The sequence below is a fragment of the Archocentrus centrarchus genome, chromosome 24 (genome assembly GCF_007364275.1).
Source record: "Archocentrus centrarchus isolate MPI-CPG fArcCen1 chromosome 24, fArcCen1, whole genome shotgun sequence".
NCBI classification, from domain to species: domain Eukaryota; kingdom Metazoa; phylum Chordata; class Actinopteri; order Cichliformes; family Cichlidae; genus Archocentrus; species Archocentrus centrarchus.
The window spans coordinates 19,029,044-19,100,359 of NC_044369.1; the positions used below are offsets into that span (position 1 = coordinate 19,029,044).

The 71,316-nt window shown below is 41.8% G+C and overlaps 4 protein-coding genes across 6 annotated transcripts in view; 2 read left to right on the forward strand and 2 right to left on the reverse strand.

Annotated features, from left to right (window-relative positions):
- The first annotated feature begins 8,059 nt into the window (after window positions 1-8,059).
- Window positions 8,060-16,387, forward strand: mrps18a (mitochondrial ribosomal protein S18A). The gene is made up of 6 exons (XM_030721447.1): window positions 8,060-8,239; window positions 11,442-11,473; window positions 11,761-11,865; window positions 11,956-12,079; window positions 15,844-15,916; window positions 16,022-16,387. The coding sequence occupies exons 1-6, from the start codon at window positions 8,092-8,094 to the stop codon at window positions 16,164-16,166; spliced, it is 627 nt and encodes a 208-aa protein (XP_030577307.1). The 5' UTR covers window positions 8,060-8,091; the 3' UTR covers window positions 16,167-16,387.
- A 129-nt stretch (window positions 16,388-16,516) lies between these two features.
- rsph9 (radial spoke head component 9) lies at window positions 16,517-21,347 on the reverse strand. Of its 2 annotated transcripts, none has more exons than XM_030721446.1 (5): window positions 20,988-21,347; window positions 20,719-20,884; window positions 20,274-20,403; window positions 18,595-18,720; window positions 16,517-16,863 (listed from the first exon to the last, which is right to left on the reverse strand). In XM_030721446.1, exons 1-5 carry the CDS (start codon window positions 21,212-21,214, stop codon window positions 16,703-16,705), a joined length of 810 nt encoding a protein of 269 aa, XP_030577306.1. In that variant the 5' UTR covers window positions 21,215-21,347; the 3' UTR covers window positions 16,517-16,702. The 2 variants fall into 2 exon arrangements, with proteins under 2 accessions (XP_030577306.1, XP_030577305.1); XM_030721445.1 differs by having other exon boundaries at window positions 20,716-20,884.
- Window positions 21,348-29,222: 7,875 nt separating this feature from the next.
- tmem63a (transmembrane protein 63A) lies at window positions 29,223-45,785 on the reverse strand. Of its 2 annotated transcripts, XM_030721302.1 has the most exons (23): window positions 45,553-45,785; window positions 42,076-42,271; window positions 41,338-41,417; window positions 41,085-41,163; window positions 40,560-40,597; window positions 40,296-40,438; window positions 39,971-40,022; window positions 39,770-39,878; window positions 39,539-39,609; window positions 39,347-39,427; window positions 38,524-38,641; window positions 35,826-35,959; window positions 35,306-35,449; window positions 34,413-34,566; window positions 34,222-34,328; window positions 34,020-34,106; window positions 33,610-33,675; window positions 33,029-33,191; window positions 32,745-32,850; window positions 32,469-32,636; window positions 31,489-31,604; window positions 31,357-31,407; window positions 29,223-30,803 (listed from the first exon to the last, which is right to left on the reverse strand). In XM_030721302.1, exons 2-23 carry the CDS (start codon window positions 42,244-42,246, stop codon window positions 30,618-30,620), a joined length of 2,424 nt encoding a protein of 807 aa, XP_030577162.1. In that variant the 5' UTR covers window positions 42,247-42,271; window positions 45,553-45,785; the 3' UTR covers window positions 29,223-30,617. The 2 variants fall into 2 exon arrangements, with proteins under 2 accessions (XP_030577162.1, XP_030577163.1); XM_030721303.1 differs by lacking the exons at window positions 41,338-41,417; window positions 45,553-45,785 and having other exon boundaries at window positions 42,076-42,202.
- A 20,636-nt stretch (window positions 45,786-66,421) lies between these two features.
- The window catches only part of LOC115774902 (G protein-coupled receptor, class C, group 6, member A), a 17,265-nt gene continuing 12,370 nt past the window's right edge, over window positions 66,422-71,316 (forward strand). The window contains exons 1-2 of the mRNA XM_030722369.1: window positions 66,422-66,603; window positions 66,695-66,861. Of these exons, the coding sequence (XP_030578229.1) occupies window positions 66,422-66,603; window positions 66,695-66,861 (349 nt within the window). The remainder of the gene's footprint in view (window positions 66,604-66,694; window positions 66,862-71,316) is intronic.

Sequence of the window (71,316 nt, forward strand, 5' to 3'; positions counted from 1 at the left end):
AGCCTCTGACTCCTAACGATTTGCTTCTGTTAAGACCTGAGTGTTCTCTACCCCCTGGTCACTTTGTGAAGCAGGATCTGTACCGTCGACGCTGGCGCCAGGTCCAGTACTTGGCGGACATTTTCTGGACTCGATGGACAAAGGAGTATTTGCCTAGTCTACAGCAGAGGCAGAAGTGGACCCACCATTCCAGAAATTATCAAGTAGGTGATCTTGTACTAGTTCTGCATGAATCAACACCTCGCAGTCAGTGGCCCCTTGGATTGGTCATTGATGTCAATATTGGAGCTGATGGACTGGTACGTTCAGTACAAGTAAAGACACAAACAGGTATTTATACTCGCCCCATCCACAAACTATGTTTGCTGGAAGGGAATATGGACAAGTAAGCTCTACAGACTTTCAGCTTGTGTTTTCCATGAGACTGTTACAATAGTTGTTAGCCGTGTGTTCAAGATTAACAGTTATTGCTCTAAAGTGCATGTATTACTGTATTATTACATAGTCGTTCACCAATTTTACTTGGATGACCATCTGTTGAGGTCATCGGGGCCGGGATGTTGGTATCACTCCCTTCCACTAGAGGGCTCCAATCATTGTTTACATTTTTTGTGCTGTCTGACGTGCAAGGAAGAAAGAGACACGATAGCCTTTTCAGCTACAGAGAGCCAAACAGAAAAAACAAAGCAGACAAAGATTAAACCTGTCACTTAACTATCCAAATAACATTGCCCCAACGTGGTAAGTTGATCTGATTATTGTCAAACATTTATTTAATTGTGTAAACGGACGTTGTGTTGTTTTGAAGATGTAAACTATCGTTGTTTTGCATAAAAGTGAAATACGTTTTCCCGCATGGGTTTTCAAAGGAGATATGTCGCTATATTCAATCAGAATATCCGTGAGATGCACAAATTCGGTTTAATTTTGTGTTTAGATCTGTAAGATCCTCATAATGTGTAATCTGATGTGTTGTTGCATTTGTTTAGAGTATAAAGCTAAGCGTCTTGACAGTTTATCAACCTGGAAAATGTAATGTTAGAGATTGTAAAGTGTTTAAATGCTGAATTTGAATCTCAGAGTTATAAGTGATTAATCTAGCACAACCTTAAATGTGAGTTATTCAAACGGTTTATAGTGAAAGGTTCTAAATTTGTGTTTATTTGTATTATGATCTTAAATATTGTAATTTCATTTTATTTACAGTTTAACCGGCTGTCATTAGGCTGTGTATAGCCAGAGGGCAATAAAAAAACAACTACAACAAAACAACAAGTTTATGTTATTCGTAACATAATGAGTTGGCAGCAGCTAAAACAAAGTGATAAGGGCGGTGAGAGTTTGATTTATGTTTGCAGTGTGGGCACAAACGTGGCTCCAAATGCACATGTTGCCCCATTTCTGATTAATGTGCAAATATGCCACTATTTGTTTGCTTCTGAGGCCATACCAACTTTATAAGAGAAAATAAATATACAATGAAGGGGGAAAACTCCAGCAAACTAAGAAGGAAAATGGAAGTGGCTACAATAGCAATGGTTGTCTCATTAGTTACGTGACAACCTTTTTAGTGAAAACAACTGCAGTCGATTGGAAACCATGTGAGAATGCCGCTGCAGGTGCCATAGCAACACGCACAAGTAGGAGGAAGTTAAAAGCAGCGACAACCATGGTGGGAATCCAATTTGGGCAGTGCAGCACAAATAGACACAGCATGAGATGGTCCTGGATCACATTAAAAGATCCTTCAGAGCTTGAATGAATTACCAGTTTACTTTTCTTGTTCTTGTTCCTACAGGTGTAAAATGCTTCTTTTATTTAAAACAGATGGTGCAACAGGGATTCCAGGGCAGGGATCTGTTTAATTCTGGGCATTAATCTTGATGGAAAACAAGTTTGTTGTTTCTTTATTCTACTAATCTTTCTCTCCTTTCTGTTAACTGACTTCCTTGTTATTAGCCACTGTGGGCCAACCTTTAAAAAGTCAAACACATCAAATCCAGAAGAAACTTGGCTGCGAGAGGAGCGGGACCTGTTCTGAACTAAAACAAAAACTCTGCATCTAAGCAAAGAAGACAAATGCAAAGGGAGAGTCCCAAAATGTGTTTAAACAGTTTAAGAGGAGCCCTAAGGACCTGTGGTAACATCAGCATTGCAAAATGCATTAAAAGCTAAGAAGAGTGCAGCTTATACATAGAAGCATTTGTGCTCAAATGAGAAAGACAGATGCACACTCAATCATGAGATCGCACTTGAGTGTGCATGTGTATTTATGGATTGTTTGACTCTATGTGTGTGTGTGTGCGTGTGTGTGTGTGTGAGAGAGAGAGAAAGAGAGAGACAGGGGGTGTGTGTGGGGGGGATAGAAGCCAGCACTTGCATTTGGCCAAGTGTCAGAAAAACAGGGAAAAGGAGCCTCTTCAAAGAACGTGGAATTTGTTGAAGAAGTTAGTGCTGTTTAGCACGTACACCCGAACAAGTACAGGAAGGGTAGTGTGAATGAGAGGTCTTCTTCAATCTAAAAAAGTAGCGTGGTGGGGGCGGTTGATGCTACTTGGACGGACAGAGATTCACATCACGTGCACGAAACCTTTACCCAGCATCAGAAAGAAACCCATCCAGACCTTGATCTCTGCTCCTTGGTCCATAAAGCCTGTGTTTCTCTTTCCAGTTGTCTGCTTTGCTTGGTTTCTTTTCTCCTCACCTCATTTTACAGCAATGGAGATCTTACCAAACTCATTTCCTCGAAAAGGGCTAATTGTGTTCAGTTGACTTCCTTGGATGCAATAGGCCTTACAAGTTATTCATCCAGGAAAGCCTCTTAGTGACAGCTATGCCTTAATTGCATACCAGACTGAGCCCATCAATTTGGACGCAGCAAATCCAAAATCCACAAATTCCATCTGCATGGGAATGAGGTATTCTGTCAAAATCTTTTGGTTCTCACTGAGAAATACTAGGAAATATACACAGAGTAGTGAGAAACATGAGAAAGCCTTACTAGTCAGATTTATATTAAAGGTGCCACCTCAAATTCTACTGTTCAGATCCCACGGTATTGCTAATATGACCCTCTTTGAGGTCTCCTTTTGTTTAGACTCTTGGGCAGAAGCTATCACCAGTGGCCCACCAGCATTAAAAGCAAAACAAACAGTCCAGTGTGACAGTAAAAAGGGGAATGCACTGGGCTGGGTTGGGTTTATTTTTGAGAGAAGTGACTGTACCCGCTCTTCTTCACTCCGGTTTCATCTCGTCTACTTATTCCATGCTGCGTTTTAGCAGTTTATCCCGGAAAGCAGGGCTGAAAACGCTAACCTTTTCCACACAGCAATAACTTCCCACCATGACATCGAACCAACATTGCTTCAGGGTCCCTCGGCGCTTGCTGTGAAAATGTCAGACAAGCTCCTTTCATGTGAGGGAAATCCTATCTGATTTACTCTCCCCCTTCTTCCTCTGCTTAGGCACATTTGTACAGGGCCATGTTTCATTTGAATATCAAAGCCGGTGAGGAGGTGGTCAGACACTTTAAATGACATTTTTTGGGCTTCTCTTGAGGAATGTGATTGCTTAAGTGCCCTTGACAGAGGGACCTGATCACTGACACAACGCAGCCTTTGTGTCGTCAGTGTGACCGTAATCTCTCTTTATCTGCACTCTGTGCTCAGTGGATGAGATGAGCGCAGAAGTCTATTTGCATCCCAGAGTGCGGTTCTTTTAGGCCTCACAATTCAGATGGCATTTGAGAAATTGTTCACATTTTTGCCCGCGAAACCGTGGCGCCACAGTGGCGCACATGCTTCCGACGTGACTTAATTGTCTTTATCGTGCTTCATTCACCGTTAACCGCCAACCCAGCTATTGAGGAAATGCACAAGAGAGTCCCTGCTGAGTTTTTTTTGTTACGCTTCAGACTTGTGCTTAAAATCAAGTGTTACCTCATCCGAAGTCTGTCAAACATGCTAAATTCATTTGTTTCATCATAAAACATTTACAAGGTTACGTCTTTTATGTCTCTTTGTTTTTTGTGTGTGACTACACCTGCTTTACATTTGCAGAGAAAAAGGAAGTTTTAAAAGTTCATTTTATAACATTCACAAGCCCAGTGTGGGTAGAGTGAAAAGTCTCTGTCTCTACTTTGAAGTGCAATGGCCCCAAATTACACTGGTGAACAAAAAAATGTTTTTCCTTTGCTACTGGGAACTTCACGCCAGCTCTTTATCTATTTTTTTTTACGCTGATTTCAGATGTAAAATCCAATTTAAACTTGCAAGTCAGTGTTTTTGAGATCCCTGTTGCATCACTGATGTTTTTTAAGGCTTTTTAATACCAACACATCTGCATAATGTCTGGAATTTTAACCATTTCCAACCAAAATTGCTTTAATATGTTTATTCTGAAAACGAACCAGACGATCCCAGAGAGGCGTTAAAGCACATTTCTGTCAATTTATCTCAAAAGTGTTTGATGCTCTTGCTTTTGACCTTGTATCGCACATCCGTCTCTCTTTGCAAGAACCAGCAGTAGTCACTCCTCATGCTCGGATGAAATTTTCCCAGATAGCTATTTTCTATCACTTTTACATCTTGATGAAAGCTTTCTCCATTTGGTGGGGAAAAAAAAGTCGAGATGAGAATATAAAAAGTGCATCTTCAGTGACATTCTGGCACTCATTAGCAGATCTGCTTTCAGTATGTTATACCCACAAGCTCAGCATAATTTTCTGCTTTGTGATTGCCAAGAAAATTCTGGAAAACCTGCACGTACGCTTCACATACTGCTGATTCAGCTGGCTTCAGTTTTCTTTGGAACAAAAACACCTTCCTTAATTTTGGTTTCACTTTTTTCGAAACCAGACTTATTTCTTAAAACTCCCAGGATTTTTAGAACTACTAGATTTCCCATAGGAGGTGGTCATTCTGACCACCTATGGGAGTTCTAGTGTTAAATTCTGAAAGGCATCACCTTTGCTGTCCCAGTCATCCTAGTTGTCCAATACTTGGAACATAATAACTAAAAAAAAAAACAGGACGTGCTTGATGAAAGTGGTTTTCAGATTTGGAGACAGCAAATGAAATTTGTTAAAGCACAGGTGAAAGAATCGCAGATTCTTTTTATCCATTGATCAGTGTTATCATTTGAAATCGCAAAGCCTCACAAGTGAAATGGTTTAAACATTGGACAATACTTATTTTACAACTACAGCAGAAACAGCCGCGAGGCTTAAGAAACTGCAGTTTCTTCAACTGTTTCTTCTTTCAGTTGAACTGCTCACTTGATGAGTCACACTCTAAGAGTGCAGTAAACAAAAGTCTTCCAAGCTTTTAATCATTTTAGTAAAATAGAGGGGAGAATGTTAAAAGTTTGAGATCCCAGCTTGTCATATTGTATGCCATTTCAGAAATGGTTTCAATGAACTTTGAAGGCTATAACAAAGACTTCTTCATTTAATATATTAAATATATATACTATTCTGTCTTTTGTCTGCAGTGTCTAATCTTTCTCAAATACTAGAGTCCAAAAACTTGAGGTAACCTAGAGTTTCCACTCAAATGCTGTCATCCAAAAAACACACTTCCAAAGATGAATTTTTTTTTATCTTTACAAATATGCATTGGCTATATCCTGTTTAATTCACATCCTGTTTAATTTCAGAATGACCCAAATGTAGGACATACCATCATACAGGCAGGCTGCATTAATAAATAAGGATTTTAAATGTCTTGTACAAAATAGGAACAGTGGAATGAGGCTGGAGTGGGCAACAAGAACAAAACAAAACACAAACAAAGGAAGGAAGTAAGAAAACTGATACATAAGAAGAGTGATCTTTCAAAAATAAATAATAGAAAAACTCAAAACCAAGACAGTGCCCCTAAGGGAGGACTCTAAGATGTCCCAAATAAAGAGTCAGAAGTCTTGAGGGATAATATGAAGGATGGCCAGAAGGTTGTGCGGACTGGCAATGAAGGCTGAAGCCTTCCAGGGTCCTGGTAAGTATTGAGCAGTGACAGTGTAGACCCTTCAGGACCCAGGCATGTGGAGGGTGGTGAGGACAGAACCCCTCTAGAGGCTGGATAGGAGGCAAAAACCTTCTTGTGGCAAAGACCTCCAAGGGTAAAGCAAGCAGTTGGAAGGGAAGTTGTCAGTAGGGAGCAAACTGGAGGTCAGGACAGAATTCAAGACAAGTGGAAGGCTGGAAACCAGCCACTCGATGATGCCTCACAATCAGAGCAGACCTACTCCTCAGGCTCTGAACATGGCAAGAGGTTTATGGTGACAGGCAAATTTAGAAGTCTAGGGACTGGAAAACTGATTCAGACACAGGATGCAGGTCAGCAGGGATGGACAACTCTGGGGAAGATTTGTTGGGAGGTCAGCCAAGCATGAGGCACGGAAACCATAGGCCAATTCAGAATAGCTGTGGTATCAGCCAGGAACTAGTGAGACGTTAGTCGTCTCTGACTAAGGTACATCAGAGATTATAGTCTCAGCTCAAGGGCTAATGAGACATTGGCTGACCTAAGAACAATTTTACTTTTAGGCCAAATTAGTCAGGAGAGGCAATGACAAATTTTGTGGGAATAGTGGCTTGGCTTAGTTTCCAACTCAGATTTAGGCTTGATTGACTCAAGAATAGTTTGGTGCTGGTTAACCCAAAAACAAGAGTTACTGACCTACGCAGGAAGAGGTTTTGTAAGACTGTGGCTGAGCATGACAGGGGCCGATGTTTGGGTTGTTCAACCACAGGAAGGGCCTTATATACAAAAATAAGTCATACATACAAACGTGCCTGTGTTGGAATTCTACTGGTCAACACTCCTCAGTGGATCGTTAATACCAAAAGTGTCTCATTACCCACTCCAGTTCCTGTAATTTGTCATTTGTTGGGTTATTGTGGCCTCTCTAAGAAGAGAAACTGAAAAATTAATTTAAAAAAACAACATATTAGTAGAGAAAATGTGGCATGTGCTTTTAAGCTCAAGACCAGCTGATTTTACCATGTAACAGTTATCACTAGCTTAGGCTGAAAACTGAAACCTGCCCTGAGGATTTGTTTTTATTTAACGTATCAAAGGAAAGAGCTCTTTTAGCAGATCTCATGATGCATTAAGGGGTTCTTCAAGGTCTCTTCTGAAAACAGATAAAGCCAAGAGATAAAGCTTAAAAACCAGCAAAAAAAGCATGAAAAATGGACAATGGCATAGTGTTCAAATGGTAACGCTATCAAACATCAGCCACTTTATCTTCCTCTTTATCCGTGCCTGAACAGTCTACCTGCATCTTCTGCTTTCTGCTCCAAAAGTTCAGCATGTTCTGTAAAGTGCATGTGTTGGTGTCTCTCATACTTTCATCTGATGAGCACGGTATGGATAGAGGTGACCTATCTCTAAAAATCTTTAAAAAACAAACATCACAAGGATAAAAGCGTCGAGAGGATCCAAAAACACACGCTGTGGTTTAGATAGGCGTTATTTTTCCTCGCTCTGGGACATTAACTTTAAATCTTCCTCGAAGGCAAATGAATTGTACTATTGTGCTCAGTTTCTCTCAGGGTTAAAAAAATATCTCTGAAGCTCTCTGCTCCGTCTCCCTGAAGTTCTCTTGTGTCTAAGATAAGTTTCATACTTATCAACATGGCATGTCTTTATTGATTTTTCTCTTGTGTTTAATTTTGTCTGATCTTCTGTCGCAGTGTTGTTTGTGGGGTTAATCTATTTGTTAGATTTCAATCTCGGATTGCATTTTGTTATCCTTTTGAGGCAAGAGGCCTACTTCTGATAAAGGTTTATAAATCTATTAATTAATCTCTTTGGACTTTAAAATTAATTTCTATTTGGATATACAGCTTTTTAAAAGTCAGTTATTAAAATAAACAAAGGTCATACATGGACATGGGAACAAAAATTTACATTGATGTTTTATTTGTGTAAACTGTGGTATTTTGCTCTTCTTTTGTTTTGTTTTGTTTTGTTTTTTGTTTTTTTCCCCTCTTGGATGTAATAGACTGTTTTTGCCACCGGTGTCGCTGTTTTATTCTCGCGAGATTACCAGACAGGAAGAGACGAAGGAGAAGGTCAGGGATTAAACATGGCAGCCCGCAGTGTGTGGAAATCTCTCTGGACCTCATTTGCGGGCTTAAAACTAGAACCCAGAGGCACCAACTTTTGTTCTTTACAGAGGATAAATGTTCCTCAGTGGTCTGCTTTAACCATCCAGAACAGGGGTATTCGTCAAGGTGAGACTTGTGTGTAAACGTTACAGCTGTAACCGGTCAGTAGGGTAATCATCCATAAGCATGTTTATGTGAAGATGCCGCTTGCTTTTCATTTAATGTCCTATCACGGAGTTATGCTTCCACTCAAAGTAAAAAAAATTAAATGAGTGAGATCTGAACCGTTAAATGATGAACACATCTGGATGAGACGTCAGTCTGCGGCGTTTGCAGGTCTTGAGAGTTCTTTCCTCTTTTTCCACCTTATTCCATATATACTGCAAACACTTCTGAAACTTTAAGGCATTTCCTTTTTTCCAGCTTTCTAAGAGACTTACATCCATCCATCCATTCTCTTCCACTTATCCAGTGCAGGGTCGCATCCTGTCACAGAACTCTGAAAGCTGTCCAGAAATAGTTTCATAATACAGCAAGTGTAGAAAAAGAAATTTCAGTGTCTTTTTACAAAATGTTGCATACACTGCTGTTCAATTTAATCTTAAAAATTCAGCACGTGGCTAAATATCAGTTGTTTTTAAATGAATGAACTTCTGTAGTTTTGGGTGGTAAAGAAAACTATTGATACCTACACTGTTCAAAATAAAAAAAATCAAAGGAACACTTTTTAATAAGTGTATATATCTAGCCAGTTAAACCTCTGGTCAGTTAAGTAGCAGAGAGAGCTGTTAGCTGTTCAGCTGCTTTGGTGAATTTAACAGGTACACTAGAGAGGCAACAATGAGAAACCTCAAAACAGCAATGGTTTTACAGGTGGAGGCCACTGACATTTTTTCATCATCTTTTCTGTTTTTTCCCCCCCCCCACTATTTTTGCATCTGGCTAGGGTCAGTGTCACTATTGGTAGCATGAGGCGATACCTGGACCCTACAGAGGTTGCACAGGTAGTCCAACTCCTCCAGGATGGCACATCAATATGTGTAATTCCCAGAAGGTTTGCTGTGTCTCTCAGCACAGTCTCAAAAGCATGGAAGAGATTCCAGGAGACAGGCAGTTACTCTAGGAGAGCTGGACAGGGCTGTAGAAGGTCCTTAACCCAGTATTGGCTCCTTTGTGCAAGGAGGAACAGAATGAGTACTCCCAGAGCCCAACAGAATTACCTCCAGCAGCCACTGGAGTGGCTGTCTCTGACCAAATGATCAGAAATAGATTTCATGGGTGCCAGGGTGGCTCAGGGCGTGAGCAGGCGACCATGTATCCCGCGTGGTGGAGCGGTCAACACAGATTCGAGTCCTGTCCTGTTCCTATTTACCGCGTGCCTTCCCCATCTCTCCTCCTGCTTTCCTGTCTCTCCACTGCAAGAACTGTCCAATAAAGCCGTAAAAAGAAACAGACATCATGAGGGTGGCCTTAGGACTCGACATCCTCTAGTGGGCCCTGTGCTCATTGCCCGGCACCGTAGAGCCTGATGGGCATTTGCCATAGAACACCAAATTTGGCAGGTCCACTACTGAAAACCTTATTTTATAACTAGTAAAGTTAAGATCTTAATATTGCATTTATTATCTACAAAGTTGTAATCATCAGTTCCCACATTAGGATTAGAAAATGTAGGCATTAAAGGAGAATCCTGTAACATTCCTTTGACCACATTTGTTAAAGCTGCAGGAATAGCTTTAACAATTAAAACTGTTTGAAAGAGTAATTCTTTTAATAGTTCTGGAGTAAATTGTTGCACCGGTAATTAGGGCTGCAACTAACGACTATTTTGCTAGTCGATTAGTCATCAACTATTGAAACGATTAGTCGACTGATCGGATTATGAATCACATAATTATGAAATGGCACTTATCTAGCTATCAGCTTTTACATTTAGCATAAGGTTATTTAAAATGTGGTAGTAAACACATACTTCATTCAAAACTTTTAATCAGGTTTGCTGCTGATATAACTTTAACAGTCCATTTTTCCAAGCATTAAAAAAAAAAAAAAAAAAAAATATATATATATATATATATGTGTATATATATATATATATATATGTGTATATATATATATATATATATATGTATATATATATATATATATATATGTATATATATATATATTAGTACTTTTTCGTTCCTGTAAAACAAAGTTCGCACAGTTTCACCAGTATCCCCTATTACTAAACGTGCCGCTGAATGCTATCCGGTCTGACGTCATTTCCGGGTCCAAATGCTCCTATACCAGCAATGGTATAACCAATGAATGTTCACTATTAAAGATGATTGTAAGATACCTTATCAACTGCAGCTATTTCCGCTTCTCTTTCTCCTCAGTAAAATCACAGCTGAGTGTGTTTTTTCCGAGTTAAAACAACCAGGGACACAGCATTGCGGCAAATTGATCATGTGACAGTTTGGACACGAAATGGAATTCTATGTCATCACTTAACAACCGGATTGCGCATGTGTGAAGCTCGCCAGAGATAGACGGACAGGAAGATGTCTCACTACGTTAAAAAAAAAAAAATCACCAGTAATAATAAACAACTATTATCGACAATTAAATTCGTCATCAACTATTTTTATTGTCGATTATTGTCGACAATGTCGACTAATCGTTGCAGCCCTACCGGTAATAATGTTAACTAAAATTAAGGAACATTGGTACATCTACAAGTGCAGGGTTTTAGGGCTTTTCTTCAACATAAGAGTTATATAAAGGCCTGAATCCAGTATTCTTATTGTAAATGACAAATGTGAAAAACCACATTGTCATTAAATGTGATTTTCCACCATGCAGCAGTTAGCACTGTCACCTCAAAGCAGAGAACGTCCTGGGTTTGAATCCTCCAGCCGGTTGGGCCTTTCTTTGTGGAGTTTCCATGTTCTCCCTGTAATAAGACGTACATTTTAGGTTAATTGTGAATTCTGAATTGCCTGTGATGTGAATGTAAATGGTTGTCTGCCTTTCTATGTTAACCCTGCGACAGACTGTCCAGGGTGTATCCCACCTCTTGCCCTACGACAGCTAGAATAGGCTCCAGCCTCACCACATCCCTGAATTGGATAAGCAGAAGAAGGTGGATGATCAGATGGATGGATGTGTGGGGAAAAAATGGATCAATATAAGAAAGTGGCCATTTTCCTTAAGTCATTTTCACTGGCTACTCTAGGATAAAATAACATTAAAACAAGTGTGTGATGTACCAGAGTGAATTAAATTCAACTGCAAAATTAAAATTTATGATAAAGCCTAATATTTCATAATGTTTGTGTTGCAGTGGTGGAGAAGCAAGACGGTAGAACATCAATTGTAAGTAAAACTCAGCTGTCACCTGAAGCATTCAGAATTTCTTTGATAAAAAAAAAGTTATACAATTATTTAACAATGTAATTGTTTTGGATAATTACGTGAAACCTTTTGATGTATTTATTAAAGACCGATATAAATGCACACTGGCCTCTGTAACAGCAGTGACATGCCATGTTGGGGTAGAGGGGTGTTATTCTGCACCTGTAAATAAACAATACAAAAATATTATAAATATGCTTTCACCTTGGTAACGTAACTGTCATGGCTTATTTTTGTTTTCTTGCTAGATTGAGGGACAGATTTTGGATCTTCCAAAAGGACCACAGCCTCCAAATCCCACAGCCAAGTGTCCAATCTACAGATGGAATCTGCAGAACAAATATAACTACACAGTAAATACTTTCACTGTTCTCTACTGATCAAATTATTAGTATTATTTAACATGTATTTGCCTATTTATTTATTGTATTTTTTCTTCCCAGGATGTTCTGTTGCTCAGTCAGTTCATCAGGTCAGATGGAGGGATGTTGCCCAGGAGAATCACCGGTCTCTGTCCAGAGGAGCATCGCAAGATTGCCATCTGTGTGCAGATGGCTCACAGAGCAGGTAGGCTCAATGTATAATTGACACAAGTGGTCAATGGAAGTCCTGCTGTAGTGTGTTAGGTTTTTAAGTTACCCATCGATCACACCTTCACAGCTCTAGACGTGTCGCATATCACGAGGCCTCCTTGTGTTTCTGTCCAACTGTAAGTGGGTTTTCATGCTTTAGTGTACTTGGGAATATAAATGTGAGGTAAATACAAAGTTTAATAGCCTCTTTGTCTGAGTCCATTTCTAATTAGCTCAGGCTCAGTTGCAGAACTTCTGATTGCAGCAGCAAACTGTGTTCACTGTAGGGCTGCAACGATTCGTCGACATACTCGATGACTTAGACTACAAAAATTAGTCGCTGTGGAATTTTAATGTCGATGTGTCATATTGTAAAAACCACATACGTGATTTTGTAACTGCAATACACTACAGGAAGATATGGGGTCAGTATTGCCTCCATTGTCTGCCAGTAACAACAACACTAATGAAGAAGAAAGTAACGTGAACAACATAGTGATGTGAAAGAAAGTGGAGACAGACTGTTAAAGGTGTGGGAGCATTTAACAGAAAACAAATATAAAGCTGAATGCAGACTGGGAACAGCAGAGCTTTCCTTCCACGGCAGCATCACTGCAGTGCTGCGCGTTTAAAACGCCGGCACCCTGGAGCTGTGACGTCAGCTCTGGATGGGTACGTTAGTGCATCATTGATACCTGTTAATGTTTGTACAGTAATGTTTCTGTTTACCTGTCGGAAACAAGCTCTCATGGATGGTGTTTGCTAAGCGGCACCATTTCAGTTATGCTAGCTAACGAGTGAAGGAGAATAGGCGCAGCTACGTTGGCACCTTTTTTTTTTTTTTTCTCGCATTAATATTAGCGTTCATTCTGAACCGTAAACCTCTTAATGAACTGAATCGTATGTCAGCTTTTCAGTTGTTTTGGACGGGAAAATATATTTGATTTAATCTGAAGCCTTATTTAATAAAGGCATTCTATTCTATTTGAACTTTTAGATAGAGGCCGTTTTTATTATTTGCACGTTATATTTTTATTCAAAAATAAAAATTGCATTTACTTTAATATGCATTGTTTATTTGATATTTATTGTGATGGTCATATTAATGTTAAAAATAAATTTTTATGGGTCATTATTTTAATTGTGAGAAGAGACAACAAGGTGATATTGGCAGGTGAGCAGGCTTGAACAGGGTGAGGTAAGACTGAAATAATCACTGACTAATCAACTAATCGAAAAAATAATTGACAGATTAGTCAACTACCAAAATAATATTTAGTTGCAGCCCTAGATCACTGACCATTATTTTTAAACTTTTTCCTGAGCCCATCAGGGTATTTCTACTGCACTGAACTGACATGAGAGGTCAGAAGATCACAGCATTGTTAGTTCTTGGCCTTTTGTCTTGTATAGAGAGATTTCACCTGACTACAGAATCACAAACCACTCTAAATCTTCTAAAGATCTATCTTGTTTTGTTTTTTATACCCAATCATAATGCTGACATGCTGCTAATGAATGAGTTCCTAAGGAGTGAAATGTCCCACCTTTTGGACCCTTCCAACAATTTTCCTGTTTCAACCATAGACGGTATAAAACATTGATGGAGCCACTGTGGTGCCACCCATTAGTTTTGGATGCCATTTAGTTTCTGAGCCATCACTTAGCTTATATGGATGAAACAGCAGGGTGGTCAGTTAATGCTAGCAAGCTTGATGAAGAAGCCGCGTTCATTATTGTATGGACACAGATATCTGCTAATTAGTGCTCAGTAACAGACTAAAAAATACTCACCAAAACTGAAACACAGACTTCTTGGAAGGGCTTTACCGAAGGGCAAGCCATAATACATGTCAGATAATTACATTGAAACTAGCGATGTACATGACTAGATGACTAATTGTCGCTACTGTCACTAGTCGGTACCAGATGTACTATTCGGTTAGCCTCATTGTTAAGATTTTAATTGATGCCCGGTGCCGTAAATGTTACGCAGATGTCTGCCACCAGATGGAGCTGCAGCTCTGACATCATTATAGAAAAATGCCATAACTCTGTTAATCCTGGCCTGATATTTTTATTAGGTCTAATATTATTAGTAATTTTTGAAGTTTTACAGCGTACCCTGAAGCGCACCTCCCAAGAAACACCGTCATTTCCTTGCGTGCATTTCCGACTACTTTTCACAAGTTTGAACAAAGAAGCGAAAAAAATTAGAGGGACAAATGTGTTTACACCTTTTTAAATTAAAAAAATAAATAAATAAATAAACTGACCACAGCAAAGAGTAGGACCCAGCATGTAAAACACCGGGACATGACCAAAAGGTAATTAACACACGCAATGCACCTGCACAGGCATAAACGCCGGCAACAACACTGAACACTTAAGTCGGTTACGTCGTAGCTCTGCAAAGACCCAGCGCTGAAGTCTGAATCAGATGTAAGCTGGAGGAGGTGGCTGGGGGAGAGGGAGGTCTGGGCTTCACTGATCAGGCTGCAGCCCCGCGACCCGGCCCCAGATTAGTGGAAGAAGATAGATGGACGTTTGTATTGTTTTATCATTTTAAATTTAAACTTTTATGGGCATGCGTGTCATGAATTGTAGAACAACATGCATCGTTCATAATGTGTAGCACAATTAGTTGACTAAGAAATTAGTCGCCAGGAACATCCCTAATTAAAACACAGCAGAGAGATCCAGTTCGGTGACTGCAGTTGTTGGAGGTGAGGCCTAGCAGACGCTGAACGGCGAACACAGAAATCTCTGGCGTCACTTACAGGAACTGCAGTTTTTGGCATTTTTTTCAGCTCTTGAGGTTTCCCCATGGTTTCAACATTTAATAGATTTTCTTTGTACCATTTTCAATTAAGCGTAGGTCGTTTTTAAATCATTACCTCGCCCACCGATAGGTGGAGGGAGGTTATGTTTTCACCCCTGTTTGTTTGTCTTTTAACAATATAACTCAAAGTTTTGAACCAGAAATGATGAAACTTTGTGGAAACATTCATCGGGGGCCCAAGAACATATGACTTCATTTTCAGGGTCACAGGTCATCAAAAAAAATGTAAAATGTCATCATTGGTGAAATTTTAAAATTCATATCTGTGACTTTTTTTTTTTGGAAGATGCTATTACAGTTCATAAACTGAATAAAATAACAGCAGATAGTCTGGATATATCTGTTCATGTGAATCTCATTTTTGAAAATAGAAATATAAAATTATATTTTACAGTTTTTGAAAGCCAATAAAACTAATTTCTAGCCTTTATCTAGTAATTTACGATGGAGTACGACAACATTATTACAGTGTCGTATCGGCACAGAAAATTTGGAGTCGGAGAGGAATGCGCTCTGAGTGCCCTTCTAGTTGTGTTCTGTCTCTTCATTTTACACATCCCAGCTTTTTGTGAAAGGTTTATGGATATTAAAGTTTTGAATTTAACACTGCCTTAAGGAAAAGCATTGTACAATCTTGGCCAAGACACGATAGTATGGCTGTAAATTTGTTCTTGCGTCTCCCTCAAGCCTTTTATTCATTACAGAACCCATTAAGCTGGATTTGTCTGCTTGGCATATTTATAATCTGCTAAACACTGTCAGCTGTATGATTACATCACTGTAAAAATTCAAACTGAGCAGTAACTTGCTGACCGTAATGGCAGTAAGGAGTACATTTTGTCTTTTATAACTTTTGATTACAGGCACTGTAATGCATTTAAATTAATAACTTTTATCTATTATTTCATGTGTTCAAGGGTTGCTTCCGGACCACAGGCCCAAACTTCCTGAGGGCCATGTCCCAAAGAGGCCCAAGCCCAAACTTAACAGGTGATGTCTGGGGGGGGGGTTTTTGTTTCGTTTTTTTCTCAGCATCTAGTATCCCATGCAGTTGGAACTATTAATAATTCCCTTGCATCTCTGTTTGTTGTACAGATACCTGACTCGCTGGTCCATTGACTCTGTGAAACCCATCTATAAAACTGGATTGAAGTGGTGTAAGAAGCGCATGTCTGTTGGTCACCCAATACTACAGAACAACGTGCGTTATGGTGTTAAGCCCCTGTACATAAAACACTGAAGGACCGAAAGCCTGACATATCAGTACAACAGGAGAGTGGGTGGGCCCGTTTGTTCAAGGATGCAACTGTCACATCCCTGACTGTTAACCTTGACTGTTATACAGTTCTGGGGGAAAAAATCCTAAAAGCTTCATCCATCTGTGTTTGTTCTAACTTTTGTTTATTAAGCTGCGTCACTCTTTTAATGAATCATGCTCAGCCCCACCCAACACCATCTATTCTGACTGTTGCCTCTCAAGGAAACTTGAAAGGAACCTGCTGCCAACTTCATGTGAGCAACAACCTGGTCAGTGTTACAGTGTCAAAGTAGGTGGTATGTTGACTGTGTATATTCAATGCAACACAGATGTGCAAATAAAATGTCTGTTTATTCTGCCTCTCAACACGTGTTTACTGTGTAGGTGCAGCTTTTGTGAATGGGAACTAAATAGACACAAAACTGACTGTACCACTCTAGTCTGTTTTACACGACATAACAAAATCTTAACACATCTTGGTTTTGTGAACTGAGTCTTTGTGTAGCTTCGAACAAGTTTTATATCATGAAGGGAAGGTCCAAATTCTTGGTCCCATGACCTATGTAGATGTATCCATGCTGCGGTGTCATTGGCACGTGATAGAAGGTCAGGCCGAGCCACAGCAGGCTGCGAAGCACGCACACTTTGCCTGCAAACTCAAACTGAAGACTCCAGGATCCTAAACACAAACACAGAAGACTTGTAAACAGTTAATATTAAAAGCAGAAAGCTGCCAAATTCTGTTCTCCAACTGAACCGTTGAGCTGAACTGAAATGAAGGCTACGGTAATCTTGGGAAATCTTTCGCTGTTCAGCCAATAAGTCACCCTTTTGTCCTTTTGATGTCTACAGTCTAACCCATTTGCTAAGTATGTTCAGGGTGTGACCACAAACTCCCAAAAACCTACGGAATTGAAAACAAGGACTTAATTGGACTGGCTACTATTAAAACATTTGATTACATAAAAGAGTTTCAAGTCAAATGCAAGGGAGGGGAAAAAACGATTTACAACTCTCCTGGTTTGGCATTAATCTCAAAGTATGATGCAACTACAAGTAAAAACACATTAACAGCATGTAATGTGCGTAGCAGGAGGAGAAACAAACGTAAATCAGGAGCTGGAAGTGGTTAACAGAATTGTTGGGGGAAGAAGGGGGGGGGGGGGGGGGGGGGGGGGTCTCAGAGGAAAGCACCTGTCTTTTGGTGGAGATACATGATCCTGTTTCTCCCCCAGTGTCCAGTTAAGATAAGTTAACTCTTTATCCTGTGAGGCATGCGCATGCAATCTGTTGCAGTGAGTGTGGCACTGAAACAGCTGTGTGCCGTCTGCTTTAGACGTGATGCAGCTGACATCCGCATCAATGCAAAGAACACACACAAACCTGTACACATGTGGAAGCTGTCTGGAGTCAGACATCTGCTGCATGTTTGGTTATGGGTGCAAAACGTTTTTCTTTCTCTCTCACACACAGTTTTTACATCCAGACGCTCGCTCTTTACATTCACTCTGGTCTGGAGCATATCCAGCGGCTAACCTCACAGACATGACTCTGCATGTCTAAATTCGAATTTTTCCTTACGCAGTTGATGTTTTCCTGCTGGGTGTGAGTTTTTCCAATAATGTGCAACCAGGATTATCATGTCATGCTTTCTGCTACGTTGCCACATAATGATAAATGGTAGTAGTCTGTTGCTGATATTATGGCTTGAATTTGACTCCCATCCAGATATGAGAAAATTCCATTAATCATGCAACATCAGTTTGGGGTTTTTTTGGTCCTCGTTTACTGGTTTCTGCCCTGGTTTTTATTTCACTCATTCCTCTTAGGAATTGCTGATGGTAGAAGGCCAAATGACATTAGTGTGCACTAAATCCTGTACTAAAAGCCCAGATATTCCAAATCCAACAAAAATCGTCTGGTTGTCAGACCAAAGCATATGTGCAATGTGCAAGCAAATTCACAGGGAAATTCTTCCAAACATATTGCCAGAAATCCTTCTTATCTGGCTGGTACATTAATGTCAAATGGTTTAGAGGTTTTTGTTTATCAGTAGCCTCACTTAACCCACCGTTTTACTGGTAAAATTATGCCATTTGTTTCCACTTGGAAGAAAACCCTTATGGTTTTCAGTCAGCTGAATCACCACAAGCATGTTGTGTGAAAATCACCCCTCATTTCACTGTAATGTAGCATGGCAACTGGGCCACAATACATGGGAATAAGCTAGTGTACTGCTGTGTGTTAATGTCAAACCAACCTTTGCTTGTTAGAGATCAGACATAAAATAAGAACAATCAGCAGAAGATGAAATCTTTGTTAAAAGTGTCCTAAGACTTGCCCTTTAGAGTTGTATGTAAAGAAAGTACAGGGGACACAGTGTAGGACAGACCGAGCTCTGTAGCTTCACCTTTAGGAATGTCATCATCAAGTGTATCCAGGTAGTCCATGTCCAAGACAGATTTCTTCTTCATGTTCTTTGGTTGTCTGAAGTGGAGAAAATTATCAAGCTTCCTTGCTTCTGCCTCAGAAAGACCTGAAGAAAAGTCAACAATTGATAGCCCATGTTTCACAAAAGATACTTCCTAAAAAATACTATACATATATTTATATATACAATGCTGTATCATTTTGTCCACTCCATATAAAAACCATGTTTTATGACAGGGTGTAACCTAGATTTGTTGCTGACATAATGAGACTGACATAATGTTTCCCCGTCATGTCAGTTTCTGTTTTTCCAAAGATAACATGAAAATACACTTATTTTATTTGGCAAAAAGTCCTCATCTGTACACATGCACCTTCCATCCAGTTTATCCGGGTCCAGGTCGCAGCAGCCTAAGCAGAGAAACCCAGACGTCCCTCTCCCCAGCCACCTCCTCCAGTTTATCTGGGGGTACACTGAGGCACTGGGCCAGCCTTGAGATATAATCTTTCCAGCATGTCCTGGCTCTACCCTGGGGCCTCCTTTCAGTAGGATATGCCTGGAACACACCACCCAAGAATCGCTCAGGAGACATCCTAGTCAGACACCCGAACCACAGGGCGGTCACGTGAGGGAGCGGCTGTCCCTCGTTGTGGGGTAGTATGGGTGGGTTGGGAGCAGCTTGTCTCAAACTCAGGCCAGTTTGTCTTGTCACATTTTTTGTGTGTCTGCTTGTCTGTAGTTGACTGGTCTTGGGGCTTGGTGTGGACACCCTATACTCCCATCCAGTGTAGTGGGTGCTGGCCTTGGATGGGGCAGTGTTCTGGGGTGCCTGAGGCCTCACTTTCAGCTCATGCTGGGATGGCCTACCTCTGGCGGGGTCAGCTGCCTATTGTCTCTGGTTCTCTGGGACTCTTGCTCTTTGGCTGCAGGGCTGCTGGGACCTCCCTCCTCCTTCACAGTTATCATCGGGATATGTGGTCTGAGGTCTACATTGCTCTTGGGGGCTGCGGACGACCTGGGTTTCCTGAGTCTATCTCTGGCTCCAGGGGTCATTGTTCCGGCTTTTCACTCTCATTATCAAGTACATTTAATGACAAACACACACAAACGAGCAACAGCACAAGAGCGCGTACTTGTTGTTGGTTCTTGTGTTCTTCTCTTTCAGGTGCTGTTTGTTGTTTTTTCTTTTGTGTGTGTTTTGTTACAGAGGCAGCAGTTGGTGAATACCCCCCCCCCCCCTCTTTGTTTCAATCATTTCTATAACTTCTGCTCCTTCCCACCTGTTGGCTCTGGTGTTGTTGGGCCATGCCATTTAAACATGTAGTGTAAAGAATGGAAAAGAAAAGCAAGAGACTAACAAGAGGAGCCTACAATAGATCTCCTCTTGGCACAGCAAAGATGTTTGACACAACAGAGCATGCAAACAATAATTTTGCTTGTTTAAACTGTTGGACAAGACAGGTTTATAAAAAATTTAAAAAAAAGAAGAAGAAAAAAAGATAATTCTGATTTCTAGAAAATTATTTTGATCATGTATTACAAACTCTTGGGGGTCCCCAGAATGGACTGTGACCTCAGGCCTTCACACGCAGCAGCAACACTCAACAAGAAAATCCAGGTACATAGAGCATGTGACATATAAATATATACAGATTTACCACCAAAGCTGCGGTTGAGCTGGAAAAGCCCACGTGGACTCATGACAAAGGCGCCACGAGGCACCACAGACACTTCTTCGTCGATCTGATGAACAGCCACTACCAGCCTCTTTTCCTCAGTTACTGCTTTCTGTAACCAAGAACAGACTATCAGTGTAACCATAACAGCTATAAAAAAAAAAAAAATGAGTGAATGCCTCTCCTCTGCAGTTTTATCTTCTTTGTATGTTTGGTCTCACGTCCATCCTTTGGGTTTTAGTCATAGTTCTGTTGCATAACGCTATGTTGAATACATTCCTTTGATCACAGTCAATAGATGGACTCATACAATTTAACATTTCTCTATCTCTGATGCAGCATCACTAAACACTGCAGGAGGTAGAAAACACTTCAGCCTGTAATTCAACTCTCCTTCTAACTGAACAGCACTAATCACACTTACAACCTCCTCCTCCTTTGCAGCCTCATTTCCCTTTCCTTGCATGTGGATCTCTTGATGTTCATACATAAATGTGGGATCTCCCACGAAACGACCCTTTGCAACCTTGGACACTTCCTCTATCATAGAGTCTGTGGCAGGGGGAAGCAGGAACCAGTCCATGCAGTTGAAGCTGGAGATGACACCACAAGACAACAGCCAACAGGTATTTCACACAATGTTAGACAAATATTTACTGGCTAAAATATAATAGACACTCGAGGCAGCTCTCTTACCTATACAGATTCATTTTGTCTTTCATCTCATGTTCTCCTCTCCCCTGAGCAATAAAATAATCCCTCTTAATTCCTAATATTTTTCCCCAAAATAAGATTCGGTGGAATTTGTTCTTCTTCTTCAGGAGCACTAAGGAAGTCTGCAGGGCGGCTCTTTGCTCAAGGTTTAAAATGTGTCCACTTCCTGCAACGAGCTCCAAAGAATAGTACAACGAATTTGAGTCCATTGTGTAACCGGTACACACCTGTTACAGAGTAGTTTTCAGTTAATTTAATGTATTTTTAACTACTTCTTAGCTAAACTAACACATAACCAAAAGAAGCCCTCCTGGCCCAAACGTTACGTCTGTGGTTGCCAATGAAAACAAACACGGTTGCCATGCCCCCCCCCCCCCCCCCCCCCCCTCATTTATTTACCCGTTTTTTTTTTTTTCTTTTTTTTTTTTTGGGTTCAAGTGTGTCGCACCAATAGACATTACACTTGAAACCAGACACGAAAACTGTCAACATTTCATGTCGGGAATGTTTGCTTATGACGTCTCTATAACCAGACCACGAGTGACTGACGTCATCCACTCAAGTGTGTGCGTGCCAGCAGCGGGTCGGAGAAGGAAGGAGGGAGCGCGAAAATGTATGAATGTCAGCTTTCTTTGATTGGCAACCTTTCTCAACTTCTGAGAAAGGTCTCAACACACAAAAACATTTGGGAAGAAGAGGTTTCATGTACAAGGAGCAGGTGTGTCTTACACGGAAGCCATTTCTACAGGTGTTACTAATTACATTCATTAAACCTTTGCACCTAGACAGAAAAAAAAAAAATCCTTACTAATGTTATTAGTAGTACCTTTTGATCTACTATTTCATGTCAAAATGACTGCTCCCGTGAAGGTCTGTTCATGTTACAGTGTTATAAAAAGTATTTTAATAGGATTTTTATGTTGCAATTTGAGCACATTTTGTGCGAGAAAAGTCAAAGAGAGAACCCCCAGAGCTGAAAAATGAAGCCAACATGGAAATGGGGTGGGGTGGGGTGGGGCTTTTGGCTCCTGTAGATTGTTTCCCCTGTCATAACAACTCAGAGGGAGGGAAATCTTTTGTAACTCATCCACCTGGTGGCACACAGCGACTTTTACAGAAAGGGAAGCAGAGATGATGACTATTTCCTCCACTGTTTAACAGGTCAGATTGGTCCAGATAAAAACACACCATTTTGCTGCACGCCTTTTATGCGTTTGCATAACGATAGCCTCTTGCGGCTTGCTGCACTCATTCCTGGCTGAAGAATTGTAAACATGTATTACTTGTGTAGTTAAATATTTATTACTAAATATTTACTACTGATGTGTGGTGGAATTTTTTTTTTTAGCCATCCGTTTAGCAAAAGATGCAATAAAACTGAAAAAACTCAACTACACATAAAACTGTATTATTGGCAAATATCAAAACTAAAAGTACTTATTCTGCAGAAAAATGTTCCCTACCAGTGTTATATTGATTAGTCTTACTGCTGCAGACGTTTAGGGCTGAGCTCATGTTAAATACTTCATAATCTATAAAATTATATGTTTGTAGTGGCAGGCCTATGAGGACTACATACTTTTCGTGAGCTCAGAAAAATGGGCCTACAACTTGATTTTTTTTTAAAGTACATTAAATTTATTTAGAATGAATAAAATCACAGGTGAAATAAAAGGTTTGAGCACAGTGTGGCATAGGTAAAGGCTGTCTTAGTAAAACGGCTGACTAAACATCTCCTGTCAGTTTCCCGTCAGAGACCAGAGGGTTACTAAGGGGCCGAGCCCAACTCCTGAAAAACAACCCCACACCATAATCCCCCATCCACCAAACTTTACACGTGGCACAGTGCAGTCAGACAAGTAACGTTCTCCTAGCCACAGCCAAACCCAAACTTGGACATCGGTTTGCCAGACAGAGAAGCATGATTCGACACTCCAGAGAACACGTCTCCTTTGCTGTAGAGTTCAGTGGCGGCGTGCTTTACACCACTGCATCAGACGCTTTGCACTGTGCTTGGTGATGTAAGGCCTGAATACAGCTGCTCAGCCATCACAAAGTAGCAAAACAAGTGCAGAAATAGTGCAGAGGTTTTAGCATCAAAATAAAGTAAAGTAAAAGTATGCATTATATTACTGGATCATAATTTTGTTTTATTAATATGTACATCATTTTAAAGTTGTACACAGCTATGATTTTTAATTACATATAGGAAGGTGGCTTATCTACTGTAATGTAGCATATTATACTTGTAGATTTATGTTTTTAAATTAACAAAATAAGTACCTTAAATTATAAAGTAAATGTTATTAAGTCTAACATTAGCATTTAAAATATAGTTGGCATGGTGTAGACTGGCTTCAGGCACTCATTCTCTTTCACCCTTGAAGCACAAAGAAAGGAAAACATACAGAGGAACGGGATGTCCAGAGACTCTGGCCTGGTAGTTTTAACCAAAATATGTGGAAGATGAAACTGGTTAGGTTCCATAAACATGCGGTAGGATGCAAGCTCAGATCTCGCTAACTTGATGACTGATTTGCACATGGGGGGTCAACAGTGCTGGGAAATCAGTCTTAGTGTGCTTCTCCTGGGCTCACAGTCATTTTCCGTGTATGACAGTTAACAAAGAATACATAATTAATGGTGAGATGTGATCTTTTCATGGGAAATATTTTACCGCAAATTACTGGATTGTGAAAATGTATTTGTATGGGTGTCAATCAATTTAAGGACCAGGAATTTAAAGCCTTAAAAGTTCACAGACACAGTGTGTGTGTTTGTCTGGTTCAAGGTTAAGGCGATCTTGGCATGACTGAACACAATCTAATATCAGGAGGGAGAAGGCGTTGTGTGTCATTGTGTGCTGTGTGATTTTTTTTTGCCATTGTGTTTAATATTTACAATGGGTTGTGTTATCTGTATTCCACAGTCAAATCTGTTCGCTTTTCAAGGGTGATGTAACAAAGAGTTTTTATTTTCACAGTGAGATGCCTTCTAATCAGCTGAGCTACTGTGGCTTCGTTTAATCACTTTTTGTAAAAACTGGATATTTAAAGGTCAGGTGTTTGTGAACAGACCAAACTTTTTTCCACTTTGCTTTCCTCTGTAGCGCTTTTTCCAGAATTCAAAATGTCATTTCTCGCTCGTCTTCTTGCAGTCTAGTGCTCTGGGCCATGTTTTATAAGTGACATGAATCAATTAAATCTCGTCTCTTTCCTGTGCTGCCACAATCTCCTTTCATTTACAAAGCGGATTCATATCTGATCAGTCATCTGTCGACCAGTCTGCTCATTAAATGTCTTTGTGAGTACATGGGCAACCATCCACCCTCCCTTTCACCATTATAATTATCTGGCCATCTTGTAACAATTAACAGCCTTCGTCTTCCACCCAAAAGTATTTTGACTCCAAATGATGATCCCTTTCTGTCTTTGTGACTCTGCCTGTCACTTCTTTTCTTTGTTACCAGTTTATTTGCAAAAATCTATGTACACTCACTGGCCAATTTATTAGGTACACCTTGCTAGTACTGGGATGGACCCACCCTTTTCTTTCAGAACTGAGGGCCCTGAAGGGAAAAGGTGAAATGTTCTTCTGCATAACTTGGCTGTAACAAGTAGTTATTTGAGTTACTGCTGCCTTCCTAGCAGCTTGAAGTGGTCTGGCCATTCTCCTCTGACCTCCGGGATCACCAAAGCATTTCTCCCAGAGAACTGCCTCTCACTGGATATTTTCTCTTTTTCAGACATTCTCTGTCAAACCAAGAGATGGTTGTGTGGGAAAATCCCAGCAGCCTGTCTGGCACCAACAACCACAGCATGTTCAAAGTCACTTAAATCACGTTTCTTCCCCATTCTGATGCTCAGTTTGAAGTTCAGCAGGTTGTCTTGACCATGTCTATAGGCCAAATGTATTGAGTTGCTAGGTTTTGATTGGCTGATTATATCTCTACATTAAGAAGCAGCTGAACAGCTGTACCTAACAAAGGGTGAGCACATATACTGTATATACAGTATGCAGGGAGACTCAGCAGTGTTTAAATCACTGACCCCCTTATTGAGCATGATACAGTATGAAGCAAATTGTGTTTGAGACACTGAATGAACATCAGCTGTTTGGTTTATCCTGGCTTAGATCCAGCAGTCTTAGCCAGAACAAGCAGCATGAAGTTGGCTTAAGTTACACAGAAAAACATGATTGGCTACGGTCCAATCAATGATTCTGGACAGTCTACTGGGCTAATCTTGGCCATGATGCTCCCATTGTAGGTCTTTACATTGCCTGACAGCTGAGTTTTCCACTATGTAATTTGTGCCATATGACTTATATGCTCTTGCAGTCCAAGTATGTGAGGGCTCTTGAATTAGGAATTTCAATTACATACATGCACGAAAACAACACAACAACATACGCGGCATTGTTTTTATTTCTGACCCCTTTTTTTTAATTTGTATGCTCACGTTGAAACCACTGAAAAAATAAATCCACATTTTCAGTCATATTTATAGTCATTTTTAATGCTCTAATCATTCAATTAGCTCTCTCAATGAAGTAGTTTTCATTTTAATTGTAGGGTCCAATTCCCATCTACAGCAGATTCACTGTAATCAAGCGTAAAGGTTTGCAATTATATTTCACTTACACTAGTTTCACTATTCACAGTTCACTCGCTCTTCAGAGCAGTGTAGAATTACTGCTAATTCGTATGAAGCAGCAGCAGTGGGGAGTGTGTGCATCCAGTGAATACTGTGAAAGCAGTATGAACTCAGACTGAGAGTGAATGGTGGATCCATTCACTAACAATAAAAAGAACTACACTACCCTGAACTGAATATCTTTGGCATATAAAATATTGACCATAAATGTGATCAAAAATGGGGTGAGAATCCAAAGGGTTATAACTTTAAGACCCTGTTGCAGATGTTTCCTCTCAGCAATCACAAAACAATCAGGTTTTAATTATTACTGCTGTCCATTCATTCCCATGCTCGTCTATTCCCTTGTCACGCTGCATTTCCAGGACTGTGTGTTAGCTGTAACCGAACAAACAAAGGGGCCTCGGTCTGGAGTCACATGCTTCGTCAGCAGCGGTGATTTCAGCTGCCTGGCCCTCCGCCCTTCTGGCTAATGTAGTCCGCCAAGAGAAAAGAGAATGAGAGTGGGGTGACTTTTCTACAGAGAGTTCCACACAGAAGAGAACACACAAGGACAGCCCCTCATCAACCCACCTACTCACCCACACAGACAAAACACACTCTGAGCTTGTGGCTCACATTGGCACCTCATTAGAGCTGGCAGTCTAGGTGGAAGTTTTGGACTTACAGAATGACACGCACACACATACACACCGCTTCAGCCCAGCTTCCCATTTGGCCAGAGAGGAAGTTAGGACTTGGACTGAAACGGCCTGCTTCTGTGCTTGTCCCGCTGCTCTGGGAAACTCACCTCCCAGGCGACCAGCGTTGCCATGGCACTAATCCTGACGGACAAAAGATAGGAGTGCCACAGAGCATGATGCTTCCATGGGCTCTTATTGGTTGGCACCATCCCACGAGATGTTGTGATTGGCCAGGGCTGTGTTTATATACAAATTGGAGCAGTCAGAGGTCACTTCCATCGATCTTGGTGGTGACATGAAGGAAATCTGACCCCAAAAACCCTCAGAACTCTAAATGGGTTTAATTCTTATTTAATACACACACACACACACACACATGCGAACACACACAGCGGCCCTTTCTTAAGTTCAGTGGCCTGAGAGTGCACAATTAAGTGAATACTGAGAGAGAGGGAGGAGAGTGATCAAATAATAGCGTCTGAGGTACACAAAAGCACAGACATCAACAATACCAAGAATGCATTTAGGGCACTGAGTTCAGTGCTTTACACACCTATACAAAACAGCCAGAGAGGGTTTGGATTAACAGTGGACAAATTGTATTGTGTACGCTAGTACAAGTGAAGTCTCTGCTCTTTTGTTTGACAAGGGGCCCCAACAATCTACTCAAACACAGTAATTACTATAATCAATAGGTTTTACCCACTTTCCTTAAATTTGGTTATTCTTGTTCTCATATAGGGTATGTGAGCGTGATATCAAAGTTCCCATCTAAGTCTTGGCAAGAAAGCTAAAATAATCCTTTTGCTATTTTTATAAAACAGAAATTGTACGTTTTGTTGTACAGGTAGATATTTCAGATTAATCCTCATTAACTGCTTAAACATTTCCACTAAAATGCTATCCCAGTTGGTGCTAATAGAGACTGTTTAGCTGCTTGCTAGCAAACCTTGAGAGCTATTTAAGGCTGGTTGGCTAAACATGGAAAAAAGGCAGTGTAAGGACAGACACACAGTAATGCACATACAGAGCATAAGTTTCCAATAATAAATGAAAAAGAATGAATATTTGCTTGGGTTTAAATGAAGCATTTCTCCTGAAGATGTAATTTGTACCAAATTACATCTTCTTTTCCAAGAAACATCTTGGACACTGTTGGAAAATAAATTAGAAAATTACAGAGCCATATAAATAACGCTTTAGCAAACAAATTTATGGGATCATAATAACTATATATTTTTTGTCCTTTATGTGCAGTGTATTGATTTAATACTTAGGGCAGGATTTATGAAAGAAAATGAGAATAAGAAATGGGTTAAAATGTACACACACAGTATGTCTATGTGAAGACCCAAGTGAACTCTTTGGACATGAATCCGTGCCACAAACCACTCCCAGTTTGCATGTGACTGGATCAAACTGTAGATCAGACTTTCACACACCCATAACAAAGTCAAGCACCATGTGGGCCGAAGCAGAGCCAGTGAACTTGTGGCGTGTTTAACATCAGGTCAAAGTTTGGTGTGTGGTTTTGGAAGTGTGTACTGTACACTGTAGCTCTGGCTCCTGAACAGAGGTCCTTCCCAGGCTCCTGCAGCCTTTAACGTCAACATTACTGCTGCTCCACTGAGCTAGCAGCAGACGAGTTTCTCCAGCAGCGATCGTGCGTTACACGCACAAAGCGCAGAGGATATATCAGGTGTCTAATATAAAAATCTAATCCATTTGAGCAGCTCATCTTTGGAACCACAGGAGGAGATCTGCAAGTTATTAGTTCCCCCGCATCCTGACCCTCTGCAGCTTTCTCATGTGACTTTCTTTCTGTTCAGATCTGTTTCCAAATCTCTTTGCGTGAGGCTTCTGCAGTTTTTCTTGAGATTATTAGATTTTCATGAAAAAGAGGTTACACTGTAAGTTGTATTATGACTTTCGGCACACTGGAGATTGTGTAGTACTAAAAAAAAGTGTCTTTATTGCTTAATCGCTTTCACACAATACTAACTTGGGAAAGGGTAAACATGTGAGAGACTGTTTTGTAATACTTAATCTTTGTCAGACATTAGGGGTAAAGCACAGTCAGTAACCTTTGTGCTCAGCACTTACAAAATTTTTATTGCTCAGAGGGAGGTGATTTATATATATATATCTTCATTTCTTTTTCTTTTTAAATCATGGTTATCTTTGCTTAAGTAGTAGCTATGTAAGTCTTCCAAGTTAATACATGCACATTTATATTGGATTCTTTGGCTGGGATGTACAAGGACACAGTTGTCTTAAAGCCATCACAGACCTCTTCCTGAACTGATTTTTGTTCAAATGCTACAGCGAGGATCCATTAGTCTGTGCTGATCCTCGTCCAGCAGTCCAAACTTCTCCTTTCACCACAGCTGCTAGATGCTTAGCACTTCATTACCCATATTTAACAACTGTGTTAATCACTGCGGCACCCTAAAAGCCTTTTATTTGACAACAGTGGTGTTTCTCAGCTGAGGCAGGTACCGTGGTGAGAAAGGGGAAAAGGCCAAGAAGAAGAGGAAGCAAAAGGAAAGGGAACAGAAAAGGAGACAATAGCGAAGGATCAGGTGAGGAGGTGGAGCTGCTGGAATAGTTGACCAATAAACTGGCTCATACCAATGTCAGAATAAGTTAGAAATCCTTAATGTAGCACCGTGCGTTACTGCTTTATGCATATTTCAGAGGGTACACAAACCTACTGCAGCTCAACAGTGCCCCCCAATGACAAAACAGACTTCTGACCCTTAAGTTGTTCCTAATGTTTGTAATGTTTAAAGCTGCCAGGCTGAGTTTATCTTAACACAAGCAATCTGAAAAGATGTTATCTATTTAACTAGAAAGAATCAACACTCTTTACCCGCCACTGAACAATTTTTCTTTAATGATTTGATTCTGATTTTATTCTTTGTTAAATGAATATTTACATTCGACACAGACGCTGACCTGTTTATAACATTCATTCAGAAATACGGTTATCTGACCTTATACAACAATGTAAATAATGGTTGCAACAGTCAAAACATTGTTTTGGTTTCAAACTCCTGCAGAATTTATGTTATTACAAAATTTAAAACAGGAAGTTTTTTTTTTTGTTTGTTTTTATAGTAAAGACAAGAAAAATACAAAAAGTGCAATATTAAGGGTATCCCCTTGGCAAGTGCTCTAGCAATAAAAAAAAATCCTTCCCTTTGGTATTTGTGTAGCAGGCATAAATCAGTATGTGCAAGAAATAAATTCTGGTGTTCTTTTGCAAACATTATGGCTTTTATTTCAAAGTGCCCATATTATTCTTTTAGAGTCCCCTTCAGCTACACCTAGAGGATGGTTCGACATGCTGCCTCATATAAATCTAGTTGTGTCTGGTTCACCATCATAGTCCAGCCGGAGTCAGTTCTGCTAACTGTACGGCTAAAATGTCTCAAATATTCTGTTGCTGGCTGCAACGGTGAACAAAGACCCTATAAATTTCTTTCTTTTTTTCCCCTCAACAGTGAGAAAATGTCTGTATATTAGCATGCTGTGTAGCTAATAAGTTTGCTATGCTCCTTCATGTACTCATACATACAGCTACATTTCCAATCGTTCTCGTTTAAGTATTTTCCTGTTTCTGTTCTCAAACAAGCATGAAATAATGATTGAAAGGCAGCCCAGGGTGATGTAAACCAGCTGTCACTTTGAGGCCTTTTTAACCTTTCAGCTGTATTTAAATGTGTAAAATGGTCACACAAAGACAAAGTTAGAAACAACACAGTCTTTTTTGGTAGTTGCCTCTGCCATGCTAGTTGATTGGTCAGAGCAGACCGGGCTTTTCGGGAGGGGAGAATTAAAGAGAGAAAAGCTCAGAGGTTTACAGTAAATAATAGTGATTTGTTTTTAAACATTAAAGCATATAAAGCTCTCCTATAGACCTGCAAAATAAAATAAGCATAATATGGGCTCTTTTAATTGATATAGCATTACTTGGTGAGTAGGTCCTTATCAGTGAGGTGTTAAACAATTAATTGTTCTTTATCACATTAATATTAAAATCCTGCTTCCTATCTATACAGTCAAATTGATTCTCTAGATCTCCAAGAAAAGCTCCATCCATAAAAGTCATTTCAAAATGAGCTAGACATTTTCCCTGATACCTTAAAACTTATCCCACAGAAGAAATTAAATAAGTTATACTTTTGTAACATCATAGGTGCTGGTCTGTGGAAGCCCCTGGAATCAACAGGATCTCCTGGATTTAGATCTTTGAAGAAGCAGACTTACAATCAAGACAAATCAGCATCTTTACTTCGAGGGCTTGACTCACTTTTGGAATCTTCCATGTTTTTGTCTTCTGCTCTGAAGCTGTGTGCTGTGGTGTCATCCAAAGAACCATAAGACTGCTGCTGCTGATTACCACTTTGCGGGATGCTGGCAGGTGATTTAGGGTCAAGCACTCTGGGAAGGTAAACCTGTTAATATACAGCCAAGACAAGATGGATGAGTACTGAAAACAAAAGAAAAACACTATTAAGTGTTTCTCAATACTGATTTTTATAAATACTTCAATATATCCTCTGACAGTGGGGGCCAAAGTGTGACTCTGAAGAGTGAGAGGAAAGCTAAAGTTCGCAAGAACTAGACTCAGCTTTGAATGTGACGTGCAAAAATGAGTGATAAGGCCTAAAGTTCATGGACTGAATAACCCACAGGATCCACTGGGCCTCAAACAGACTTTTCAAAAAAACAAGGATTAAAAAATTTTTACCCGTTTATTTTCTCTGTTAGCTCTCTCAGGTCTATAATCCCCTAATTTTTTGTGTTAAGTGTAGTTGCCATTTCTGTGGCAGCTGAAGTCAAAGTAATCAATCATTATGTTTGTTATTGCTTCTTAATGACTAACACAGAACAGATGACAAATAGGGCAAATGAATGTACAGGCAGGTTAACCTAAGTTCAGGCCCCTCTTAAATATGCCTGAGCTTTATTTACCGCTGTGGAATTTTTAAAGAACAAATATGATACCAAAGCGTTTTCGTCCACGCCCTCTGCTGGATCCTCGTCCTCCTCCTTGACCTGAAAGAGAACACAAACAGTATGAGTGTCATTGTGAAGGATGACATAGAAACCATGGTGTACTCACAAGAAAATGCTCACCACATAGTTGAGTGGACTGAGGTACTTGAAAAAGCCAAAGCAAGTGTAGCTGAGAGAGATCAAAATGGTGATACACAGGATCACCAAGGTGAACAGAGATGTGGGTGTCCAGAAGCCTGAAACATTGTGCGCACGCACACACACACACACACACACACACACACACACACACACACACACACACACACACACACACACACACACACACACACACACACACACACACACACACACACACACACACACATTAATGTAACATCCAAAATCTTTGCATGACAGCGTGTCATTATTTTGTATTGCTATTTATCCATCTGGATTGTTCTGGTGAGATCTGCCCAGTTTCAGAGACATCAGCTGTGCAGGGGTTTGCTTACTTTGTGATGTTTAAAACAACAAGACTTTTTCAAAATACATTTTAAAAACTCAGCACTTTGTCTTTGCAGAAATCATAACCCAGTTACTAAAAAACCACAAACCTCATTGTGCACAAGTTTATGTTGTTTTCTTTCTACTGAACTACAAACTAAGGACGCTAACTAGGCACTATGCATATTCGGAGATGAAATACACCTCAAACATTACTTGCTATAGATAAGGTTAAGCACTAGAGGATAATTACTGTTGCAGAATCTTAGCAGTGGTTGTTACTGCTGCTTCACAGAAAGGAGGTTTTGATTTGTCTCTGCCCAGCTAGCGGGCACTTTTCTCCCTGCTCTCCCTGTTCAGGTTCTCTCCCAGTACTCTGGCTTCACCCCACAGTCCAAATACATGTATATGGGATTAACTGATGATTCTAAAATGGCCAGTGGGTTGGATGTGAGAATGTGTGGTTGTCTGTTTATCTGTATTAGCCTATAACAGACAGACAGACTGGTGATCTGCACAAAAGGTATCCTGCCATTTATCCAGTGTCTGCTGGGATGGGATCCCTGAATTTGATAAGCAGTTAAGATATTTAGGAGAGAGAGATTATTTCTTACCTGTTCTAAGGACAGAAAAAAAGTAAAGCCATATTAGGCAGATGATGGGCGCGCCCAGAGCTTGATTCACAGCTTCTAAGTGAACCTGGCGGTCTATTCTAGCAGACAGGTAAGCAAAGTACAGGTTGTATCTGTCCACCAGGTATTTCAGCGACATGTACAGGAGACCTGATAGAGTCAGAAACAAGACAGTTAAAAAACTGAAAAGAGGAACGGATTATCAGAGAAGGGGGAAAATTTAGTACAACATTCAGTGATCTACCTCTGACTACTTACCAAAAGGCATTATTATAGGACAAATGATGCTGTAAGCCATGATCACAGTAAACAGACAAAGGATCCAGCCGTACATGGCTCCGTATTCAAACTCATAGGCCTGATTCTGTAAGAAGGCAGCCACACAAGTTAGTCGCTTCTAAATGCTTAGGGTAGAGAGAGAAATGCCGCTGTGAACATTATCCTAGTCAGAAGCACCTAATATACTTCCATAAATGACGCTGATGAGAAAAGTATCAACATGATGATGAGATACTGCATGCACACAAGTTATAGTTACAAACCTCTCTGACGTATTTTCTTTCAGCAGCAGAGCGCGCAATCATCATACGGCTCATGTAAAGCAGTAACCCTGGCAACCGCAACAACTCCATCCCAGAGCCCACGAGGGCTGCTGCAATCACGTAATTGACAAAAAATGCCCCTTGGTCGGGTAAAAACACACACCTGGTGTAAGGAAAGAAGGAACCAATGAAAGAGAAAAAGAGGGCAAAATGTTAAAGAAATGAAAGAAAATTAAAGTTTAATAAAATTTTGTTCTGTTTGTTCAGTATCATAAGAAGCCACATTTAAAAACATTTGAATTGACCCATTTTATATTTGTCTGACATTTTCTGACCATGTCAGCTTCAACCACACCACTACACTGCCAGAAAAAACACAGTTGGAAATAAAACCAGCAACCATGCTTAAGGTGTGAACTTTAAACTATATTCTAAAACAATGTGTCAAAAATATTCCTGAATACAGTCAAACCATGGTTATATTAGTAAGGCCTGCATGATATGATATCAGATAAATGACATCAGCCTGCAAGTCTCTCCTTAATGCTCTTAATCTCTAACTTTCATAAGAGCTCACTTACTCAAATCTCAGTTTCCCACCAGAGAGAAATGTTTTGTCAAACAGCCAGCGGAAGAACACTGCAAGACTAAACAAAAACACAAAAAGTTAAATATGGTTTCTTTTAAATCTACAAAATACCATTACACACCTATTCACTTGGGAGAAATATTTTTCAGCCCGCTTTTATTTTACTGCACAAACTACACATGAACATAAAAAGGATTTATTTCATGCAAAACATTTACAGTTGGCTGTGGTGATGGCAATTGGATACTTTATGGCTTCCGATTCTCGGAAGTGTCTAAGTTTACCCATTTCTTGCTGTATGCAGCATACACTGAAAACTGCAGTATCACTGCATATTGAAAGTACACCTAGTTTTTTTAAACTGCTGCTTATTCAGACCGACAGTAATAAAAAAAAAATTACCTGGTGAGTCCGAGTGAGGGGAGGAGAAGTACCATGAAGAGTAGAAAAAAGTAGAGCTTACGCATCATGCTCAGCTGCTCACTGGACCTGAGACACAGATGGCAGCGGAATAAAACAAATTACCTCTGAAATCCAATCACTGCACTACCACTGTGTGTGTGTGTGTGTGTGTGTGCGCGTGCGCTGTGTGTGTATGCGCTACCTGCTCCAGTGTGCCTCTCCCAGTGTAGAATAGTACACTATTGTGGGCAGCAGCGCAGAGAAGGTCCACAGCAGGAGCGTGGGGAAGAACTGACTGATGACGGGACTCTGAGACAAAAAAAAAAATTAAAGCAACCTTTAGACTTGTTGTAAGCCTGTGACGATTAATTGTTTTTGCATATTAAGTCTCACATTGAGATAGTAGATGGGCTTGGTCACGTTAAACTTGTCCATGATGTTGATAATGATGGTGGGGGTCGTGAATAAGGTCAGCAGGATGAAAAGGAATACATTTAGCATCACATAGCGAAGGTACCAGCAAAAACCCCGCACTGAGAGATTTTCCCTGTGGGTTAGGAAAAACAGGAAAAAACAGAAACAACAGGACAGTTACACACAAAGACAATAGTCTGCTGTGCACTCCAAATCCTCCCTGATAAATTTCTGCTTCTCCTTCTCTGAACTACATTAATAATTAACCTGGAAGATTTTAATTTTGCAGACAATACAGTAACTTATTTTATACAAAAATCCAGTTTTAAGGAATCACTTGGGGGAGATATGGTGGAAATCAGAGTTCAAATTATTTAAGAATAACTTTATTGTTCTAGTATAGTATGGGATTATTTGTGTGGTATGGGATTATTTATGTTAGCAGAGGCAGAACTGGGATGTACAAATTGTAAATTTCTGGGGTGGCACGAATAAAGCTACTTTTGGCTGCTCTCTTATTCACAAGCAGGTAGTTCTGCATGTTTGATTTTTTTTTTTTTTGTCTGATTTATTTATTTTTTAAACGGCAGATGCCCTTCCTTACGCAACCCCAAAGGGATTTGTGTCTTGGATCGAAGCAGGGATCTTTTGCTTGTGAGGCAAATGTGCAAACCACTAAAATATGGAGTCGCAAATACTAATGTTTCAAGTATTAATTTGGCCAGATCCAAAGCATTTGTGTCTAATTATTTTGTTGCCATTTAGTCCCTTTCTTGTTCCAGAGATCTCCATATACAAATGAGTTCATGAGTTAAAGTCCATGGCGTGCATGCAGAGCGTCCTGCGTGAAAGGTTAGAGTTTCAGAACCTACCAATACACATTCTTGGGATGTGGTGCAAAACCGACCCGCCACTTGTTCACTTTCAGGATTTCGCTTTTGGATGATGGCTGGCGCTGAACTCCACAACAGCAGTTCTTATTACCACACTCGACTGCATTGAAGTCTTTCAGAATGCTGCAGCAGGTAAATGACAACTTTTAGTGATTTACATTTGACATCTTTTTTTTTTTTTTTAAATTAACAGTTGCCATAAGGCACTTTTCCCAGTAAATGTCAACAGAAAGAAAAATCTGATGACAACAAAATGAACAGCTCACAGTCCTCTTGCCTGATGAGGATTCCACATTATATTGCTGTTTACATAAAACACTGACACATATTGCATGCCAGTGTTGGTAATAAATGGAAACAGCAATGAATAACCAAATGAATAACAATGCAGCTGGATCAGTTAACTACAAAAGTAATACATAAGAAAATACTGATAGTAAAGAATACTTATCTCTCATAGGTTTACCACTTATGACTTCTTGGACCTCAAAATACTCACTATTTGGCCATAGCCTCATTCTGTAAGGTGACAAAAGCAATCCCCAGGGGGCGCTGTGGAGCTTCTTCTGCCTGTTGTCTCACCTCTTCCAGCAGGAGCCTTTCTTTCCCACGATAATACTCTATGGCATCAACCTGAGAGGACACAAAAACAGAATCAATTATTTTATTTTCAGTACATGTTTTATCACAGGATTTAAAGCTCTGCATTCAAATGTCTGTCTTTACTTCTTTTTTTAAATACAGAACTAAAAGCCCACCCACCACTTTAATCACACTCTGGATCTTGATCTGAAATTTGGCACTGAAAATTTAACAGTATTCCCTGAAAACCCTTTTTTGTCTCATCACTTCTTAATCACATCTAAATTTACAACAACTAATAATTACACAGTATTGGACAATAAATTTCATTCCATTAGATGTCTTTCTGAAAGTGCTTTAGAAAGATTTAAGGTTATAATTCCTCCACTGTTATCAGTACCTACCTAAACTCTACTCCCACATAGGTTGATTATCTCATTATTAGCTTTACAGCCTCACTGTGTACAACTCTGAATACTGTGGCTCCTCTGTAAAAGAAAGCCTCAAATCAGAAGTGCCTGACACCGTGGTATAACTCACAAACACGCAGCTTAAAGCAGTAGGAGAAGAAATAGCATCTCACTAATTTAGATCTTCATTTAGCCTGGAACAGGAGTTTGTTGCTCTATAAAAAAAACTAGGACATCTTACTATTCATCACTGATAAAATAAATGGTAAATGGACTAGTTCTTATATAGCGCTTTTCTACTCAGATATGAGCACTCAAAGCGCTTACACAACACATTCTCATTTACCCCATGCACACGCATTCATACAAGCACTTCCATGATTAATTAATTAAGCTAAGTGCTTTAATCGTCTTACATTCACTCACATTCATACTCCGACGGAACGGTCGGAGAGCTACTTGGGGTTAAGTATCTTGCCCAAGGATACATTGGCACGCAGCCTGCAGTAGCCAGGAATTGAACCACTGACCTTCCAATCAGTAGGTGACCTGCTCTACCTACTGAGCTACAGCCACCCCAGGTTTCTTTTCAGCCAGCCTGACAAAGAGTCAGAGCTCTGTTGAGCCGAGTATTCCTTTAACCGTAACTAGTGAGGACTCCATGAATTTTTTCACAAATAAAAATTTAACCCTTAGAGAAAAAAATATTTATAACATCACACAGATGTCCTGTTAACTACAGTAACTCTCATAACTGCTGATATCCACTTAGATGCTCTCCAATTGATCTGAGTTAACTTTATTTCTTCCTCTAAACCAACAATGTGCCTTTTAGACCCCTTTCCTTCAAGACTGCTAAAAAGTCCTACCATTAATGAACGCTTCAATTTTAAATACGATTCATCTATCTTTATTAACAGGCTATGTACCACAGGCTTTTAAGGTGGCGATAATTAAATCGCCAAACCATTAAAAGTGACTAAATAATCAAACCATTAAAAGCCCTTTCTTGATCCAGCTGTCTTAGCTAATTATAAACTGATTTCTAACCTTCCTTTTAGTTCAGAAATTCTTGAAAAAGTAGTTGTAAAACAGCCAACTGATCATCTACAGAGGAACGGTTTATCTGAAGAGTCTCAGTCAGGTTTCAGAATTCATCACAGTACAGAAACAGCCTTAATGAAGGTTACAAATGATCTTCTCATGGCCTCTGACAGTGGACTCATCTCTATGTCCTGTTAGACCTCAGTGCAGTGTTTGACATCACAATATTTTACTACAGAGATTACAGCATGCCATTGGCATTAAATGAACTGCACTGCAGTGGTTTGAATCATATCTCTCTGACAGATTCAGATTTGTTCATGTAAATGGAGTCTTCCCCACACTGTACACAGAAGTCTGTCATGGAGCTCCACAGGATTCTGTATTCTGACCAATACTTTTTACATTATATTGTATATACTTCCCTTAGGCAGAACTGCAGGGATGTCTTAAAGACATGGATGACCTCTAATTTCCTACATTTAAATTTAGACAAAACTGAGGCTATTGTAATCGGTCCTTCAGCTATCAGGCCCCTGTATTATGGAACCAACTCCCAATTTGGATTCGGGAGACAGACACCTGCTCCACTTTTAAGAACTTTACTTTTTAAGAACTCTACTTTAGGATTAAAACTTTCCTTTTTGATAAAGCTTATAATTAGGGCTGGATCAGGTGACTCTGAACCCTCCCTTAGTTATACTGCAGTAGGCTTAGGTTACTGGGGGAATCACATGATGCACTGAGTGCCTCTTCTTCACTCATCTCTTTTCACTTCCTGTGTTTTTATACACCACTCTGCATTATTTTTTCATTAGTAACTATTCAACTCTGGCTCCTTCTCCCACAGCATGTCTTTTTCCTGTCTCTCTGCTCTCTCTTCTTTTTCCCGTCACACCCAACTGGTCACAGCTGATGGCCGCCCCTCCCTGAGCCTGGTACTACCAGAGGTTTCTTACTGTTTAAAGGGGGTTTTTCCTTCCCACTGTCACCAAATGCTTGTTCACTGGGGGTTGTGATTTTGGGGGTTTATTTCTGATATTGTAGGGTTATTACCTTACAATATAAAGCATCTTGAGGTGATTGTTATTGTGAAATGGTACTATGTAAATAAAACTGAATTGAAAATCTTTCATAGACTGCTCATCTGGTCCATCTCACCTTGACACAGCTGGTGCAGCAACATAAATGGCCACACATACGGGGAGTGATGAACACACGTTGTCCTTTTTTATTTAGGACATGCTCGTAGTACCACAGGTTTTTTCCAGCATGTATTCTAGGGTGAAAAAAAAATCAAAACCAATAAACACAGAAGTGACTGGCATTGCTATACATTTTAAACAAATACAGTATATGAACATAAGTATTGGCCCATGCCTCTTAATGCTTGAATTCCAGTATCTCATTGCAAAAGGTGTTTAAAAATCTGGCACTAAGCCAAACAATTGCAAGAGCTCTCTGAATTTGACTGTGGTACTGTAATAAGATGGCACTGGTGCAACAAGTCTGTGCACCAGTGCCATCAACACGTTTGTGAAATGTCTTCCCTCCTAGATATTCCACAATCAACTGTAATTGCCAGTATTACAAAGTGAAAGTGGTTAGGAAACACAGCAACTCAGCCATGAAGTGGCCGATCAAATAAAGTTACAGAGCAGAGTTGCTGAGTGGTGAGGTGCATAGTGCATAAAAGTCACCAACGCTCTGCTGACTCAATAACTGCAGTGATCCAACCCTCCTGTGGCATCAACATCAACAGAAAAACTGTGTACCATGAGCTTCATGACATGGGTTTTCATGGTTGAGCAGGTCTTGTAATGTGTAGGTGGCCCAGTACTTTTGTACATATAGTGCATGTCTAAAAATGGAATATGCTTTACAAGATGGTGCTTGAAACCAATTCCAGATGTGTATAAAATCTGAAACTTTCACGTACTTGAACTTACTGACACAGTATGAAATAAGAACATGGTTTTCTAACCTTTCCTTATCAAGGTACATGAGTTTGGCCACGTCATATGCCAAGGTGACAGTACACACTTGACAGGAAGGGTACGCCTCTCTATAGAAAAGCAGAGTTTGTTACATTTATTTATGCTTCCATGCTTGAGAAAAACTGTTAAAAAAAAACAACATTTTTAAAAAATGTTATTAAACAATTCTGTTTACTCACGCAAAATGGGTCTTTATATCTTCTTCTGTTGCTTCTTTAGGGAGTGAACACACAAACAAGGTGTTTCTGGCCTAGAAAAAGAAAGCCAGAAGGGACAGAACTAAACACTTCTCATAGACGAGTGCAATCCAGTGTAAAAGTATAATGGGGAACTAACTAACCAGCCAAGTATAATCATAAATTTATATCAAAAACCACCCAGTCCAGTAGTCTGCATACTCTGACACTCACTGTCTCTCTGCGCATGCCCTTCATTTGTGACACGTGACGCTGCAGCAGTAATGCTGTCAGAATCAGGTAGACAACTGCGAACACTGTGTGCAGCCATAGCAGGTTGCTTCTACAGGACAATATCAGAAAAGAGTTGGTAAATGAGAACCATCCTGAAGAATAAGCATTTGTTTAAAGGCCGTACTCTTATATAGCAGTTACCCCTTTTGAAGATTCCCAATAGTTGTCTGTCCAAACTTCTGTGTTTCATTTTCTGAAAGAAATAACACACTTTTCTTTTTGAAACAAACAAAAATACGAATGGCTAAATATCACAAAACAAGGAATTTAATTCCAACTTAAAAAAAGAAGACCATTAATGGCCTAAAAGACACTTTATGTTCTCTGGGTACAAATCACTGATTGTGAAGTGGACACACAGCTCATGAGTTCTTATTGCTTGACTCACGCCTGACCTTTAATCAGTACATTTTCTAACTTTTTTTTCCTCGAAAGACAAGAGCGTAGGGTGTCATTTGAAACTCACTCAGAAGGTCTCCAGTCATGTTGACAGGCAGTATGACACAGATGGACAAAACAGTGAGGATCACCAACAGGACAATCAGATGACGCTGGAAGGACAGGTAGTGAACAGCATCCATGCCGCACTTGGCTTTTATCTTTCCATCACTAGAACATGAACATGCAAAAACAGAACCACGCCTCACATACTCTGCCTTGTTTAAGAGAGCATGACAAAAGTAGATTTGGGTGAGAAACAATGATCAGCAAAGCAGAAAATAACACTCACTCTAGTGTGAAGAAGTACTGCAGCCAAGAACAGAATCCCTGAACAAAAAGGGAGAGGTTATTGCATTAAAATACACAAAAATACCACAAATACACAAAATTAAAATCATGCTGAGATTAAAACCAGCTTTATAGAGTTGCATTTCATGTCAATGAATCAAAAAGATCAGTGTTGATAACTGTGCATTTAATTGATATCTTTGAATTAGAGCTCAACCAATATGCCGGCCAATTAAAACTATACCAGCCTATATTGGTATTGGGTATATGTTGTCAGACATATCGAGTGAACCCCTTGAACCAGTTCAGGCAAGCAACTTGAGCTGCACTGCATGCTTCCTTCTCCTCATGCCCTATACCAAACACACCTTCAAAATTTGATGGTTCATTTAAGTTGCAGACTTTTCTAGAGAAAGTGCCATTTTAGAAAGCATGCTGTTAAAAAAAAAATCCAGTATTAGCTGAAGGTAGTTTAGCTTAACAAAACCCATTTATCTTTATTAGTATAACCAATGTTTTTACATACAAAGTCATACTCGGGGTCCTCTGCGTTGGATCCAGTGGATGTCATACGTCCATAGCGGCGGTGTGATGAGCCAGTGAACCTGATACACAAAGTTCTGTGTCAAAGACTAAATCAGGCTAATAAAAGACAAATACAACCAGAAGATTCAGTTTACAATGACTAAGGTTAGTTATTCTGGGCAGCATGTGTATGACACCTCCTTATGATTATGGCTAAGGACCAAAAAAAAAAAAGTCTCAGATTGTTAACTGACCCTTCATTGTCTGTGACCAAAGCTAAACGGCCGTAGTCCCAGAAATGCTTCCTGATAATGAAGAAGAGGAACAGCAGTGCCTGTGGGTAACAAGAAAAGTGGCCATTTATCACTTTTATGTCTTGAATTTGCATTATGGGAAGAATTTACTTGGGTTTGTAAACATTAAAAAGGAAGTTATGTATTAATTAAAAAATCCATCCATCCATTCGCTTCCGCTCATCCTGTTCAGGGTTGCGGGGGGGCTGGAGCCTATCCCAGCTGTCACAGGGCGAGAGGCAGGGTACACCCTGAACAGGTCGCCAGCCTGTTGCAGGGCCAACACAGAGACAAACAACCTTTCACACACACATTCACGCTCTCATTCACACCTATGGGCAATTTAGTGTAGCCAATGAACCTAACCCCAGTAAGTGCATGTCTTTGGAATGTGGGAAGAAACCGGAGTACCCAGAGGAAACCCACGCAAGCACGGGGAGAACATGCAAACTCCACACAGAGAGAGGGAGAGGCCCGGGCCAAGGTGGAATCGAACCCAGGCCTTCCAGATGCTATTCTAACTGTGAGGCAGCAGTGCTAACCACTGCGCCACCGTGCTGCCCTAATTAAAAAATAATTAAGGAAATATTAACATAACATAATAAACTCTGCCCTTGAAAACAAGAAAGACAACTGTGTTTTAAAGCATTTGTAATACTGCCTCCCTTCATCAGAATTAGATCAGAAACAGAAACAAACCACAAAGACACAGAAGTCGATCAGCAGGACAACTGGCACTCCTCCAAATTCGAGTCCTGCTAGGACCGTGCTCTGTGAGGAGTTGAAGCAGTCGGTGTCTTCCAGGAAGCCAGGGGGAGAGGTACCATTTGCGACCCGTGGGGGCTCTGGCTCCCACCACGACGATGACATCACTAGAGTGGGACCAGCAGCCTGTCTGCAGAAAATTAAAACACTATATACAATTAAAATTAGAATTCCTGTAGTCAAAGAAGAGCAAAACATGTTTACTATTGATGATTTTTTTCCCACTTAGTTGTATAGTTGATACAATATCAGAAAATAGAGAAAAATGCAAGGTAACAGTTTCTTGAAGGCCATCTTCAAATTTCTTGCTTTAGACTGTATCAAGAGGACAAAAATTCAATAACCCAATTTAAAAATGACAGGATGAGACCGAAAAGGGGATCACATCCTTACAGTTACTGGGCTAGAAACAGTATAATTGACTTATTAAAACTGTTACCAACTGATTTGGGATTATAAATCTGTTTTTTTGTTTTTTTAATTGGATGTCATACTAAGGAGAACAATAAACAGACTAAAACAGTGTGGAGGAAAACCACTTAAATTCTGTAATTGCAAAAGAATCCTAAACCAAAGGCTTACTGTCCACTACAAAGGACACTGAATGAAAGTATTGTTTTGGAAAGGGTAAAATTAATTTACACATGAAATCCCACTAAATCAAAGTTAAGACTCTCAAACTGTAGAAGGAATCTGAGTTTTAGCAACACAATCAAAATAAAAATCACTTAGTTTCTCCTTGTGGTCATACAATGGGAAGCTGCAATTCCAATCATTTTGAGAAAAAAAAAAAAACCCTATATGCTTTTCCCAACCTCCACAAATGTGGCATCAACAAAAAAGCCCAGGATGTCCTCTTGACAGTACAGCAGCACTCATATACTGTAGATTGCATAAATAGTGCTTGATGTACTGGTCTCAGACTTGTGTCCTCCACAGAGAACAAAAATGAATTGTCTAAGGAGACAAAATGGGTCTAATGAGGATATGTGTTTGAGAAAAAAATGCAATTTCTTATATTTTAGAAGCTGAAACCAGCAAATATTGTTCATGCATCCAGATATTTTCTTCTGCTTATCCAATTCAAGTTTGCAGTGGAGCTGCTGCCCACCCCAGCAAGAGACTCGGTAAATGGTAAACGGACTGGTTCTTATATAGCGCCTTTTCTACTCTATTTGGGCACGCAAAGTGCTTTATACAACACGTATCATTCACCCATTCACACCCATTCATACAAGCACTATTTTCCCTACATTTAAGTGCTTTCTATTTCACCCAAATTCACAATCTGATAAACTCAGTGCAAGCGACTCGGAATTTAGGATCTTGCCCAAGGATACTTTAGCATGCTGACTGGAGTAGCCAGAGATCGAACCACCAACCTTCTGGTTGGTAGATGGCCTGAGTCACAGCCACCCCAAAATAATGATTATGTACAGGCTGCAGAGGTGATCATTGTCTCACCGACAGACAGGCATTGATGCTGACATTCACACCTACAACCAATTTAGAAGCACTAGTTAACCTAATAAGCATGCCTTTGGGCTGTGGGAGGAAGATGGGAGTACACAGTGAGAATCCACACAGGCACAGGAAGAACATGCAAACTCCACAGAGAAAGACCCCAGAAAATGGATTCAACTCTTCTTCCTATAAGGCAACAGTGATAACCACTGCATTACTTGCATTTAATAAATGGCTTAAGTGTATAATTGATTATCAGAATTTTCTGTGAGCAAGAGTGAAAAAGGAGGCTGCAGCATTTCATAACTCTGCAGCTTTTAGCTATTAATAAACACATTTCAAGTCTTGCAGCTACAGATTAAATCAAAGGATATGCCCGATTAGGACACTGTTGCAGTAATCAGTTTTTGTTGTCTGTGCACACAGTAGCAGCAGCCAGGGGGTTGAAATGGTAAGAACAGTACTCCTGAGAGCTATAACAGAAGTGAAAGCAGTAATAGTGCAGTGTAATAAATAAGTAAAGGTCAAGCAATTCAAATATTAAGCAGGTTTTTAGATATGCATCTTGCAGCAGGATGGTATCTGCTCCATCTTCATGTTAGATGTTTGAAGTGACCATTTGTAATGTTTTGTGTGTTATTGGTTTTTATATTTGCATGTTTATATATATATATATATATATATATATATATATATATATATATATATATAAAAAAATCAGGGGAATGGGCAACACCTGCTTGGTCTTTTTAAAGGGCACACACAGTTGAGGATTGAGACTGGAAATGAAAGAGAAATGAAACTGGAGGGGGAAGAACAAGAAAGGAAAATGGACTCTGGGATTTGGGCTGAGTCTCAGCTGAGGGAAACTTGAGCAGAGGTGACCCAGCAGACCAGACACATGGATGCCCAGAGGAGAGGCAGCGATGGACTCATGTGTGGATTTTGGTGTCAGGGAAGTTAGAGTGAGCCATGGAGTTGTGGCTGTTGTCCAAGTGGAGTTGGGCCCGATGCAGGTGTGGTCTCCAGCGGGACACCCTGGGTGAGAGGACTGTTTGCTGCAGTGGGCCGAGAGAACTAGTGTGGGACTGGAATGTATGCATAATGCATAGCTGGACTGCAAAGTTTACCTCCGTTTTTAGTTTGTGTTGCCTTTGCCCTCTGTTCATATATATATATTTTTTTAATTGTAAATAAATTGCATGTTTTGACAATTCATCAGTTCAGTGTACCCTTTGGCTACCACCTATTTTTGTGTTTTGTGTTTTTTAAAACTGCTCTCCGCCTGATTTAATTGAACTGCCCTCCTCTACCACAGAACACATTAACTGTTGTTGGGTCATTTGTATTTTATAAAAGGATTTGTATTTATAATCTAAGTTTTAGAGTCAACAGTAAGTCACTTTAAAGACTCAGAAAACTAAATGACCACTGCTTTAATGTACAGCTGCAGAGCCTTGTGCATTCTGAAAGACATGGTATGCAATATCATGATAAGGTCTGTGGTTTTCTAACAGCGCGAAGCAATGATCATGATGTGTCGTTTAGATACATCACGCTAAGTGACAATCTCAAGTGATCAACCATCGTGCCCCACCTTCTCTGAAACAAATGAACCACGCTGAGTCACGCGGATCAAAGTTGTAAAGTAGTTCAAGACACACTAACTTCTATTTACGCTGGCATTAAAATGTACGAGTACCTACATTTACAGTATAGTAGGGCAAAGTTATATAGTTTGTCTGACAATTTTCAACCGGCAGCACAAAGCGAAACAGCTGTTTGACAGTTTGACTGAACACAAACAAAGTAGCTGTTTTGATACTTACAAACACCTCGCAGACTCAAAATTACGTTTGCTGTAAACTGCTTAACTGAAGCAGTGGTTACAAAACAAAAGGAGTACTGGTTTTAAAAAAAAAAAAAAAGGTAAACAAAACTGCTTACCTCCAAGTGACAAAGCTACGTCAACATCCGCTAATATAACTTGATTTACTTGTTCGGACAGAATGTAGGTGTGGTTTCCAGATTTCTCGCATTCCGTTTAGCTATGTAAAATGCCTTTCTGGTATGTCTTTTCCCACTTAAAAAAAAATATTTGTCGGGAAGAAAACTTCCTTTTACTTTAAATAACTTCAGTACGAAACGCTCTGCCGCTCTCTCTCCCTCCTTTAACGATCTGAGCATGCGCAGGTGTTCTGTCAGTGGTACAGGAAGATCCGCCCTCTGCGACCCGCGTGGATGCATTTAAGGAGTTACTTGAATGAATGGAATCGGGAAAGACTACATTTTTGAAAATAGCTGAACTGTTGAAACACAACAGTAATGTGGGAAAGCAGTGGCACAGAGAAAGAGATAAACTGAGAGGTCCTTAAATAGACTGAGTTTGTTTGTGTGGATGGTTTCGATGTTTAACATTAGTTTGCAAGCATATGATTAAGATTAAGATTAAGATTAAGATAGTGTTTATTTGTCACATGCACAGTTATACACAGTACAATGCACAGTGAAATGTATTTTGTACCTGCAACCATATATACACACACATATAAATAAGAAGAATAAAAAAAAAAAAAAAAAGTAATTCACACTACACTCTATATACTATACACTATACACACTTTTATAAATTATAATATTTACATTGTGCAATAATGGTCCAGTTAGGGCTCAGAGTTGAGCAGACGGATGGCTTGTGGATAAAAACTCTTCTTCAACCTTTCAGTCTTAGCCCTCAGGCAGCGGTAACGCCGGCCTGATGGGAGCAGGGAGAAGAGAGAGTGTCCGGGGTGGCTGGGCTGTTTTAGGATCTTCATGGCCCTCAGCCTGCACTGCTTGGTGTAAATGTCCTGCAGGTTGGGGAGGGTGGTTCTGATGGTCCGTTCAGCTGAACGAACCACCCTTTTTAGGGCCATGAAGTCCTGCTTGGTGCAGTTTCCCATCCAGGTGGTGATGCTCCCACGCATGATGCTCTCAATGGTGCAGGTGTAAAGGTTCCTGAGCACCTTGAGTGGGAGCTTGAAGTCTCTCAGCCGCCTGAGGAGGTAGAGACGCTGTCTGGCCTTCTTCACAGTGATGTTTATGTGATGAGTCCAGGACAGGTCCTGTGAGATGGTCACTCCCAGGTATTTGAAAGTGTCCACTCTTTCCACCTCAGCACCACTGATGAGAAGTGGATGGCAGTCCCTCTGCTGCTTCCTGCTGAAGTCCACGATCAGTTCCTTTGTTTTGCTGACGTTGAGCAGGAGGTAAATTGGGACCATAAAGTTTGTTCGGAAAAAAAAAATTGAAACTGAAAAATTTGAACCCAAAAGAAAAAAATTAAACAGGAAAAAAAAGTTTAGCAACTGAGAAAAAAAAGATGTGAAACTGGAAAAAAAAATTCAAAACTACATTTCAGATTCAGTGTTTTTTTGTTTTTTTGTTTTTTTTGCATTTTCAGATGTTTTTTTTTTTTTTTTTTTCGCAGTTTCACTTTTTTTTTTTTTTGAGTTCAAACTTTTGGCCCTGTTTTGGCGTGGGGGGCGGAACCTCAGATGACGGCGGTGTGGAATCATGACTGACAGCTCAACCAGTGGCTGAACAGAGTCCCAGCTGTTGCATTCAGGGACCGTGGGAACTGGAAATGTCTTTAACGTATCACATACATATAGAATATCGATGATGCGTTAAATGATATTCTATGTGTGATTGTTTTTGAAAGATAACATGCTTCACCGATACAAGCAGCTTATAGGAATACACGACTCGAACCTCAGAGGAAAAAATATGATCTTGGCAGATTTGCACAGCATTTTAAGTCCGTGTTGGAGTCCGTGTTAAAACTCCATCATCAAGATGGCGCCTCGTATGGCCACCTCGGTAGCGTGCTCTCTAGTATTATCCTGGTTTTTGCTTATTATCTGTAATTACGGATACTCAAACTCTATAACCTACTCAAGAGACGAACTGCTTAACATCAGGCAGTCAATCCCGGACAGTTTTTCTCTGGTTTTCACAAACCCAGAAAGTTTTTTGGAGATCTTAGTTGGAGGTGCAGCGGCCGTCTACGGGACATGGAAAAGACGCAGAATAGGTAAACGCGCCGGAGCGCTTGTAAAGCCGCGACAGCGCGGATTCCGAACTGCGCTTCCATCCATTCACCTGGCGAATCTCCGCTCCTTACCCAACAAAATGGAGGAACTACATCTACTCAACAGGACAAATAAGGACTTTGCACGTTCTGCTGCTCTCTGTTTTACTGAAACTTGGTTCAGCGAATCCATCCCGGACAGCGGACTACATCTGACGGGTTTCAATCTACTCCGCGCGGATCGCACGGCGGAGCTTTCGGGAAAAACCAAATGCGGCGGAATCTGCTTCTATATTAAAGAAGGTTGGTGTTTAGATGTCACAATTCTGAACAAATACTGCAGCCCAAACCTGGAATCATTATTCATAAACTGTAAACCCTTTTATTCACCGCAGGAGTTTTCCTCTTTTATCCTGGTCGGTGTTTACATCCCACCTCAGGCAAACACGAGTCATTCACTACAGACTCTAGCTGAACAAATAACTGTACTGGAACTGAAACACCCAGACTCACTTTTTATAATACTTGGGGATTTTAACAAAGCAAAATTAAACCGTGAACTGCCAAAATATAAACAGCATATTAATATTCCCACCAGGGAAAATAATATATTGGATCACTGCTATACAGTACTTAAAAACTCATATCGCTCTGTTCCCCGGGCAGCTTTGGGACATTCTGATCACTGCCTGGTTCATCTCATTCCAACATACAGGCAAAAGCTAAAATCTGCAAAGCCTGTTGTCAAAACTGTGAAGAAATGGACCAGGGAGGCAAAACAAGAACTGCAGGACTGTTTTGACTCTACCGATTGGAGTGTCTTTGAAGCTGCTACTGAAAATCTGGACAAACTGACTGACACTGTGACATCCTACATCAGTTTTTGTGAAGATATGTGTTTGCCAACCAAGACCTTTTGCACATACAGTAACAATAAACCATGGTTAAGCGCCAAGGTAAAACAGCTTCGTCAGAATAAGGATGACGCCTATAGAAGTGGGGACAGAGACCTGTACAAGCAGGCCAGGAACACACTGACTAAAGAGATCAGACGGGTGAAAAGAACATACACAGAGAAACTAAAAAACAGGTTCTCAGCCAACGACCCGGCATCAGTGTGGAAAGGCCTTAAAGTCATCACAAACTACAAGAGTCCACCACCCCCTACTGAAGCAAACAAAGACCTGGCTGATGATCTCAACAGCTACTACTGTAGGTTTGAGAGAGACAAGTCTACATCTCCCACTCACTCCAGCCAGACAACAACTGCCCTCTTCACACCCTTACCCTCTCTCCCTGATCAAACTATTATCAGTCAATCTACTGGAATGACAATACATGAAAAGGAGGTGAGCCAGCTTTTCAGGAGACTAAAGATCAGGAAGGCACCAGGCCCAGACGGTGTCTCCTCCTCCTGCCTCAAAACCTGTGCTGACCAGTTGGCTCTGGTCTTCACGCAGATCTTCAACAAATCCTTAGAACTGTGTGAAGTCCCCTCCTGCTTCAAAAAATCCACCATCATTCCAGTACCAAAGAAACCCTCCATCACTGGATTAAATGACTACAGGCCTGTCGCACTGACGTCTGTAGTAATGAAGTCCTTTGAGCGTCTGGTGTTGGCTCACCTGAAGAATGTCACAGGACTCCTGCTGGACCCCCTGCAGTTTGCCTACCGAGCAAACAGGTCAGTGGATGATGCTGTTAACATGGGACTGCACTACATCCTACAACACCTTGACAGCCCAGGGACATATGCTAGGATCCTGTTCGTTGACTTCAGCTCTGCGTTTAACACCATAAAACCCGATATCCTCTCCTCCAAACTCTCTCAGCTCACCGTACCTCCTGCCATCTGTCAGTGGATCACCAGCTTCCTGACAGACAGAACACAGCAAGTGAGGCTGGGGGAAATCACTTCAGATACACTGTCAACCAGCACTGGAGCTCCACAAGGATGTGTCCTGTCCCCACTGCTCTTCTCCCTCTACACCAACGACTGCACATCGACAGACCCGACAGTTAAACTCGTCAAGTTTGCGGATGACACAACAGTCATCGTGTAAGAGACTGTGTGCGTCTAATGTGTGCTGATTGCGGATCGCTCGTCAACTGAATCTTCCTCGGTCAGAAGGAATAGGCCAACTCCAGTGGTGCCGCTTAGAGGGTTTATTGAGGAGGCGATAGAAGCAGGTACATGGGAAATGATGAGGGTACAGAGGTTGTTGTAAGTATTTCTAGGTGCGTAAAGGTGTGCGTGTGTGGGTGTGGGTGTGTGTGTGTGGTCATATCATAAGAACGCACACAGCACTCATACACACAAGGTTAAAAGGGGATTGGCAGTGGATGGCGATTCCTGCTCCGTGGATGCTGTTCTCACGGCACTGAGCCCCACCGAAGCACACAAACCTGGCTACCTACGAGCGAGTAGAACTACAAAGTAAACAGGTGCATCATGGGTAACGTAGTGCCAAATGAGGGCACGGACTTTGAACAGCCGCCCCTGTATTTGCAAGCAAATACACTCATTCAAAAGTCCACTAGTTTGGAGAAGTACAACTTAGGTCTTCAGGCTCTTCAGGGAGCTCCACCAGTTTGGTTACTAGGCGAACGTAGATATTGTCCTTAACCTTCACCTCAGCAGCTCGAACAACGCCATCTGTCCCAGGGAAAACCTTGGTGATGGTCCCCACTGGCCACAGTCCTCTGGGAAGGTTAGAGTCAACGATCATCACAATTTGTCCCACAGCGGCATTATCAGTAGATTTCCTCCATTTCGGTCTCAACTGGAGCCCTGGGAGGTAGTTCTGGATAAAGCGCTTCCAAAAATGATCACTGACCACCTGACTGTGTTTCCATCTCCTGTTAGACAGGGCATCGTGAGGACCATACACTACCTGTGGTAGTCCTGCATCCCGCCGCCCCATTAACAGAAGGTTTGGCGTGATGGGGTCTGGGTCGGCCACATCAGAGGAGGCATAACCTAGCGGTTTAGAGTTAAGAATGCCTTCAACCTCTATGAGAGCTGTTAGGAGGACTTCCTCTGCCATGACTTGGTCTTTTAGGACGACTTGTAGAGCTGACTTGACTGACCTGATTTCTCTTTCCCAGGCTCCCCCAAAGTGAGGAGCATGCGGTGGGTTAAAGTTAAAGTTGATGGTCTGTTTTGCCAACTGGTGCTGCAGCTCTGGGGCCATTTTTTCAAAGGCACTCTGTAGTTCTCTGTGGCCACCCCTGAAATTGGTGCCTCGGTCGGACCACAGCTCATACGGCTTCCCCCGGCGAGCAATAAACCTGCGTAATGACATCAGGAAAGAGTCAGTATCAAGGCTAGGGAGGAGATCCAAGTGAACACATCGAGTGGTGAGGCATTTGTAGATGATCCCCCAGCGTTTTTCTCTCCTACGTCCAATCTTAATCAGATACGGTCCAAAGCAGTCGACCCCTGTGGACCAGAATGGGGGTTTGTACAGTCTCAGCCGAGCTGAGGGAAGGTCTGCCATCTTTGGTGTAGGAGGTGAGGCACGCCATCTTCTGCAGTCCATGCACTGGTACTGATGTTTCTTAATAGCCTGGCGACCTCTAAGGATCCAGTAGGTGCGCCTTATCTCTGCATAGAGTCTCTCTGCACCTGGGTGAAGCAGCTGAGCATCATAGTGCTTTATGATGAGGTGAGTCAGAGGGTGATCAGGTGCTAACACAACTGGATGGAGGCTGTCAGGGTCTACATCCATGGCTTGACGCAAGCGGCCTCCCACTCGGATCAGTCCACTGAGGCTGTCATACTCAGGGGAAAGAGCACTGAGACGACTGCTTGAGCGTACAGAGTTGCCTGCTTGGAGCGCTTGGACCTCCTCTGGGAAGCTGTCCTTCTGTGCAAAGCGAAGCAGCTCGGTCTCTGCTTCCAGCCGCTCAGTAGCAGTGTAGGAGGTCGCAGCCACCCCATGCAGTGATTGGTGAGTGGCTAGAATCAAGTCCTCTAGTGAAGTGCTCTGTGCGGGATCTGGTAGGCTCTGAGATACAGATGTGAAGCTACAGAATGCGGTCTTTCTGAGTTCTTCACTGCCACAGTCTGGGAACTCTGTCGGGGGTTTTGGCCAGGTGTCAGGAGTCTGGATGAGGAAGTGTGGGCCCTGTGACCAACGGCTGGAGGCAGTGAGCTCTGACAGTGGTTTCCCTCTTGTGATGTCATCTGCTGGATTTTCATCAGAGTTCACGTACCCCCACTGTTCTGGGGAAGTCAACTCCTGTATTTCACAAATCCGAGTCCCCACAAATACCTTGTACCTGCATGAGCTGGACTGGATCCACTGCAGCACTGTAGTAGAATCAGTCCACAAGTAGACAGAGTCCAGTGGTAGTGAGAGTTCAGTTTGGAGTACCTTCGCTAGTTGGGCTCCCGTCAACGCTGCACACAGCTCCAGTCTGGGAATTGACACCTGTTTGCGGGGTGCAACCCTTGAACGTGCCATGATGAAGGATGTGGAGATGTGTGCCTGCTGCTCTGTTACTCTGAGATAAGCCACTGCTCCATAGGACCTCTCAGAGGCGTCACAGAAGATGTGAGCCTCATATGTAGCACCGCTGCTGTTGTGAAAAGGACTATAGCATCGAGGGATGGTGATATGCTGGAGATTAGGCAGTTCCTTCTCCCATTCGAGCCAGGAATGAAGCAGGTTTCCTTCTATGGGCTCATCCCATCCTCTCTCTGTGTTCCACAGGGCCTGCACAATGTGCTTTGCTCTTGTGGTGTAGGGGGAGATATAACCCAATGGGTCATACTGACTGGCGAGCACTTTGTAAATATTGCGCAGTGTGACCGTCGTGTAGGACACTGGGCGGTGCTTGTATCCCAGGACATCAGTTGGGCAGTGCCAGCTGAGACCCAATGTTGACTCCTGTGGATCGAGGCTTTTGAAGTTTAACCACAGTTCACAGCTTTCTGACCTGGCCGTGCTGGGCAGATGGGCAACCACCTCAGGGAGGTTGCTGGCCCACTGTCGTATCTCAAATCCACCTTGGAGGAGCAGCTCTCTCATTCTGTCAATGAGTAACTTGGCCTCTTGTGGGGTAGAAAGGGACTGCAGGCAGTTGTCTACATAGAAGGCTGTGTGGACAGAGTCATAGATGTCTTTGTGGGTGTCTCTGTGGTCCTTCACATGCCTCTGAAGGGCGAATGTAGCACAGCAGGGGCTACACGTTGTCCCAAAAGGTAAGACTCTCCACTCATATACATCTGGGGGCCTCTCTGTTTCACCATCTCTCCACAGGAACCGTAGCAGGGGGCAGTCTTCAGGAAGCAGGCAGATCTGGTGAAACATGGCTTTTATGTCTCCGCTCACTGCCACCGAATACTGGCGGAACCGGAGGAGTACACCCAGCAGTGTAGGCCCCAGAGGAGGGCCGGGCAGGAGGTAGTGATTAAGGACGTTCCCTTGGAACTCAAAGGAGCAGTTGAAGACTACTCGTGCCTTGTTGTTATGATGAACAATGTGGTGTGGTACATACCAAGATTCAGTAGAGCCATGGATCTCTTCTGGAGTCAACTTCACCACATAACCGGAATCTACCAACCTCTTGATCTCCTGGTTGTAGGTGAGAGCCAGATCAGGATGTTTAATCAGCTTACGCTCTGTGGATCTCAGCAGGCCTTTAACTACGTCAGGAGGGACGTGCATCAGCGGAAAGTCCTTCTTCCTCAGCAGGGGGGTGGCATATCTCTCTACACCGTTCACAGGTACCCTGATGGTCTTGGCCTCCAACATGGCTATGGCCTGTCTGTCCTCCTTTGAGCGCGTGACCTCCTTCTCGGGTCTATGTATGGGAGCATCTAGTTGCCACAGACGTTGTACATCCTGATGCAGGGCTTCGGCAGGAGAAAGGCATGATATGTTCAGGCAGTGCGCCTCCCCTTGCTGTGTAGGCATGCTACTGCTTGGACCTTGGATGGCCCACCCTAGCTTGGTGCAAACAGCGACAGGTCCATGGGCTGGGCCACGCAGGACTGGACGGACAGGAGTTATTAGGTGAGCGTTATCTGAACCGATTAACACTAGAGGCTGTATCCGGTTGAATCCCTCAACCTGCACTTGCCGTAGGTGGTGATACTTCTTCTTCAAGAGCTCCACTGGACATGACTGTTCAGCTAGGCTGAGCTGTTGGGCAGTAAAGGCACGTGTGATGTTATAACGTATCTTGGGTTTAGCCTTGGGAGACACTTGGAATGAGATGTAGCCTCCATTTATATGAATCACATCTTGACGGATGGTGCGCAGAGACAGTGTTTCCTCGTCTGGGGATAAGCCTAATAACTTAACTGCAGCTGGGAGTATGATGGTTTTCTCTGATCCATCATCGAGGAGAGCATATGTGTTCAGAGATTTCCTTTGATGGTGTAACTGGATGGGCACAACCTTGAGCATCACCCGGCCAGAGTGACTGACCGGATCCAGAAACACTCTGCTGGTGCTCACTGTTAGGATGTTAGGGTCCCGCCTCCTAGCTTCAGCCAGGTCATGAAGCACTAATAAGTGCTGTTCTCCACAGGTGCTGCACAGCTTCTTCAGAGTGCACTGCTCCGGAGTGTGTTTACGGCCACAGCGCCAGCATTTGGACTTATCCTTTAGCCAGGTGGCTACAGCTGTGAGGTCTAGCTTCTTAAAGTCTACACAGCCACTGAGGTAGTGCTCTGTTCCTTCACAGTATGGGCAATATGGCTTAAACTTCTGTCTCTTCTTACAAGGGGAAGAAGGACTAATAGCTTGTGCCTTAGTGTCCGTCTTTGGCTGTGTCTGAGTAGGATCTGAGCCATAGTATATGGATGTGGACTTACTCAGTGCTTTAGACCCTGCGGAGGCTCGGGGGTTACTCCTCTCTGGGCGTGGTCTGTCTGATGACTGTAGCTGAGTGGCTTGCCTTGACAGCTGAAGAACTTGGGACTTGCGCTCGAGCCATTCAGAGAGGTCATACATGTTGTATGTGCGGCTACTGCCAGTGCGTATGATGCCACATGTGATACAGTACTCAATGAAGCTGTCTCTGTAGCTAGGAGGGAGTTTGGTGAGTAACCTGTCTACATGTGAACCGCACTGGAGCTCACTGGCTGCTACATCGTCCATAGTACTGAGGAGACCTACTAGGCTAGATACTGCCAGGGAGAAATCTTCAAATGCTTGAGGGTCACCTGCCTTAATAGGCAAGCAGTTAAGTATAGCACTGAGTTCACTCTGGACCAACTGTCTAGGCTGTCCATATCTCTGCTCCAAAGCCTGAATTGCACTAGTGTAGGGAGTGCGGTCATGGATATAGCGCCTGGCCACTTGTAAAGCACATGGATGCTCGAGATGATCCAGCAGGATGTGATATTTATATTCCTCTGTGAGGTGTGCACGAGGCCTGAGTAGGCTGTCCAGTCCTTTCTTCAATAGTGCAAAATCACTCTCTTTCCCTGATTTAAATGTTACCAGTCTGGGCTTTGGAATGCCATATGATGATGCAACAATCATCTCCATCAGGTTTGGATGGTTAACTTCCGCCGTAGGAAATAGGGGGGCTGGTGCATGGTATGCAGCAGGCGGTGATCGAGAGGCAGCAGAGTCGTGGTTAGCCGAATCAGCAAGTGCAGCTGCATAATGCTGGCTATAGGTCTGCTGTGCTGCCACTCCCTGTGGTGGCTGATACCGGGGTGTAGCAGAAGCTGGGTAGGGGTCTGGTGGTGCAGAGTGTATCTGGTTGGAGCTGCTTGGAGGCTGTGGATGTTGGTACCTCTGACTGTATAGGGACTCAGTCTGATGCGGTTCGCACCTCCGGAGCGGCATGGATTGTGCTACTTGAATGACAGGTTGTAGAGCAGGCTGTATCATATGACACACTCTAGGAGGTGGAGCTGGTAACGACGCTACCTGGATACCTGGATAAACGGGAGGGCCCCTTGGCGATGGAGCGGGCTGAAGTACAGGCTGACCTACAGACTGGAAGGCCGTATTCCCTCTGGGTTGAAGTACAGGTTGGGGCTCTGGCCGTGGCTGAATCATCTGCTGTGGTGCTTCAGCTGCATCTGACTGTGGAGCTGACTGAACTTCCAGTAGCGATAGAGCTGGCTGGTTAATCAAGCTTAGAGGCCGTGAAGCTGGCCATGGTGCTGACTGCACCAAGAGGTTTGCCTGCTGTGTTGGTAAGGGTGCAGCCGGTTCTATTGGCCTCAGTAGGTTCAATGGTGTTCTGTTGCCCTGCCTTTCTGGTGCCAGGGTGTTCAGCTGATCAGGGCCACAGCTGTTGTGCATGCCCACACTGCTAGGCTGTGGTGTTAGAAGGAATGCAGGAAGGGATTCTGCTCTATCATGTCGTGGAGCATGAGCATGTGGCAGGAGAGGGCTGCATGACTTACATGTTCGCTCCAGTTGCTCCACACGCTTGGTTAGTGTGCCACTGGTCTCCTTCATAGTGACTTGCATCTCACTCATCATTTCCAGTACTCTGCCCAAAACGGCCTCCATCTTCTCCCATCTTCGCATCTTCTCCTTGTTAGGTTCCTCTGAACTGCTGCTGGTAGATGACTCTGACTCCTCTGGATCAGGTACGTCATGCTCATATTCCGCCAGATGTCCCGGAAGCTTCCTGTTCCTGTGTGGACGGGGACTGTGCTTATGACTCTTTTCCTGAGAAGCTTTATCCTTGGGAGTTGCCATGTTGTTGATCCAACCAATAAGCACATCCGGCTCGAAGGACCACTTGTAAGAGACTGTGTGCGTCTAATGTGTGCTGATTGCGGATCGCTCGTCAACTGAATCTTCCTCGGTCAGAAGGAATAGGCCAACTCCAGTGGTGCCGCTTAGAGGGTTTATTGAGGAGGCGATAGAAGCAGGTACATGGGAAATGATGAGGGTACAGAGGTTGTTGTAAGTATTTCTAGGTGCGTAAAGGTGTGCGTGTGTGGGTGTGGGTGTGTGTGTGTGGTCATATCATAAGAACGCACACAGCACTCATACACACAAGGTTAAAAGGGGATTGGCAGTGGATGGCGATTCCTGCTCCGTGGATGCTGTTCTCACGGCACTGAGCCCCACCGAAGCACACAAACCTGGCTACCTACGAGCGAGTAGAACTACAAAGTAAACAGGTGCATCATGGGTAACGTAGTGCCAAATGAGGGCACGGACTTTTAACACATCGGACTCATACACGATGGTGACGAGTCTGCATATCGGCGGGAGGTTGAACGGCTGGTGCTCTGGTGCAGTCAGAACAACCTGGAGTTAAACACGCTTAAGACTGTGGAGATGACAGTGGACTTCAGAAGACACCCCTCATCAATGATTCCCCTCACTATAACCAACAGCCCTGTGACAAATGTGGAAACCTTCAAGTTCTGGGAACCACCATCTCTCAGGACCTGAAATGGGAGCTCAACATCAGCTCCATCCTCAAAAAGGCCCAACAGAGGATGTACTTTCTGTGCCAACTGAGGAATTACGGTCTGCCGCAGGAGCTGTTGAGGCAGTTCTACTCCGCGGTTATTGAACCTGTCCTGTGCTCTTCTATTACAATCTGGTTTGGAGCAGCAACAAAACAAGACAGAAACAGACTGCAGAGAACTATTAGAACTGCTGAGAAAATCATTGGAGCTCCTCTGCCAAACCTTCAGGACTTGTTCACTTCTAGAACCAGGAAACGGGCAAAGAAAATCATCTCAGACTCCTCACACCCTGGACACACTTTATTTCAGCTCCTTCCCTCAGGCAGGAGATACAGATCACTGTACACAAAAACCACCAGACACTTAAACAGTTTCTTTCCTCATGCCATCACACTCATTAACAGCTGATCAGTAACATTGATCTCTACACAACTGCCTAATGTTACAAACTTTGTTGTCCCACTACAACGCACACTACACTTTATTTTATTTTATTATTTATTAGATTTTGGATATTGTAATTCTTAAATTACACTGCACCTTCCCTTCCCAGACCTGTATTGTATATTGTGTATTGTATATTGTGTATTGTATATTGTATAGCATTTAAGTTAAATTATAGGACACTGTATAATACTAGAGAGACACCATCAACCGGAACCAAATTCCTTGTGTGTGTAAACATACTTGGCCAAAATAAACCTGATTCTGATTCTGATTCTGAGATTTCCCATGCTTTCAAAGTAAAGCAGAAGCCTCGTCTTCATCTGCGGGCGCTAGCAGCAGTGTTGCCAAGTCTGCTTATTATAAGCGACTTTGGGCTTGTTTTTTTCTAAAGTCGCTTGCAAATCTCGTGAGTCGCGGGTTTTTTTGGGCTTATTTTTGAACGTGGAGTTGCTTATTTGGGCTTGACTTTCTTTCCAAGTGAAACTCCTTGAATATCTCTCGGCGCTCTATAATAAAGCAAAAGACGAGCGGTAGGTAGTTTGTCCCTTCCAAACCCCCGTTTCCTGTTCATCGCTCCTGCACAAGTTGACCGGGCGCACACCCAAACACTCAACAGCCCAGAGTGAGGAGGCAGCGCAAGAATGAGCTCCAGTAAGCGGGGAAAATATAGGAAAAAAAAAATATATATAATAAAGAGTGGGAGAAAGAGAGCGCACTTACAGAATGGATCCGAGCTCAGATGACAGTGGCGCTAAAAGTGGGTATGCACTAATTGCAATGCATAGGGGCGCCGCACAAGAGGGCTTGTGGGAAACGTACCAAAGGCATTCCCCAGATTTTGCGAGTGTGAAATATGTGCTCACCATGCTGATTTAGTTCAACATGCTAATACAGAGAAACACACACACAAAACAAACTGTGCACCCTTCTCTTCTATGAGGCTAACCATGGGTTTTACTGCTCCAAAACACAATGAGACAAAACAAAGAAGTGAGCTATAGAGATATACTGTTTAAAAGCGGCCTCAGGATTACAGTGTTGTGGGTTGCCAGTTGGGCTTCTTTTGGGCTTGTTTTCATAGAGCTGGTTGCTTGTTTCTGTCGCGAGATCTGGCAACACTGGCTAGCAGTGATCAGGTAATAAAAAGAGATGGAGAGAAAACAGACACATTCACTGTTGATACCTGAGCAGTTTACAGAAACAGCATGACCTGGACCCTGTCACTGCGATACGTTGGCTAGTCCGTCATATTGGAAGTGGCAAGTCAGCCTTAAATCAATGAAACTACATGCAAAGGGAGTGGATTTTCTGAATAAAAACGATTGACGTTTAAATTTAACTTCATATTTTAGATGGTCCGACGCCCATTGAAATATTTATCGTTCTTCAGAGAGGGTCCCTGGGGCCGTGCGAGTGAGGGGGCCACTTCCCCGGGTCCTATTTCCCATTCAAAATGCTCTCATTGCGGCTCTGGGGGAGCTCGGGGCTCTAGGGCGAGATGCTCAAAAACATTAAATTTAACCCCATAATGGCCGGCCGGTGTGTTTCTATAACTGTTTGGACCGGATCTGGATCCGCCCCACAGTTTTTCCCAATCTGTCAGTCCACTGTTTACCAGTGCTGTCAATGCTGGGTGAAACTTTGTGAAATCCGATATGGGCCGATGAGTCAGTGAAGCTCACTTCTGTCTGATGACAGTGATACTGAGGTGAGTTGTTGAAGATATCCTGAACTTTTCTGTTGGTAAGCGCTGCAGTTTTTGCCACTGTTAGCGGCATTAGTTAAACTGTCTTTGAAGTGGATCTAACACTGGACTCTGATGCTTAGTGAATAAAGTCTCATAAAATGTGAGAACGTAATCAAACTGTTTATCAGAGGGAAAGTTTGAAAAGCCTAATTACCCAGCATAATGTTAGCTTATAACAAGCTGCTGTTGTTTAGCCAGCTCTTGTCAGCTGTCCGGAGACAGTAGGGTCCCATGTCTACTGACAATAACTAATTGCCACAATATTGAATATTGTGAATAAATGAGCATGTTTGTGCATGTGTCCATGTGTTAGAGTCCTGACCTCAGTTCAGGAAATGAAGCTTTAGGTGAGGTGAAAAAGGATGACATTTTATTAAGATACTGGTGGCGTTGTCTCTTTCCTTTGCGTTTTCGTTTCTATAGTGAAGGGGAATCTTTCTATGATGATAAAATATACTGTGGGTATGATCCAGTGAGAGTACTGACAGGGACTAGAAAGAGAGAGCATATTTCTCCCATATTGGCATATTGGCTCCCAGTTAAATCCAGAACTGACTATAAGATCCTTCTTCTTATATACAAGATCTTGAATAATCACGCCCCATCTTATCTTAAAGACCTCATAGTATAATATCTCCAATAGAACACTTTGTTGTCAGGCTGCTGGGTTACTTGTGGTTCCTAGGGTATTTATTTAAAAGTAGAATGGGAGGCAGAGCCTTCAGCTTTCAGGCCCCACTTCTGTGGAACCAGCTTAGATTCAGGAGACAGACGCCCTCTCTATTTTTAAGATTAGGCTTAAAACTTAACTTTTTGATCAAACTTATAGTTTGGGTTGGATCAGGTGACCCTGAACCATCCCTTATTTATGCTGCAATCAGCCTTAGCAGCTCGGTGGATTCCCATGATGCACTGAATATTTCTTTGCCATTCACCTCTTTTCACTCTGTTTACACTCCACTCAGCATTTAATCATTAGTTATTATTAATCTCTGGCTCTCTTCCACAGCACATCTTTTGTTCTGTCTTCCTCCATTCAGCCCCAACCAGTCGCAGCAGATGACCTCCCCTCCCTCAGCTTGGTTCTGCTGGAGGTTTCTTACTGTTAAATGGTTTTTTCTTTCCCACTGTTGCCAAGGGCATGCTCACAGGGGTCATTTCGATTGTTGGCTTTTTTTTCTAATTGATAAGATAAGATAAGGTTCAATAGTCACATACACAGTTATACACAGTACAGTGCACACTGAAATGTATTGTGTACCTGCAGCCAGTAGTATGTAGTAAAAATATATAAATGAAAAATAAAAATGAGTAATTTACATGTAAAAATATATATAAATAAGAATAAAATATGTAATTTACATGTCATGGCACACAAGATAAAAATATATAAATATCTAGGTTAAAAATATAAAATTCTAGTTACTGGTATTTACACAAGGGTATGTTATTGCAGCTCTGTTAGTTAGTGCAGGGCATGGTATAGCCCAAGTCAAACAGAATATTTTACATAGTGCATAAGAGTCCATTTCAGGATTCAGAGTTGAGCAGATGGATGGCTTGTGGGTAAAAACTCTTCTTCAACCTTTCAGTCTTAGTCCACAGGCAGCAGTAACGCCGGCCTGATGGGAGCAGGGAGAAGAGAGTGTCCAGGGTGGCTGGGCTGTTTAAGGATCTTCATAGCCCTTAACCTGCATTGCTTGGTGTAAATGTCCTACAGGTTGGGAAGGGTGGTTCTGATGGTTCATTCAGCTGAACGAACCACCCTCTTAAGGGCCTGTTTAGTGCAGTTTCCCATCCAGGTGGTGATGCTCTCGATGGTGCAGGTGTAAAAAATCCTGAGCACCACGAGTGGGAGCTTGAAGTCTCTCAGCCACCTGAGGAGGTAGAGATGCTGTCTGGCCTTCTTCGCAGTGGTGTTAATGTGATGAGCCCAGGACAGGTCCCGTGAGATGGTCACTCTCAGGTATTTGAAAGTGTCCAATCTTTCCACCTCAGCACCACTGATGAGAAGTGGATGGCAGTCCCTCTGCTGCTTCTTGCTGAAGTCTACAATCAGTTCCTTTGTCTTGCTGACGTTAAGCAGAAGGTGGTTCTCCTGGCACCAGTCCTCCAGGTCGGAGACCTCCTTTGTGTAGGCTGTCTTTTCATTGTGGGAGATTAGTCCCACAACAGCCGTGTCTTTAGCAAACTTTATGATGATATTGGACTCTGATGTGGCCTCGCAGTCGTGGGTGTCTTTATTGTAGGGTCTTCAGCTTACAATATAAAGTGCCTTGAGGTGACTGTTTGTTGTGATTTGGCCCTATGAATACAATTGAACTGAATTTAATATCTTGAGTTTAAAAGAGCAAACGTGAATTGAAATGCCCCTCCATGTCATGTGAAGGCCTACAACTTCTCGTCTGCCTTTGGTGTCTTATGTTTGTTGCTGGTCTATAATCACATATGTAAATCACCATTAGGGGGAAGAGAGATATTCTTTCCAGCCATTGTATTCAAATATGGTGCAGGAACATGGCAGCTTCCACAAATCACAAACCTGCTCCCATGTATTTTTACTAGATTAATAATTTGTCATAATTACACATTAATCTATGCATATTTATGAGTGCAATATCCTTTTTTTCACCCCCAATTAAATAACCTCAAAAATTTACTGACTGCACTTTAAAATTGGCAACCTGTTATAATTCTGTTTCACTTTTAATACATGGGCCATCTCTGCTGGGTCTACATTACGTGTTTTGATTGTCAGTGACTTTTAAACATGTGCTGCACTGCTTGAAATAACTAGTTTGCTTTTACCATGGCACCTCAGCCTGTCACTTTTACAATAATAATTACAGTGTACATGAAATTCTACTTCAATTTTTTCCACCAGAATTGAAACTGTGCTTAGGCCACAAACAACAACTGCTTCTGCAAATGCAACATTGTATTTCTCCAAAGATTACATGCTAATCTCTTTTATGCAGTCTATGCTGCTAACACAGAGTTAGTTGCAACACAATAAAGCTTAAGCTTGATTTCCAACACTTAACAAAAGCACAGAACAACAGGACCGTAGCACCTTATAAAGAAGAAGCTGCTTTCAGTTGCTGCCTTGGGGTCACCACAGTTGGTAGCTCTGCCTGTTTGATTGGACAGATTTTTACACCAGATGCCCTTCCTGACACAACCCCAAAGGGGTTTGTGTCACCTCCCAGAATCAAATCAGGGATCTTTCATAGATCTGAATACTAATCCTAAATTAAGATAGCACTTTGACTGAACTTTTTTAAACCTGGTCTCTACCCTTTGTTCAGGAAACCCATAAAAGCCTTCTACTTGTAGTTTCATTTAGCTTTAAGAAAATACTCTTGATTTTGGTCTAGAATCAGCATATTGTCGTAATCATGCAGACTTTTTAAGAGAAAAAGACACTGACCTGCTGTAGTTTTTATGCAAGGGGAACTACAGTGCAATGGATAGATGCAAGGATGTGACTGATAACATTAATCCCATCCTTGTATCACACACATTAACTTCCTCTTTAATGTGTGTGAAAGTTGCATAATCTGGTTCCCGCACCCATTAAAAAACAGAAGTTTGATCTTAAATAATTTCCTAGTTTTGTAAAGCAAATTATGACTTATTATTATGTCAAAGGATAAACTTAGCACAAAAAGTAAGGAAATTTGTGTTTGGTTGATTATTTCTTTGTTGTAACAATGCTTCTTGCCAATAAATCTTATAACACTGGACAGCCTGTTTATTATAAGTAAAGTGCATTTGTAGGTTGAGCAGCAGAGTTGAGTATGTGGGTTGTGCCCATGAAAAACTTGCCAGATCTTCTCTGCCAATTCCAAACAGCTTATTCTGATACTGAGTCTTTTTTGGTGCCATTTATTGGATTGAATGATTGAAGTCTGAAGAAACAAGACATATTAACAGTTTAACAAACAGGGGTCTCAATACCATGTGGAAGAACCATACACAACCACAACAGTCTGGCACTTCCTCCTCATGCTCGTCACATTGCTGTGGGATGGCATCCCCTTCTTCAACCAGCAAGTTAACCAATGTGGTTGTGTTGGTCACTCTGGCACAAACAGCAGACCCAAGCTGATCCCACAAGCGTTCAATAGGGTTGAGGTCAGGACTGCAGGCAGGCAATTTTATCCTCTCCGCTCCTAAATTCTGGAGGTAGTTTGTGATAAACCCACTCTGTGGGGGCGAGTGACATCTTGGAGGATAGGGTTTGGTCCCAGACTGTGGAGATATGGGATTACCACTGGCTGCAGAATCTGACATTGCCTCAGTGATGACAAGCCTGATTGCCAGCACCTGGGGTACCAGAAGCTCAAAACAAGCATCAGTAGCAGAATAAGCTGTTTGGTATTAGCAGAGAAGACTTGGCAAATTTTTCATAGGCATAGCCCACATACTCAACTCTGCTGCTCAACCCACAAATGCATTTCTCTTACAAATGTGGTATCATTTAAGGGGAGATAAACAGGCTAATGGGATAAGATTAATTGCCAAGAAGCATTGTTACAACAAAGACAAACACAAATTTCCTTACACTCAGCCACTTCATTGGTTACACCTGTACAACTGCTCATTAAGTCAAATATCTAATTAGCCTATCATGTTGCAGTAACTCAGCCTATTTATGCATTGTAGACATGATCAAGAAGGCCTGCTGAAGTTCAAACTGAGCTTCAGAATGGGAAAGAAAGTTCAGAGCAGAATGGCCAGACTGCTTTGAGCTGATAGTAAGGCAACAGTATATCAAATAACCACACAGGTTGCTCTGTTTACTGAGCAGACAGAGTTCAGTCAACAATATTATCCTGGGAGGAGCCACTCTGAGGCAGACTGAGAAAGCAGTCTTCAAAGTCAACAAAGCAGAAGGACAAGACAGGTTGCCACGCCGCACAGTGAAGTTATGCGCTGACCAACTTGCAGGAGTGTTCACTAACATCTTTAATCTGTCCCTGCAGCAGGCTGTAGGCCCCACATGCCTCAAATTCACCATTACTGTCCCCATGCCCAAAAAGTAACCAGTCAGGTGTCTCAGTGACTATCACCCAGTTGTCCTGACATCAGTTATCATGAGGTGCTTTGAGAGGCTTGTTCTGTCTCATATCCAGACCACCACTGAGATGGACAGCCACTATTTTGCCAACTGTGGAAGCATGGAAGATGCACTCTGAAATACACTTCACACAATCCTGGCCCAACTGGAGCATCCTAACACATGCGTCACAATGCTGTTTGTTGACTTCCGCTTTCAATAAAATAGCTCTTGAAGGAATTTAACTAATAAATGTGTGTGTGCTGTTGCTGTTTAGGCCTTTATATTTCTGCGTGTTCGTTTCTCGAACAGGAATGACATACACAACGGAATAAGGAGTCCAAATATTAAATTTAATAAAGCCATTTCCAAACGGTTTACAGATTAATCCGGGTCAGAACTGCATACCATACTCGTGTGAGATGGCATGAAGTACTGGCACTTTCTAATTCAAGTTACAGTTTTCATATAGTCACAGCATATCAGTCTTGATTACATCATTTACAAAACAGAATGTGGAAAACAGAATTTCAACAACAGGGTGACCTCGAAGTCTCCATTTCTATCATTGTTTAGTCTTCATCAGTGTGATTCATTGTACAGTCAGAACACAAAGTTCATGATGACACAGAACATTATAAGCTTCTGTATTTTTAATCAGTTAAGTTGTTTTCCAGACAAATTTCTCAGGGAAGTAAATGTATGTAGCATATATCATATTCCAACACTCTCCATAAACTGGTAGAAAAGCTCAGTAACCTGGAAGTAACCATTACACTATGTTCATGGATTCTGGTTTCTCTGAATCGTTACTCGTTACTATTATGAAAACGTTATTAATCATCCCCAAGTCATAGTATCAATGCCAGAGCGGTAGATGGCGCTGTCGCAGTTTATGAAGCTGGCTCGTTATTGGGCGATTTGAGCGATCAAGCCTATAAAAAAAACGCAGGCTTCGTCTCCGCCTTTTGGGCTGTTGCTTGCAAGTATTGAGGACAAAACGCGTCAGCTTACTGTCCGATATCGAGATGGATGACGTCCCAGGAACACCTTGTCCAGGTTTGTCTTTTAGCTGCTCTGTGGACTGCCCCTCTGGCCTTTTGAGATGTTTTATTTGTGTTTGTTTTTTTGTAAACACTTGTATGGCCTTTTATCATTGTACTCCAGCTTCAGCCAAATACATTGTGCCTTTCAAATGTTTAAAATAATATAAACAATGATAATAAAACTTTTGACTGCCTTTCTTTAATATACACAGTACTTGTACTTTTATTTGTACTTGTACTTTCGGTACTTGAGTAGCATTTTTTGAAATACTTCTACTTGCAATACTTAAGTACCAAAAAAATTGAGTACTTCTGTACTTCCACTTGAGAATGGTGTTGAAAGAACACTTCAACTTTTACTCAAGTCAATTTTTTTATATAGTACTTGTACTTCTACTCCACTCCTCTACTCCAGTACTTTATACATCTCTGGAAATAAGCCAACCCGGATAAGGAAATATGTCTAAAGGAGAGACATATGCAACAAATCTGGTTTTACCTGGTTAAACATACCCTCAGACAGACATTAACACAGATAACACAGCAGTTAGGAAATGGATGCCACAGCTATTTAGTTTAAAGTCTCTTGGGGAATTCCCTTGCATTTGCTTCTTGGCAAGATGCAGATGGATAATAGTGCAGTATTATATACTAATGTAACTTAAGGAGAGAAGGAGAATTTTCTGTCTCCAAAATTCTCTTTCAGCAAAGTGGATGTGAAGTCACTCATCGCAAAACTGCAGTCACTGCCCAAATAGTTCATATATTTGTTTTTTTTGCAACTCCTGCTACATATGTTAAACAAATAACCAGGAAGTGTGAGATAACATTTCTGCTTTTCATTGTATTCCTCTAAGTGACATCAAATCCCATGTGACCATAAAAAAAGATGAGAGAGATGACAAGTATTTCAAGTTTAAGAGGCTTGAGAGGTTTGTCTCCAGCTCTGTCTTCAGCAAACACAGTGGAGAGATGTTCAGGGGTGATATATCAGAGTAGGTTTTTGTAGCTAACAAGGAGAAGCAAGAAGATGAAACACTCTTTCGGCTTCTGCATCTTTTTTGCAGTTTTTTCACACCGCTTTTTTGGTACCAAATGCTTTAATCAGGCCACAGCTAATGGTGACATCATGATTGGAGGATTGTTCCCAATTCATGAAAGTGTGAATGTTACTGTGAATGATGATGGCAGCGAAAGCCGGGTCTGTGACAGGTAATATATGTTGTTACTCATCAGCGCTAAGTGTCATTGCATGTTATATTAGGGTATATTTATATAAAATATACCTGATTGTATCATACAGGTTTAGCACAGCTCGGCTGGTCCAGTCTCTGATAATGGTGCAGGCAGTGGAGGAGATAAATCGGAAGAGAGAGTTGGGGAACCTCACTTTGGGATATCTCATACGTGATTCTTGTGGAGAAGTTACTACTGCCCTGATACAAACCCAGGCCTTCATGATGAGAAACTGTGAGTATTCTGGATGAGAAATGTGTGTTACTGATTGAAAGATCTTTTTTGACAGGCAGGAGACTTCACAATTACATTTTTGGGATCATTGAGGAACATAACATATCAATTGTGGGAGATGCAATGGATGCACATCCAAATATAAAACAAGCTGCTGTGACTCTGTAAGAGCCGTGACTTACAAAAGTACTGTTGTATGTGCAAAATGGCAATTGCTAATAGATATATATCACAAAGGTTTTATTAATAATTCAACTGAAAGAGATGGACAGACTGCTACCACCTTCAAAAGAAAAGACACATAACAAAGCCCAGATGTTGGTCACCAAACAAGAGCAAGTTAAGAAGGCTAAGGCCCCGTTTACACGAAGCCGTTTTCACTGGAAACGGTGTCGTTTTGATGCGTTTCAGCATTTCGTTTACATGATAGCGTTTCAGAAACGATCCGCGTTTACACGATGACATGTGAAACGATGAAAACGATGTAGTTCCCATGCCAGGCCACAAGTTGGCATTGATTTTCTCTTTGCAAAGTTTGTTTATGCAAGACGCGCATGCGTGAAGTGACACAGTAGGTAGTGCGGCAAATTGTTCATTACTTACTAAACGGCCAATGTGAGAGGTTTTGTGTGGACTGACGATGAGGTTGGATCGCTGGTGCACACAACGCTGAATTACAAAACGGTAAAAACACAAGAAAAGCATAAGAAGCACTCGTGAATCCGCGAGTACTGTTTATCAATTTGCACGTGCGCGAAAACTGTGGCTGTCGCAACCATAGTGCGCATTGCGAGTCAAGCGTTTTCAAATCACCCCGGTTTCAAAAACGCAAGCTGGTGCGTTTCTGAAACGCTCCACTCTGGACCCCGTTTCCGAAACACATCGTTTTCACTCCGTTGTCATGTAAACAGAAGGGCGAAACACATCAAAACGACACCGTTTTCGTGTAAACGCAAGGCCGAAACGCATCAAAACGACGCCGTTTCAAAATGAAAACGGTCTCGTGTAAACGGCACCTAAAACACCTAAAACACCAAAAACAGCCTCCTCTCCACAGAGCTGGCGTAAGCAGCTCACAGCTCACAAACTGCAAACCAAAAAGGCTCTCTAGCACTGGAGTGTTCCTCTGGCTTAACTGCTGAGTTGAGTCCGCTGTACAAAAGGGTGGCATGTACAGCTAGAGAAAGAGCAAGACACACCCACTGGGTCAAAATCACAGCAGGCCCTGCTAGGACTGTAACACAGGGGTAAAGAGATTAAAAATACACCAAGGCGTGTCAGCTTACACCTTCTTTGAGTCACTGAGATACAAAGACCCAAACAGAGTTAATTATAGCTTTACTCACTGCAGGTGTGCAACTTGGATTACATGCATCATTATCTTTCATCACTAGAGGCAATTGTGAGGAATGTAAGTAGGAATGTAACTGAGTACATTTACTGAAGTGCTTTATTGACGTACGCATTTAATGTACTTGTACTTAATTTAAGTATTTCTATGTTGTGCTATTTTCTGCTTCTCCACTACATTTTGAATGTATTGAGTGGATCAATAATTATAATCCAATAATATGTATATAGTACTGTAAATGATTCTGAAAAGTGCCATTATGTATTAGTATGTTTACTTTAGGTATTTCAAATATACTTTGATTATACAAATTGTGCACTATTAAGCTACTTAAAAGGATTATAACTTTTACGCAAGTAACAAGTCTAAATACATTTTTCACTTTGCAATTCAATCTCCAGCGCCACCTTTCATATAATAAATCTGTAATAGGACACAGAGATGCAGCATGAAAATCATGCCCAATGTTTTATATGCCAGTTTTCTACACTTATTCTGTTTCTGATTACATTTTTTCCTGTCTAAAGAAATTCAGGACATTCTTGCCATGAGGTGACAGTGCTGCCCAGTGCACCACTGTGCCATCCCAATGCTATCAATGTCAATACAATTTTAGTTTAAGATCTTTATGGAGTTCAGTAAATTAAACCCCCATCCACCCATCCATCCATCCATCCATCCATCCATCCATCCATCCATTCATCCATTTTTTTCCGCTTATTCAATTCAGGGTTGCAGAGGGGCTGGAGCCCATCCCAGCTGCCATGGAGTGATAGGCAGGCATCACCCTGGACAGGCCACCAGTCTGCCACAGGGCTAACACAGAGACAGACGAATAGTTATGTCTATAACTTCTGTTCCCTGAAGGAGAGGAACGAGGTACAACACATATAGTATGGGATATCACGCCCTCGCGTGTCCTGCTGAAGACACCTCTATTCACGCCTCTAAGGCAAATGACCTGTGATGACATGACATATGTGTGGCTCCGCCCACACATATATAACACTGTCATCACAGTCATTCCTCAGTTCAATAGCTGCTCTTCACCGAGCCCAGCTGCACGGTTGGGCATCCTAGTGTTGTACCTTGTTCCTCTTCTTCAGGGAACAGAAGTTATAGACATAACTATTCGTTTCCTTTCAGTCGATTCACTCGGTACAACACATATAGTATGGGACATATATACATTTCCCAGAGAGCAGCCACCAAACTGGAGTCGGATCACCAGCACCCTAGTTCAAGGCAGACCCAGAAGAAAGCACAGAATGAGTCAAAGAAGGGGCTATCACATCCAAATGATAGAACCAAACAAAAGTGTGCGGTGATGACCAATTAGCTGCAGCACAAATATAACTCACAGGATCCCCTTTAAAAAGGGCCCATGAGATTGCCATTCCCCTGGTGGAATGTGCTCACACCCTGAGGCAAAGCGACACCTTTAGTGCCATATGCCAGGGAGATGGCCTCCATAATCCAGTGGGACAGCCTCTGTTTAGACAGAGCTCGACCTCTAGCTGGATTAGCAAAGCAGACAAACAACTGGTCACATGAACGCACATCCCGAGTGCGGTCAATGTAGGCCCGTAGCAGACGCACTGGACACAGAATGCAACCTCCTCTCCTTCTCAGATGTGAAAGGGGGGGGGGGGCAAAAACTCTGAAGTTCGAATTCCATAGAGCTATAAGCTGCTGGAATAACCTTAGGTAGATATACGGGATTTGGACGTAGTGTGACCTTGAGACCATCAGAAGAAAACTGTGCGCAAGAAGGATGCACAGATAATGCATGAAGGTCACTCACTCACTTTGCGGAAGCAAAACCAAGAAGAAGCACAGTCTTGTATCAAAGAAACTTCATATCTACTGAAGGAATTTGAATAAGAGTGTGTGAGTGTTTTCTATTTAAGCCTTTAGGTTTCTGCGTGTTCGTTTTATCAACAGGAATGACACAAAACAATCAGAATAAGGAGTCCAATTATTAAATTTAATAAAGCCATTTCAAACAGTTCAGATATCTGGGTCAGACTGCATGCCATGAGATGGCATGAAGTACTGGCACATTCTAATTCAACTTACAGTTTCATATAGTCACAGCATATCAGGCTTGATTACATCATTTACAAAACAGAATGTGGAAAACAGAGAAATTCAACAACAGGGTGACCTCGAAGTCTCCATTTCTATCATTGTGTAGTCTTCATCAGTGTGGTTCATTGTACAGTCAGAATACAAAGTTCATGATGACACAGAACATTATAAGCTGTATTTTTAATCAGTTATGTTATTTTTCAGACAAATTTCTCAGGGAAGTAAACGTACATAAGATATATATGTGGCATATATCATGAATATCCCTACACTACAGACTCAATGGGTTCAAAAGGGGGGCCACAAAGGGCATCCAGCACCAAAGTCAAGTCCTAAGAGGGGACACTGGACTTAACCACAGGTCTCAGTCGGCGAACTCCCCTCAAGAAGCGCATGGCAAGAGGATGTGCACCTGGAGTCACCCCATCAAAGCCGATATGACAAGCAGATATAGCTGCTAAAATAGACCTTAATTGTAGAAAAGGAAAGACCTTTATCTAACAGCTCCTGCAGGAATGTCAAAACATCCACAATAGAGCACTGGAATGGAATAATGTGCCGGTCGTGGCACCATTGATCAAATGCTCACCATTTGTATGCATACAAGCCTCTAGTGGACTAAGCCCTGGCACTCTGTATTGTTGCCACTACACTTGGGGGCAAACCCTTAGCTATCAAATTTGACCTCTCAACAGGTAAGCATGCAGCCGCCACAGTTCTGGGCGTGGGTGAATCACTTCCCCTCCTGCCTGAGACAGGAGGTCCCTGCGGAGAGGAAGCTGCCAGGGCCTTGCTGCCAACAGACTGATTATTTCTGCATACCATGGCTTTGCTGGCCACCAGGGGGCCACCAGAATCAGAGAGAGGTGCTGCTGATGCACCCTTTCTAAAACCGGCGGTATCATTTCCACCGGGGGAAAAGCATACAGGAGCATGTCTGGCTATGGGTGTGCCAATGCATCCGTCCCCAGAGGTGCATCGTGGTCGGTTATGGAGAAGAACAGGGGGCAGTG

Coding starts and splice junctions, on each gene's coding strand:
- tmem63a (XM_030721302.1), bottom strand. CDS start 42,246: ATGTCATCGTCGTGGTGGGAGCCAGAGCCCCCACGGGTCGCAAATGGT. Junction 40,439..40,559: donor CAGTACTTCTTCACACTAGA/GTGAGTGTTATT, acceptor TTCATGTTCTAG/TGATGGAAAGATAAAAGCCA. Junction 39,879..39,970: donor ATTGGGAATCTTCAAAAGGG/GTAACTGCTATA, acceptor ATTGTCCTGTAG/AAGCAACCTGCTATGGCTGC.
- rsph9 (XM_030721445.1), bottom strand. CDS start 21,214: ATGGACTCAAATTCGTTGTACTATTCTTTGGAGCTCGTTGCAGGAAGT. Junction 18,721..20,273: donor GCTCAACCGCAGCTTTGGTG/GTAAATCTGTAT, acceptor ACTTTTCTTCAG/GTCTTTCTGAGGCAGAAGCA. Junction 16,864..18,594: donor TGATGATGACATTCCTAAAG/GTGAAGCTACAG, acceptor GTTTGTGTTTAG/GATCCTGGAGTCTTCAGTTT.
- mrps18a (XM_030721447.1), top strand. CDS start 8,092: ATGGCAGCCCGCAGTGTGTGGAAATCTCTCTGGACCTCATTTGCGGGC. Junction 11,474..11,760: donor AAGACGGTAGAACATCAATT/GTAAGTAAAACT, acceptor TTTTCTTGCTAG/ATTGAGGGACAGATTTTGGA. Junction 12,080..15,843: donor GCAGATGGCTCACAGAGCAG/GTAGGCTCAATG, acceptor CATGTGTTCAAG/GGTTGCTTCCGGACCACAGG.